Genomic DNA, 72089 nt, shown 5'->3' on the forward strand with positions numbered 1-72089 from the left:
ACTGTCATCTCAGATTTTCAAAATATGCTTTTGAACCATAGAAATTGACTAATTTGTGTAAGAGTATGCTAAGCTAGCTTAGCATTTTGAGTAGCATTTAGCACGCAACATTTTCACAAAAAACAGATAACCAAATAAACGAAATCATTTACCTTTGAAGAGCTTCGGATGTTTTCAATGAGGAGACTCTCAGTTACATACCAAATGCGCAGTTTTTCCTGAAAGCGTCTGTGTGTAGGAGAAATCGTTCCGTTTTGTACATCGCATTTGGCTACCGAAACGAACCGAAAATTCAGTCACCTACAAGGTCAAACTTTTTCCGAATGAACTCCATAATATCGACCGAAACATGGCAAACGTTGTTTGGAATCAATCCTCAAGGTGTTTTTTCACATATCTCTTCATTGATATATCGTTCGTGGAAGCTTGCATTCTTCTCTAAATTCCATGGAAAAATACTTGCAGCTGACTTTTGCGCACCAATTTCGGCGCAGGACACCGGGCGGACACCTGGTAAATGTGGTCTCTTATGGTCAATCTTCCAATGATATGCCTACAAATACGTCACAATGCTGCAGACACCTTGGGGAAACGACAGAAAGGGCAGACTTACTCCTCTCGCATTCACAGCCATATATGGAGACAATGGAAAACAGAGCCTCAAAAATCCTGCTCATTTCCTGGATGCCGTCTCATCTTGGTTTTGCCTGAAGCTCACGTTCTAGGGCACGCACAGAAAATATCTTTGTAGTTCTGGACACGTCAGAGTGTTTTTTCGAAAGCTGTCAATTGTATGCATAGTCGAGCATCTTTTTGTGACAAAATATCTTGTTTAAAACGGGAACGTTTTTCATCCAAAAATGAAATAGCGCCCCCATAGCATCAAGAGGTTAAGTGATCCGAGCATAAATCCTAATTGGATGTTCCGTTGTGCATGTGCGTTTATGCTTACACAACCGCGCATGTCAAGGGAAGAAAACCAAGTATCCTGGCAGATTACAACTTGTTCAAAATGAGTCAGGTATGAGTCAGTTAATTGAGTCAGGTATGTCAGGTAATATGAATCAGAATGAGTCAGGTAATTTTCAGGTCAATGCCTGGAGGTCAGTCAGAATTGGTGTCAAGGGAGTCTGTAGTAGTTTTTACTACAAGTCACTGTGTCTTCCACTATTGTATTGGTGATAGGTATGCAGTCTATTTCATAGCTATGTTATCCAAGGAGGAGCTAACCTCACGAGAGAAGTACTCTAAGTATTAGACCAGTCGTACATGGTGTGACTGTGGTTAATGATTCTAATAATTTTCCTCGTGAATGGAGGATTATATTTATTAGTGACATGTGTGTTAACCATTGGAAGAGTGCACTGGAGATTCCCTTCCACGTGTTGCATTCTGAGTGACTCCTATGTCGCTATTGTCAAGGGTAATTTGATTGGTTAGGTCTCTAACCTTCTTACTGATTGTAGCTAGACTGACTGTCGCTGGTATTGGTACTGGTGCTCGAAGGGACCAGTTATCCTCCTGATTTATTCTGAAATATATACTACCGGAACACATGATTGGAGCATTTTACTAGTTGTATTGTAGTGACTACTACACATGGCAAGGAATGATTATGGTTGCCATTTGTTTTGGAGGTGGACACCTCCAAAACACCTACGACCAGTGTGGTACACCTCAGTACTATCTTATATGTGTTCTAAAATAATCCCCGTCTAGGGGCCTGTCTGCTCCTCACTGTTCTCAAAGGGGAGTTTACAACTAGATTTGGTTTATGCTCTGGCTGCCTCGTACGGTATTGTCCGTAGTCTCGACCCCACCACCGGCCTCGATGAGGTTCCTTATGGGTCTGGGCTACTATTCCCCCCCTTTGTGTCTCCGGACCCCCCCACCAGCGGGTGGTGTTGGTGTCCGAGGCGCAAACGAAAAGGTCGGACCCTATGTACGAGTTGTCAGCGGTCGCGTTGCTTTTGAGAATGGCTGTAACCTTTCAACCAAATCTCCTGGTATTTGTGCTTCAACACCCTCAGTGGCTGTCGAGGTCTGTCAGTCACCACTGCGTCCGCGTGCGGCAACCTCTTCAGTACCTGCAAACTGAGACGAGGATATCGGTCTGTGATATCGCAAAGTGTTTCACCAGTGGGAGTCATCGGGTCAGTTGCTGGACTGACACCATTAGTGTCATTGTAAGGGGTGCCAGTCCCCAACAAGCCGAAGGTGTATCATCGGAAGCAGAGTATACTCTGTGAATCAATGTTTTTCTTGCTGAGACAGCCGCAGTGCTTGCGGAAGAGTCTGAAGGGCAAGAGAAGTTCATCTCAACTACCGTATTGCGCGACTGCAAGGAGGAGGGAAGTTGCGTATTCACAGAGATAGCTGTCTCGAAATCATGAAAAGAATGGTCAATCAAGTTGGCTGATGGAATGTGTCGAGATATCGTAATATCTCCTTGGATCGGATTCTGCCCCAAGATCTTTTTAAACATCTTTTTCCCAAGTGGTGCTTATGACAGATACCCCTCGTGAATGACTGCGTTGCAGCTAGCATTAGGGGAGGACAGTGTGGTCAGTGGAGAAGGCACGGTGGCCTGTGACCATACCTGGTTGGTTTTCCAATCCATCAATGGGAGTATCCAATTCATCAAGTCTGTGCCAAATAGCAGGGTTACAGTTTCGAGGCTGGTAACATACATAGGGTGAACGAGCGATATGTCCTTGAAGTGTAGTTTCAGCATGACTCTCAATGTGAGAGGCGATGTAGTCTGAGAGACCCCTGGAAGTTTAGTGTCGCATTATTCCACTTTTAACCAACGTTTAGTTGGCTTCAAAGCCATTTTGAGATCCTCAAACAATGTTTGAGAGATGAGTGATATTGTCGCATCCGAATCAATTATCAATCAATTAAGCAGTCCTCTAGGACTGTTTCCAGGTATGGCCGTTCGTAGATTCGTGGTTAGTGGACATATTCCCCACAAAGTGGAGTGGTCGTTCACAATGATGTGATGTGCCATTTCTGTTCAAGGTGGAAGCAGATTGACTTTTCCGATTTTGAGTTGGCTTGGCTTTAACAAAGCATTTGACCTTTTTCTTTGCAACCTTTGTATCAGAGTCTATAGACAACGCCTGTGGGCTTGTTTCTTGACCAAGCGGGTCCTGGATAGGGTCTTGAATGAGAGCGGGAGAAATTAGAACTTTAAGGCCCTTGCTATGGGTGTTAATTCCTGCGGAACTGGTGTCAGGTAATTCCTTGTCTAGTCCTTGTGACATATCTTTTACCCTTTTCTCGAATTGTTCTCGCTTTAGTTCTTCCCATAGTGGAACTTCTGGAGAACATTTGTCTACGTTTTGATCGTCCTTCAACCCTTTGTTACCCTTGTGCTCTGACACTTTGTGTGGGTTGGGTGCAGGAACGTAGCGAACAGGTCGATTGTAGCGGTAGTCATGTTGATGGTGATGTACTTTACAGTTATTTCCACCGCGGAGGTTATTGGAATCATGGTTTCGTGGTAGAAATTGTTGTTGTGCGTCATCTCTCAACGCTCCAATACCTGATAATGCACCCTCTAACTGGAGTGAGTGCTACTGGTCAAACTTCAAAACCGAGTGGTCAGGGCTCTTAGCGTTGTGAACTTTTGATGCCTCAAAAGCTGGTCTTGCAAGCTCTCTGAGTTGTAAGATAGACAAGCCAACGTGGGCGGCAGGGCCCAAGTAGGAAATTAAGGTAGAATAAATGTTCGACAGGAACATTTGTTTAAAAGGAAACAGGTCTTCCATGCCTGTTTCAGTGAGTAGGCCAAAGTAAGCTGAACAAAGCCTATGATAGTAAGCTTGTGGTGTTCTTTCCGAACTTGTTTGACAGTGTTAGCCAGTGAGCTATCGTTTTTGCGAGTCGCAGAACCACTGAATTCTGATTTCCAAGCTGTGGCAAGTTTAGCATAGTCATTTAGCACATGTTGCTGTTGTAGGCGAATTAACCTTGTCACGTGTCTATTCGATATTCGCTTCGACAGGTAAACCCTGTCATAACCCTGTCATAACCCATAGCGTTCGGGGTAGCCATTCAACGCGTCCCCTGTGTCAGCTAGGAACATCTGAGTATCGTTTTGCTGACCTTGAACGGGGTCAAAGGTGGGGAAATTCTTGATGAGTTTGTCAAGGTATTCCGCGCCAAGTGGGCAGAGAGGGTTGGCTTCATCCTGTGGAGAGATTGGGGCCGAAAGGCCAAGAAGAGAAGCCAAGCCTTGTTGTTGTTGGCCAAGAGGCGCAAAATTCCTCAGTGCCGAATGGCCAAGAGGAGAAGACTGAGGGACACATGAGGGAGGCATGGTCTGAAACCTATCGTCTTTACTCCTGTGAGTACAGGGCTCCGGTTGCTTGGATTGGTAGTCACGCTGTAGAGCGTGACCATTCTGGACTTCCTCCAGATGGTACCTTAGGGTGGTATTCTGCTGCATTGCAGAGTCCCCTTGAGTACACATTTTGGACATGTGAGTGTCATACTTGCTCCTTTCAGTCTCAAACGTATCTGTCATGGTTTGCAGATAGAGGTCTCGAGGACGGAGTGAGAGATTTAGTGATAAGATTTCCTCCGCTTGCTTAGAAATCAAAATTTCCATCTTCATCACCTGAGTTCTCTCATCATTCATTTGGTCAGTAACTTCAATGAGTTCTGCTGATTTGTCATCTAACTTTGTCATTGTGTTCATTAACTGATCGTCTTTGGTCTGCCGCATTTTGAGTAGAGACGTGTTACTTTGGGTAACGTTCAACAAAACTGCATGCATGTTATCAAGTTGACGCTCCTGTTTGTAGATATTTCTTCAGATTTATCTAGTTTGGTGTGAACATCATCATATTTAGTTTTGGCTAAATCGAGTTGTTCCTGTAGCATATGATGTTGTTCCTGTAGAAGACGATTTTGTTGAAGAGCTTGTGCTTGTTCATCGTCATGCGTTTTGGCAATTACATTTAATTGTTCAGTTTTCAAGCGCAGTTCCATAGCAAGCAGAATGTTTCCATGTTCTGCATTTGTCATTGGTTTCCCGGTTCTCTCCACCTGTCCCTCTATGTCTACCCTTACCTGCTCGTGCTTCAGCTGTGCACTGCGGTATTGGACTGATGCTAATCTCGGGTGGCTAGACTGGAGAGAATCTTTAAGAGGCCTGCGCTCAATGGTTGATTTTGGAAAGCGTTGTTGTCTGCTTTTCCACTAATGGCATAATTAGGGTTGGTATCGCTGCTGAGGTCAGAGATTGCTGGTGGAGGTTCACTAAATAGCGGGCGAGTGGGGACTACCCCCTCTGATATTTTGCACATTATAAGAATTTTTTTCCTAATTTTCCGAAGTTTGGTTTTGGAATATATTGGGAGCTGCAAAGACGATTTTAATCTATTTTTAGATGTTAATGAACCATCAGTACCGGACAGTACTGTGGAAGTTGAACTTGATAATGGTAATGATTAATCATACCTGGATAGGCTATCTGGGAATTAAATTTCAAAATAACTTGTGAAGTTGGTTGATCTAGGTTACTATTGCAATGGTTAAAGTGTCTCATTTAACTGGAAGAACCTAGAAAGGTATGTTCGACAATTTAAATAATTAAATTGAATGAGACGATAATACCCAAGCAATTGAGAATGCTGGATTATCATAAAGATAATGTTAGGTACATTTACCACTATGGTACACTTTCCCCTCAGGCCAAAGCAATATGGGATTCCCGCTGGAGGCGGGACTGATTGATTGTGCTTTGCAGAAGCAGATTTTTACTGATTGATCAAATGTAATGAATAATCAAATCTGTGTAGGCTATCTGGGAATTAAACTTTAAATTCACCTGGGAAGTTGGTTAATCTAGGTTACTATTGAAAAGTTTAAGGTGTCTCATTTAATTGGAAGAACCTATAAAGGTATTACGATAATTTAAATACATAAATAGAATGAGACGATAATATTGATTGCTGGATTATTTTAAAGTGAATCACGTTTGGATTTCCAACACTTATTTTAAGAGATGTACTTGCGATTCTTCACCACCAGTGATGCTGAATGATGAAATCAAACGGAAGTACAAAGGGCGGGACTTCTGTCCCGCAAGGCGGAGGAATTTAAACGGAAGACAGAAAGTGAAAAATGTTCCCTCTCTGTTAGCTTAGCCTCTTGTGCCAGCTATAACATGTTCTACGCACAAAATAGGGTCCTCTCACCATGGAAAGGGTGCGTTTACTAGTGACGTCTCACATTAAACCATTCGGCATACTTTGCTAGCGTTATGTTGACCGGAGCGACACGGTACATAATACGGTTTTGCCTGTAATCAGTCCACTGGTTTAGTGCGGTAGGCGGACAAAAATACTTAGGCTCGGACACCGAACGAATATCTTCTCATTTCTAACCTTACTGGCTCTAGAGGTTAATATTGACCGACAGAAATAGTACCGTTTGGCCTAACGGAATAAATCTCGAATTTATCACTCATTGCTATGATGCTAAAAACCACTACTGAAGGCGCTCTGGAGCCTCTTCAAATGGGAACACACACACACACAACCAATTTGAATGTATACAAAGCAGTCTGTTTGTACAATTCTGTTTGCACAATTGATATATAAAATTCCACAGCAAAGTCTAATTCTGTATTAGATTCCTCTCAGGGGGCACCATAAATGTTGTGTCTTTACTATCATTAACCTCTAGCGTCGAGCAATACCGTATCCGGGAGCGTAATCAAAGCCTCAAGCTCTCAGCTTAGAGTGTTTTCTATCCTAATCTGTCAATTATATGCATATTATAGCATCTAGGCCTGAGAAATAGGCCGTTTACTTTGGGCAAGTTATTTTTCCAAGCAATAAAATAGTGCCCCCTAGCTGAAAGAGGTTAACTTGTTCCTGTATTTAGTTTCAATCCAAGCACATTCTGCCTAGTGGCGAAGGGAGACTTTTAAAGTCCAGGTAGTAGATAATGGACCCTAACAGATATGTATGTAGTTGGTGGTGGATATGAAATAATATACATGGGTTCTAACTGAATATATACAGTTGAAGTCAGAAGTTTATAGACACTTAGGTTGGAGTCATTAAAACTCATTTTCAACCACTCACAAATTTCTTGTTAACCTACTATAGTTTGGCAAGTCAGTTAGGACATCTACTTTGTGCATGACACAAGTATCTTTTTCTACAATTGTTTACAGACAGACTATTTCACTTATAATTCAATGTATTACAATTCCAGTGGGTCAGAAGTTTACATGCACTAAGTTACCTTCGATATAGGGGGCACTCTTTTAATTTTTGGATAAAAAAAACGTTCCCGTTTTAAACAAGATATTTTGTCACGGAAAGATGCTCGACTATGCATATAATTGACAGCTTTGGAAAGAAAACACTCTGACGTTTCCAAAACTGCAAAGATGTTGTCTGTGAGTGCCACAGAACTAATGCTACAGGCGAAACCAAGATGAAATTTCATACAGGAAATGCCCCAGATTTTGAATGCGCTGTGTTCCAATGTCTCCTTATATGGCTGTGAATGCGCCAGGAATGAGCCTACACTTTCTGTCGTTTCCCCAAGGTGTCTGCAGCATTGTGACGTATTTGTAGGCATATCATTGGAAGATTGACCATAAGAGACTACATTTACCAGGTGTCCGCTTTGTGTCCTCCGTCGAAATTATTGCGCAATCTCCAGCTGCGTGCATTTTTCCATTTGGTTCAGAGGAGAAAGGCAACTGCCACAAATGATTTATCATCGAATAGATATGTGAAAAACACCTTGAGGATTGATTCTAAACAACGTTTGCCACGTTTCTGTCGATATTATGGAGTTAATTTGGAAAAAAGTTTGGCGTTGTAATGACTGAATTTTCTTTTTTTTTTCTTAGCCAAACGTGATGAACAAAATGGAGCGATTTCTCCTACACAAATAATCTTTTTGGAAAAACTGAACATTTGCTATCTAACGGAGAGTCTCCTCATTGAAAACATCCAAAGTTCTTCAAAGGTAAATTATTTTATTTGAATGCTTTTCTTGTTTTTGTGAAAATGTTGCCTGCTGAATGCTAGGCTTAATGCTATGCTAGCTATCAATACTCTTACACAAATGCTTGTGTAGCTATGGTTGAAAAGCATATTTTGAAAATCTGAGATGACAGTGTTGTTAACAAAAGGCTAAGCTTGTGAGCCAATATATTTATTTCATTTCATTTGCGATTTTCATTAATAGTTAACGTTGCGTTATGCTAATGTGCTTGAGGCTATGATTACGCTCCCGGATACGGGATTGCTCGACGCTAGAGGTTAAACAGCTTGGAAAATTCCAGAAAATTATATCATGGCTTTAGAAGCTTATGATAGGATAATTGACATAATGTAAGTCAATTGGAGGTGTAGCTGTGGATGTATTTCAAGGCCTACCTTCAAACTCAGTGCCTCTTCGATTGACATCATGGGAAAATCAAAGGAAATCAACCAATACCTCAGAAAAAAATTATAGACCTCCACAAGTCTGGTTCATCCTTGGGAGCAATTTCCAAATGCCTGAAGGTACCACGTTCATCTGTACAAACAATAGTGCGCAAGTATAAACACCATGGGACAGCCATAATACAGCTCAGGAAGGAGACGCGTTCTGTCGCTACTTTGGTGCGAAACGTGCAAATCAATCCCAGAACAGCAAATGACCTTGTGAAGATGCTGGAGAAAACAGGTACAAATGTATCGGTTATCCACAGTAAAATGAGTCCTATATCGACATAACCTGAAAGGCCGCTCAGCAAGGAAGAAGCCTCTGCTCCAAAACCACCACAAAACAATTCAGACAACAGTTTGCAACTGCACATGGGGACAAAGATTGTACTTTTAGGAGAAATGTCCTCTGGTCTGATGAATTAAAAAATAACTGTTTGGCATAATAACCATCAATTAGTTTGGAGGGAAAAGGGGGATGTTTGCAGACTGAAGAACACCATCCCAGCCATGAAGCACGGGGGTGGCAGCCTCATGTTATGGGGGTGCTTTGTTGCAGGAGGGACTAGTGCACTTCGCAAAATAGATGGCATCATGAGGTAGGAAAATTGTGTGAATATATTGAAGCAACATCTCAAGACATCAGTCAGGAAGTTAAAGCTTGGTAGGACATGGGTTTTCAAATGGACAATGACCCCAAGCATACTTCCAAAGTTGTGTCAAAATGGCTTAAGGACAACAAAGTCAAGGCATTGGAACGGCCGTCACAAAGCCCTGAACTCAATCCCATAGAACCTCTGTGGACAGAACTAAAAAAGTATGTGTGCGAGCAAGGATCCTACAAACCTGACTCAGTTAAACCAGCTCTGTCAGGAGGAATGGGCCAAAATTCACCCAACTTATTGTGGGAAGCTTGTAGAAGGCTATCCAAAACGTTTGACCCAAGTTAAAAAATGTAAAGGCAATGCTACCAAATACTAATTAAGTGTATGTCAACTTCTGACCCAATGGGAATGTGATGAAAGACATACAAACTGAAATAAATAATTATCTCTACTATTATTCTGACATTTCACATTCTTAAAATAAAGTGGTGATCCTAACTGACCTAAGAAAGGGAATTTTTCCTAGGATTATATGTCAGGAATTGCGAAAACCTGAGTTGAAATGTATTTGGCTAATGTGTATGTAAACTTCCGACTTCAACTGTACTTCTGAGCATTCTCTGAAGCAACACATTACTCGCACTAACATAAATTCATATCAATGTCATCCAAGAAACACCTCAAGTTATACAGTATATTGTTTAGTAGACATAGAAGCGTGTCTTAGTTTATACCAATTGAAACGTTGTTCTGGATGGGATGACTGCCTCCCAAACAAGTGGCATAAGATTTTTACTCTACATAGTTGAGGTTGTAATGCTTTAAATGAAGCATTCTCAATTCATTTCAGAATATGTGGAGGGGTGTTTTGCATCACGTAGTCAGTTAACACAAATGGGCCTTTTGCTTTTCCGGCATGACAATCTGGAGGAGAACCGCAACAAAGATTGGATGCAGCAGGGATCTTCGGCGTATCAGGCACTGACCCAAATTGTCTTGAATGCATGTTGGCTGAAAATTATCAAAGTGCCTCAACTTTAATTCTGCCGAATATCCTCCTTCTCCAATGATCCAAAGAAGACTTACTAAACTGAATATATTTGCCCTGGAAATCAAAGACTAATGGTCATTAAAGGCAAGTCTGTCACAACCATCACAACCATCGGCCGTCCATGGAGAATGTGGAGGGCAACAAGATGTATGTCTTTGTTATTGTCTCGCCTGTGAAAAATATTTGAATGATGCAGAAACCCAAAATATGTCCATTATAAGAACTCAATACAATACAATATATTTTGATAGATAATTATGCACTGATATTAATGATATTCTATAGACAAAATATTAACCACATATTAATCTATCTTTCAGCTACAGAAAACTCTACAACAAAAAGTCTAGAATGTGGAGTGTCTATGCTTTGAAATGTACATCCAGAAAATCCAGAGAGCAGTGATGATGAGAAGACTCTGGGTTCAATCAGGGCTAACAAGGAGCAGGATCCTGAGACCAGATGAATCAAGATGACTAGGTTTACTCCCTGAAGTGCCAGCACCATCAATGGCTGAGCTGATGCAGGCTGAGCTGATGCAGGCTGAGCTGATGCAGGCTGAGCTGATGCAGGCTCCACAGAGGAGAGGTATGTGTAAAAATAACAAACTGATGTTCTAACACAATATTTGTTTTCAGAAATGTATATGTGGCAAGATCAATGCTGCCTCTGATTATCTCATCTCTATTCCTAAGGACATGGTCTGACGTATAGCTTCAAGGAGCTAACACAGATGCCTCCCTGCAGCACTTCTTTGAACATGGGAGGACCTGAGCTCTCCATGTTATTTTCAGACTTGACTGGCTGTGGGGAAGTGTGAAAATACTCAGAAGATTTGTTAACAGGGGGGACAACAACCATATGTGTGACTCATATGTAAATAAGATATGTTTGTGTGGGCAACAATAAACTTGTGGGAGAAACACATTTTTGCATTCCTTATCTAGCATATAAAAATCAATAGTGAACTTTCAAAAGGTTTTATAACTATTTACTGAACTACTCTCTTCATGGACATCTGTGCTCCTGATGGTTTTAATTCCAAATAACCTAACATACTGGAGATGTCAGGAGTAGGGATGACTACCCTGGTGTAAATACGGTATGAATAAGTCAAAATCAAATCCATTTTTATGAGACCTGATAGTGAATTGCTTACTTACAAGCCCTTAACCAACAAGGCGGTTTTAAGAAAAATAAGTTTTAAGAAAGTATTTACTAAAATAAACTGAAGTTAAAAAAAATGTAAACAAATGTCTGTACACTGATGAGGTCAAATAAATGTTTATTATGGACATTTTGCAAGATAGTCTCTGTGTCCTTCTGAAAATGAAAAAAAAATCTAAAGCAGTTGTGCAAAAATGACAAGACAAATAAGACAAAATAACATTCCTATGAACTCCTGATCTGGTAAAATACTGAACCTCTATTGCCCAGAACGAGTACAAAATCACAAACTACTTTCATTTAAGAATGATGGAGGCCGCTGTGTTCTTGGGGACCTTCAATGCTGCAGATATTTTTGGTACCCTTCCGCAGATCTGTGCCTCGACACAATCCTGTCTCGGAGCTCTACGGGCATTTCTTTCAACCTCATGGCTTGGTTTTTGCTCTGACATGCAGTCAACTGTGGGACCTTATATATACAGCTGGGTGCCTTTCCAAATCATGTCCAATCAATTGAATTTGCCACAGGTGGACTTCAATCAAGTTGTATAAATATCTCAAGGATGATCAATGGAAGGAAACAGGATGCACCTAAGCTCAATTTCGAGTCTCATAGCAAAGGGTCTGAATACTTATCTAACTCGGGTGTTTCTGTTTTATTTTTTTATACGTTAGCCCAAAAATTGTAAACCTGTTTTCACTTTGCCATTGTGTGGTATTGTCTGTAGATTGATCAGGAAAACAATGTATTTAATCCATTCTAGAATAAGGCTGTAACGTAACAAACTGTGGAATAAGTGAATGGGTCTGAATACTTTCCGAATGCACTGAATATAGTTAGCTAGCTAAGGAGGACTATTAGCTAGCTCTCAAGAATGCAAGGAGTCAGAAGGGCAAAGTACTAACATTACCAAGCAAGCCAAAGTAAAGCTATTGTTGTGGAAATTCACCACTAATGACTCAAACTCAATATAAATGAATCAATATTTATTAGTACGGCTGGAGAGGTTCACACTCAATCCAAGCTTGATGAAAACTCTGAAAAGGGTGTTCCCTCTTAGTCCTCATATGCTGCCATATAAACAAGTCATATAAGCATGATTTACATGATTCATTATTCATTATGAATGTTGGTTCCTGCATGTGACTGACAAGGCTTCTTCTCTCAAAGCAGAGACCTTGATACTGAGAGTGCTTTTTGCTCCCAGAACAATGTTCTGGACATACTGCAATTGGTCGGACATCTGAGGTCACAGCCACCTGCATAAACCAAGAGAGTGAGAGGAGATGCTGTGTACAATTCAAAGCTATAGTTATTCAGACAACAACATTTTCCCTCACATTATTTTCTGTGAATGCAACTCTTTGAAAATCAAAATGTATTATTTTACTCAACTTTTTTCCACAAGTGTGATAGCTAGTTAATGGAACTACCAATTTAGCTTGTCAGCTATCGTCAGATTGAAATCCAATCTTTTACCAGCCGGAAGAAATCACGGTAAGGCCGCTAGCTACATCAGACAACTATAATGTTTTAACAACAAGCTAAAATGTGTTTCGCTATATTGCACTTGTGATTTCATGAAGATTAAATATTTTAAGTAAATTAATTTTAATTTAGCGCTCTGCAATATAGCAGATGTTGACAAAAATTATCCCGCTAACGGGATGGGTGCATCAAGAAGATGCAATGTAGCCCACCTTACATAGTTAATTTTCTGGCTAACAACATAAACACTTTATTTCAATATATCAACAAGATTTATAGCCAATGTATCACATTACCTGTTCTAAAGACATTATAAGATGTAAACGATCAATTTTGAATGTAGCATTTCAGAGCGGATGTTGATATATCATGTCATTCCCAGCCGACTACCTATGAGAGTTGGGATTTCTGGGAAATTGAGTTCTAATCTAGAAAAAATACAGTATTCTAGCAGGGGGGTCTCCAAAAACACCTGTAAACACAAACTTACATAGTGCCACTTTAACTTCTGAGAGATCAAAAGGTGTCAGAGGGTGAGGTTGGACCCAGATGCAGAGAAAAGACCAGACAAGGAATCAGCAATTAAGGATAAACATAATACTTTAATGAGACACGGTAACGAAGGATCACAGTAACACTGGGAAAACAGCAAGCACTATGTCTGGAAACTCACTCAGGAGACAAACGCACATGGCACATAACTAAGGCTCCAACAAAGGACAACAGAAAACACACCTCTTTTAACAGGGGAATCATAATGAGTTAATAGGACCCACCTGGGTGTTGCTAATGTCTCTAGGATGGTTTCTGCGAGCTTCCACGAGTCCACCTTTAAGGGAAGATCACGGGCGGACAGCCACACTCGTTGACCCGGCCGGAGGAGCTGAAGAGGCCTTCGGTGCCGGTTTGTCTGGTGTTGGTGTCGGGCAGATGAGGGGAGCAAGGAGGATTTGCGCTCTGATCCAGTTGGTGCGATATCGTCGAATGAACGCCTCGGCTGATGGCACCCCCGAACAGGCCGAACCCAAATTGACACTTGAACGGCAAGTGTCCAGTGGACGAGTTTGGCAGTGTGTTGTGAGCATACTCCACCCAGACGAGGAACTTGCACCAGTTGCTGGCCTGGGTGGAGACGAATAACAGAGGAACTTCTCCAGCTCCTGGTTGGCCCGCTCCATTTTCCCATATTTCTGTGGGTGGACCCCAGAGCAGAGACTCACCAATGCCCCCAACAGGGAGCAGAAGGCTTTCCAATACCGTGCGGCGAACTGGGGCCCACGATCGATGACAATGTCCTGAGGAAGTCTGTGTAGTTGAAAGACATGGGTAATCATGAGATCAGAAGTCTCCTTCGCTGAGGGAAACCTGGGTAAGGCAATGAAATGGACTGCCTTGGAGAATCGATCAACGACCACCAGGATAGTGGTAAACCCTTGGGATGGAGGTAACCCTGTGATAAAGTCTACGGACAGGTGGGACCAGGGAAAGCTGGGGATGGGAAGAGGTTGGAGCAACCCATCCGGTCACCGTTCATGAGGACTTGCTTTGGGCAAAGGTGGAACAGGCTGTAACAAATTATCTCACATCCTAAATCATGTTGGTTCATCAGAATTTCAACCTCAGCAACCCCAGTGTCTGATTAACCCCTGGATGCCCAGTTAATTTAGAGTAGTATCCCCATTGTAGCACTTGAGAATGGGCTGATTGCGGAATATAAAGTCTATTCGTAGGACCGCCTCCACAGTCAGGTTCTCGGGTCTGAGCTTGTCATACTATGGTCTCTATACTCCATAACATGGGAGCCACAATGCGGGAGCTGGGGATGATGGGCTCGGAGTCCCTCTCCTCATTAGAGATATTGTGTTGGTGGGATAGGACATCTGCGTTCTGATTCATGGATCCCGGGCGATAGGCTAGAGTTAAGTTGAACCTGTTAAAAAAACAGAGCCCACCTAGCCTGGCGAGCGATCAACCTCCTGGCTTCTTGAATGGAGACCAAGTTTTTATGGTCCGTCCAGATCACGAAAGGATGAGGTGTCCCCTCTAACCAGTGTCTCCACCCCTCAAGAGCCCACTTGACTGCCAAGAGCTCCCGGTTGCCTACATTGTAGTTGTGTTCTTACATCGTAGTTGTGTTCCGCTTGGAAAGAAAGGCACATGAAGAAGAAACCTGCACCACCTTATTGTACATGACTGCATCTTCAGGGATCCCCACCCGGGGAGGGGTGGAGCCGGGTTTGAGTTTCATTGCGCAGTCGTATGTGCGATACGGAGGGAGGGTGGTGGCTTGCCTCTTACTGAAGTCCTTCTGGAGGTCGAAGTATTGGGGAGGGAGAGAGGAGAAGTCTCGGTCTTCAATGGATGCATGGGGACGCAGCAAGGCTCTAGGTGGGGATCATAGACATTTAGCATGGCAGTTCTTACCCCAGTAGGTGTAGTAGGTGTCCCGTGGACCAGGAGAGTAGTGGGTTATGTAGCGCTGGCCACTAGTACCCTAGGATAAGGATGTTCTCGGCACCCGTGATCAAAAGAAAACTAAGAGTTTGAGTGATTCACCCCACCTGCAGTAGAAAGGGCTTGGTCTGACATTCCACCTGACCGGAGCCAATGGGGCATCCATCAAGGTCTTGAATCTGCAGATGGATGGGAGATTTCACACAGGGGATTTGTAATTCTCTTGCGAAGGCTTGATCAATGAAATCATCTGCGGCCCCAGAGTCCACGAAAGCTTGAATCTGGTGCTGACAGTTGTCCCAGTGGAGGGTTGTGGGTAGTGACAGACAGTGACTGGGTAGCTGGTGAGTAACTGCACAGCATGTCAGGGTCTCCCTTTGTCCTGGCGAGCACTGGCGTTTTTACGTCAGCTCTGTGCATGGAGCACGGAGATGGACAATACCTCCACAGTAGAGGCAGCAGCCTTTGTGCATGAGCCTGTCAGACTCCCATGGGCTCAGACGTTTGCGACTCAGATGTTTAAGTCCCAACTACATTGGGCTCCTCAATGCTGGGTTCGGAGGCTTGGGATGCTAAGGAACCAGGGATACTGGGGTGGTGTCAAAAAAGCTCTGTCTCATACGATCTCAGAGGCAGTTGTCGATCCTGATTGCCAGCGTTATCAGCGACTAATGGTCCTCTCCCAGTTCCTGAGAGGCCAGTTCATCCTTGACGGAGTTAGACAACCCCTGGTTGAAAGCTTTGATCAGTGCCTGTGCATTCCACCCACTCTCAGCGGCGAGGGTGTGCGGAACTCAATGGCAAAGTCAGTCACTGGTCTGGCCCCTTGGCGGATGTTGGACAGTCGGCTGGCCGCTTCTCTTCCGCCGACTAGGTAGTCGTAGTCTCGTCGCAGTGAAGGCTAATATGGAGCTGCAGGATGGTGGCTGCTCTTCCCACACTGCCATTGCCCATGCCATGGCCTTGCCTGAGAGTAGAGAGATTATGTAGGCGATCTTGGCCTGATTGGTGTGGAACGAGGAGGACTGTAGCTCGAACATTAGAGAGCACTGAGTGAGGAACCCCTTGCATCCTCCCGGGTGCCTGTCATAACGCTCAGGGGGCTGGGACGATTCCCTGTGCAGGTTCCCTTGAGGATCTACGGTGACGCCTGTAGCACTGGGTGATGAGACTTGGGCATTGGCTCCTCCTGGGTTGGACTGTGGTTAGAGGGAGTCGGTAAGTGCCCAGAGTGTTTCTGATATCTGGAAGAGTTGTTCTTGCTGCCGACCCAGCAGTGCTCCTTGGTGGGTTACAACATTCTTGATCTGGGTGATCTCTGCTGGGTCCATGTTGATGGGCTGCAGCTTGCTGTGACATGGTGAGGTTGGGACCCAGGTGCAGAGAAGAGACCAGACGAGGAATCAGTGTTTAAGGATAAACATAATACTTTATTGAGACACAGTAAAGAAAGGATCACAGTAACACTGGGAAAACAACAAACACTAAGTCTCGAAAACTCCCTCAGAAGACAAACACACACAGCACATAATTAAAGTTGGTTTCAGCAAAGGACAACATAAACACACCTCTTTGAACAGGCAAAACATAATGAGTACATAGGACACAAATGAGTGTCATTAATGTCTTTAGGACGGTATCTGCGGCAAAAGGAGGATTTGTGGCAGGGTCAAAAAAAAAACTCCCATCTGGGCTGGCACCAAGGTAAGGAGCATCTGGGTGTATCACAAAGCCGCAAGATGACACACTGACTTTATACATTTCAGAGTACTGCTCTAACCTCTGGCTCTACATCCCCTTTTCATTTGACTGTTTTGCCGTACCCCCTTAATCTTGTTTACCCAGAAATGTGCAGGCCATTGAGTTGGTATCCAACATGGTATTGACTGTGATCTGACTGTTAATTTTGACTGGCGTGTAAAAGAGGCTATATGAGCTATCAACATGCTGTGTGTTCTGGAGACTACTTTGGGAGACTCTTGGGAAATTTCATTAAGTGATGAATAAACTGACTCATAATCAGGTACTTCACTGAGGGATTTTTCACTGTTACCTTCACTTCTCCTCTCCGAGTGCAGGAAACCTAGTTTCCTGAGCTGGTGGATTCTGGCTGGCTCGTCACTCGGGCAGCCAGGGTCTTAGATGCGGCTATATGGCAGTCTCTCTAACATGACCTATGGAATGACATCTGAAACATAGTCGACTAGACTGACAGTGGGAGAATGTGGTATGTGCTGTATCTTTACACACATGGCATGCCTGTTCAGGGGCACTGTTGTTGTTTACACAAACATATTTTAGCCATTTAGCAGATACTATTATCCAGAGCAAGGGTTAAGTGCCTTGCTCAAGGACACCAACAGATTTTTCACATAGCCAACTCAGGGATTTGATCCAGCAACCTTTCAGTTACTGGCCCAATGCTCTTAACTACTAGGCTACCTGCTGGTATAGTGCTGCTTCCGAATGCCTTAGCCTACTCATCTTCATCTCTGACTGGCTGGTTAATGGGACATTCTCTTCACGTCCATCCCCATCACATCAACCCATTCCAGAAAGTCACACTTGTCTGACCCATCCCTCTGAAGACTGGTGTATCCTTGGCATTAGATTTCCGGATTACATTCAACTGAGATAGATCTAGGTTTGTACCCTGTGGGCTGGAGTTGGCTGAGCCACTGTGACATCTGGAGGGCTGAGTTGTTTTCCCACATTCACCCTCAAATAGTAGTCGGGCTGTCACTGAGTCTCCTATGTGCTCGCCTAACATCTCCATCAACACACCTAACTCTGTAGCTGGGTCACTAGAGGGCCTGGTGTTGAAGTGTACGGTGTCATATTCACAGTAGTTTCCAATATATGGTAAATCAAGGACTGAGCTAGGGTCAGCAAAGTGCACTGAGATTTTGGGCCTAGTGCCACCATAACCTTTACCTGGTCTGGTTCTATCAATACCTTCTGCCATGGTATTAATAGTAAAATATCCCAAAAGTCAAATAAAATGTGTAAAATAATTGTTTTATTCAGTGCTGGGTGAGAGACTGTTTAAAAATATGACTCAAATGACTGAGAAATGTACTCTGAAAATAACAAATAGAGAAATTCAGAGAATTCAGAGAGAACTCCCTATAATACGAAAGGTACAAAAACGAAATGAAATCCACTTGTGATGCACTGGATACACAGCACTGCTGCAGATGTCCCTAGGCGATTGGCTGATCCGATTGTAACCAATTGTAACCTTTTGGTTATGACTCCATTACAAGGCATCTAATCAGCATGCACGGACACGATGGTACTGGAGCCCATGAAATTATTTTATTCTGGGACAGACAACAGGCAGTGTTAGTTGAGTTATTGCTTCTTTCACACTCCACCAGCACTTAACAGTCTGTTATGGTTTTCTTGTTTTGATCAAATAGTATATTTCATTTTTCTTTCATAATGCCTGAGCTCCATGTAAAATTATACAATAAAAATAACCAACAATAATTACATAGAACAATTACAAATTCTCCATAGACAACACATTCAATCACATACCGGGGACAGGCAATAACCAACACCGTAGTGTTAGTTGACTTATGGCTTCTCTCACTCTCCTACAACATAAAATTATATTTTTTTAAATGCAAAAATGTATAACCTTCTAGGTTTGAATGGCACACACATGTTGAAAACAAACCATCTAACAGTATACATACAGTACATGGCTAACAGGACGAGAGCTAGCATAGCTAACAAGTTAGCATAAAAACTCAGTTAAAACAACCAAAATACATTTTACATTACAACAAACTACTTGTCATTACGTTGTACATTAGTTCATACACATTCTGTGACAGTTTGGACATAATTATATTATAGAGACCACGCCTTTAACTGGGAAAGTAGTGGAGAAGCATTCCCAACCTACCGTACACTCTATCAGCACAAAACAGTCGCAACAACAATAGAGCAGTCAGAGTGAAATATTGTCAACCAACTACACAATGTCAGTCAAGTAGCGATGAATGGAATACAGTATGTCAATAGGAATCAATACAACTATACGGCATGTTTAAACAGAAACTCAATAACATGAATGCAATGCTTATTAAACTAATTTGGGCGAACCTTACAAATAAAACAGGATATATTTTCTTACTCTGTTACACCTGCCATGCTGAGATGTGTTGTATGGAACAGAATACATTTATGTATACATCAGTCATGTTTTGAACACTCATGAGCCCAACATGAATCCTTCCGAACATGATAAATTAATCTACATGGCATATCCAGCCCCTTTGTCAAGAAGAGGTGTCATTTCCTAAAGGATGCTTATTGACACGCATACTTATTGTCAAGAGATTTGCTGTCAGCTCCATTGGATGAAAGCATTAATAAAATGAGTCATACACTGATCCATATCCAGACTATAATTTATTTGGGGCTAACCTAAAAAAGACTCCTGATTTAGTCTGGAATCCTTCAGACCTGTCTTCTCAATAATATCTCTCATTGAGTGGATGTGGAGGGGTAAACTTGAAAAAGAAATTAGAACAATTCTTGGTCACTCCATCAACAGAGCCTTCTACACACATCGAAGAAAAACGCTAGAACAAATGAGGGGAAAATGTATGAAGACCCCAAAATAAATGTTTTAAAATGATTTGTTTGCCGAAAACAACAAGAACATGGGAAGCAGCGTCTGTTGGAGTGGTGTAAAGCTTGACGCCATTGGACTGTGGAAACGCATTCTCTGGAGTGTTAAATCACACTTCAAATCAAATGAAATCAAATGTTATTTGTCACATGCACCGGATACAATAGGTGTAGACCTTACAGTGACAGTCTTACTTACAAGCTTTTAACCAAAAACGCAGTTTTAAGAAAAACAAGTGTTAAGTAAAAAATGTAATAAAAAATAAAAGTGGCAATGCAAATAGTCTGGGTAGCCATTTGATTAGCTGTTCAGCAGTTTTATGGCTTGGTAGAAGCTGTTAAGAAGTCTTTTGGACCTACAGGCCCAGGATGGAAGGAGGCGTGCCCCCAGTGATGTACTGGGCCGTATCACTACCCTCTGTGGTGCCTTGCTGTTGGAGGCTGAGCAGTTGCCATACCAGGCAGTGATGCAACCAATGCTCTCGATGGTGAATAACTTTTTGAGGATCTGAGGACCCATGCCAAATCCTTTCAATCTCCTGAGGCGGAATAGGCTTTGTAGTGCCCTCTTCACTGTCTTGGTGTGTTTGGACCATGATAGTTTTTTGTTGATGTGGACACCTAAGAACTTGAAGCTCTCAACCCGCTCCACTGCAGCCCCGTCGTTGAGAATAGGGGCATGCTCAGTCCTCCTTTTCCTGTAGTCCAATATCATCTCCTTTGTCTTGATCACGTTGAGGTCTCTGACTTTCTCCCTATAGGCTGTCTCATCGTTGTTGGTGATCAGGCCCACCACTGTTATGTCATCAGCCAATTTAAAAATGGTGTTGGAGTCATGCCTGGCCATGCAGTCATGAGTGAACAGGGAGTAGAGGAGGGGACTGAGCACGCACCCCTGAGGTGCCCCCTTGTTGAAGATCAGCATGTCGGATATGTTGGTACCTACCCACCTGGCAGTCCGACGGATGAATCTGGATTTGTACGATGCCAGGTTAATGCTACCTGCCCCGAAAGCATAGTGCCAACTGTAAAATTTGGTGGTCTGGGGCAGTTTTACATGGTTCGGGCTAGGCCTCTTAGTTCTAATGATGGGAAATCTTAACACTACAGCATACTTTCTAGATGATTCTGTGCTTCCAACTTTGTGGAAACAGTTTGGGGAAGGTGCTTTCCTGTTTCAACATGAAAATGCCCCCATGAAGAAAGGGCGATCCATACAGAAATGGTTTGTCGAGATCGGTGTGGAAGAACTTGACTGGCCTGCACAGAGCCTTGACCTCAACCCCATCGAACACCTTTTGGATGAATTGGAATGCCAACTGCGAGCCAGGCCTAATCGGCCAACATCATTGCCCGACCTCGCTAATGCTCTTGTGGCTAAATGGAAACAACTCCCCGCAGCAATGTTCCTACATCTGGTGGAAAGCCTTCCCAGGAGTGTGGAGGCTGTTATTGCAGCAAAGGGGGGACCAAATCCATATTAATGCCCATGATTTTGGAATGAGATGTTAGACAAGCAGGTGTCCACATACTTTTAGTAAGGTAGTGTATCTGTGCCCAACAGATACATGTCTGTACTCCCAGTCATGTGAAATCTATAGATTAGGGCCTAATGTATTGATTTCAAATGACTGATTTACTTATATAAACTGTAACTCAGTAAATTCTTTGAAATTGTTGCATGTTGCGTGTATATTTTTGATCAGTGTAGTTTAGTGGACTTTGCCCTCTCCCCCTCTCTCTCACTGGAGTGCAGAACTGAGACCGCTGAAAAAGGGGTCACATGATTTATGACATTGCTGGATGCAGGCCTTACTCTGCTCTGTTGTCAGTGAATGCATAATTCAGAAATCTGCGCCCTGTAAGCAAATACATTGTTTTATTGAAATTAGCTGTTTTTGTCTAAATATACTTTTTTGAGTCACAAAATGTTGACTTTTCCCCATTAAATATTTGCGATAATTACATTTTTTATTTTAGGTAGCTGACTGACACAGAAGTGGAGATGGGTAAAATCTGTGCATGAGCTCCCTCATGGGGGAAACCCTTCTATTTAGAAATGTCACAATATGTCACGATATGCCCTTATATGGAGCTTGATTTCCAGCTTGATTTGGTGGGGTTGGAAGTAGTGACGATACTGAAGACAGCTCCATATATTGGCATATAATGAGTAGGGTTTTCCCTATGAGGGCTAAATAAAATAATAATAGAAAATAATCACAAATCTGGTTGAAAAGTACCAAATGTACTTTTGACAAAAATAGCAAATTTGGCCGTACGAATTCAATAAAACAATGATTTTGCCAACAGTTTGCAGTTTTGTAAATCATGCATTCACTGACAACGGAGAGGAGCGAGGATTGTATCCAGGAATATCACGAGTCACATGACCTGTTTTTGCAGCTGTCTCAGTTCTGCAATCCAGGGAGAGAGAGGGGAACTCCACTGAAATAGTTTCAAGGTTTGGAACCACTTGGGAGATTCTGGATTTTGGGTAGACTTCTCCTTTAAGTGGGCGTGATGAGCAGGCTTTTTCCCCAGGTTGTGTCTGTATAGTTCTTCTGTGCCTCACCAAATTAAATGTGCCACGGTCTTCAGCGGGACTCAACACTAGACGGTTAGTTTCTATTCATATTACATTTGATTTAAAAAAATTGCTGGTTTACTTCTGTAGTGGTAGCCTAATAATATATTCAATATAAAATGTTTCTACAAGTCAATATGCTGGTAGTAGTTCCAAACTTGCTTCAGGTGCAACAATGATTGATCATTATGTTACTCACATAGGCCTAGTTGATCAGTCATAATGGCTCCAGAGAAAACCGCATCCACCAAAGCCCAGGAAAAGGTAAGGTTTCCAAACAGTTTACAACTACATGTTCATGCACTGATGTAACTGTAACATAATTCCACTACAGTACAATATCCTAACCCTCATCTGTAAATCTCTGACAGACTATAATAACAGTTATGTATATATGTAGCCTACTACAGTATGTATGCACATTGACAGAATAACGCATGTCTGTCTCAGCTTGAGGAGTGAATTGTTGTTCCATGTCTCTCAGGACAATGTGTTTGTCAGACTCCTAAGCCTACCTGCAGTGAGCTCTACCTATGAGGTTATTGAGAGGACCTACACTAGCACCAAGCAGACCCACCCGCTCCTCTGCTCTGTGTGTGGGGTGTATGAGAGGGGGGCCAGGACCGCCAGCAGTCTGGCAGTGTGGAGCATCCAGCCTGCCATCGACCGACTGGAGACCCAGCGTGAGCACACTGATTCCCTGCCTTAGTGCTAACTGTCATCAATTGCTGCACTGCAAAAATTGTTAGTCACCCTGCCACCAGTCCAGACAAATAGATAGGCTGTGTAATCAGTTCATTAACCATATGTTCAGCTACTACAGTACAATAGTCTATACTGCTTCACACTGCAGTACCATTACCTGATTGTGATGTCCATCTACTACAGTAACCTGAACATGCAGTACCTCAAAAGTAATCTTTCAATACATGTTGATGCTGTGAAGTGCAATACATGAAAAGGAATAAATGAGCTCATTCTCACTGAGAGTGTTTGCTGTTTGTTTGATTATCTGTAGTGACAACAAATCCGTTGTGCTGTTGAGTCTGGGAATGTGTCCTGCCATACGCCTGGGCTAGGGCCAGCTCTTAGTAGAGCCAGGTTTAGTAGACTGAGCCAGGTCTACAAGACTTGGTTTGACTGTTTCTATGTTCTACTTGTTGATGGGGAGAACACACAGTTGTCATGAAACTCTCTCTCGGGATGTTACATTTCCTGGTTGTGAAATGTAATTTATATTGGATGAACTCTGTGTCCTGAACTCACATTCACAAATTGCAAAACTGTTCTCTGGTGACAAGTAAACTTAGAGATTTCATGATAAATTGTGCAATTTAAATGTTTCATTGTCTCACGTTCTAGCTTACTTCACAAACATTTTAATTAACACTCATGAAGGAAAGTTTTGAATCTGGAAATGCAATACAGCTTTGCTCACAACCCATTGGCAAGTGAGGAAAAATTATCTGTTGTAATGAGTGCAATATAATGAAAGTACCAAGGCAGATTGCAGCTTGCATGTCACTAAGGTGTGCCACAGATATTCTGTCTCAGAGAGCAATGCCAAAATGACAATGATCTCATCTGCATTTTTGCTATCTAGCTCCTGGAGATGTTTAATAACGTATTATTTGTGATTAAATAATTACACAGAGTAGAGAACATCTTTCAATGTGTTTAATACTCAGAGGTTATCGGCAGTGTAAAACACATAATGACATTCTCTAAACTCAATATATTGTCTCTAGTTGTTGCTGCCAACAATCTGGCCTGTAAAGGGCTGGATCATCTGGAGGAGAAGATCCCAGCTCTGCAGTATCCCCCTGAGAAGGCAAGGAAGCTATTTTGAGTCAATTTAAAATGCTTGTTACACAGCATGACTTCTGCCCCTAAAACCTGTCTTTTTCCTCTGTTTCACACAGCTGGCGTCTGGCATAGTGGATGCAGTCACCTCTACAGTGCAGACAGCGAAGGAGGGCATCGCCAGCCCCATCGCTGGCACCTCAGACAGGGTGTTCAGCATAGCATCCAGTTGGATCCAGTTGACCAGGAGTGCCTTCAGTGATGGCTTTAGCTATGTCCTGAACAGCAAGCCTGTCCACCTTGCAGGGGAGGGAGCAGACACTGCACTGACCCTGGCTGAGAGTCTGGTCAACTATGTTCTGCCTGGATCCTCTGAGGAGAATGGTATACTTCAAACATAATATTTTCTTCTTCTTACTGTGTTGAGTTAGTTCAGATAAGGACATGGAATGGGAGTATGACAACTAAACATTTACAAGGGTCGTTGCTATCCGTTGAGGGACGTCCCAAAGATCCCGGATCGCACTGATCCATTTTAAACAGTATACTGTAGCTATTTCAACTTTCACCACAAGGTGGCAACCTACGATTGAGAAACAAAACAGTGGAGCGCCATGGTTACAGCAGGCAAGCTGTAGTAGATGACTGGTGATAGGAGATGACTGGTGATAGGTTTTGTTTCAGGACACAGAAAGAACATAACAGCGTGATTTAGACAAGTGAGATAAAGTGATAACGTCTCTAAGCAATGCCTGAAGATGAGATGTTCTCTAGCACTTGCACTAGACACAACCTCTTCACCCTCCACATGATGACTCATACATGAGTCAGTCGGTTACAATCTAAGGGAAATATATTATATTCAACTAAATTAGCCAAATGGAACCGTATCTGGCTGTTAGAGAAGGAGCCAGACCATAAGGAAATCTATAAAGAATCCCCATACCATACCTGTAGAACCGGGGTGTCAAACTAATTTCCCCTGCGGGTAGCATTCTGTCTTCGCCGAGGTCTGGAGGGAAGCAATTAAAAGGTATTATATTACTTTGCAGTCAATGTGTAGAAAATTGTCCCATATGCATCGCTTTTGGAATTTGATCAGTGTTAGCATTTTACATTATTTGTCAGACACTCTTATCCAGTGACACTTACAGTACATAAACATATTCATTTTTTATACTGGTCTCCCATAGGAATTGAACTGACCTTCAGCAAGCTGGACAGAGTGAAGACTATAAATGTAGAACCATTATCATTTCTACAGTATCAATTTGGTTTTAGACATTTCAATGTCAATTGAGATTATTCTACTACTCTTTTACTCAAACCCCCTGCCTGCCAGATTGAATGGGCTCTTGAGTTTGACTCGGGCTGTTGAACAATCTATTATTTGCTTTTATACTGTGCGAGGGGGTACAATGTATAGGCACTTCTGCCGGTCTGCAAGTGTCATTATTAAGTCAATGACCCCCATTTTATATAAGTGGTATTATCGGTTCCACCTGTTGCCATGTCTGGCCAGACAAGTCACTCGGGTGTTCTCCAGACTAATCCTCCTGCTCTGGGAGTACAGGTGATCCCGTCCTCAGATAGGCAGGCAGGATAAGCAGTTGGCCCTGTCTGACCAAAGTTAATCAACCCTCACTACATCCATCCCACGCCCACCACTCACACAGTGTGTGGTATATAGGCTCTCTGAGCTGAGCCATTTCTTAGATGCTCTGTACAGAGAACATGCTGTGCTGCTCTGATGATTAGAAGGCTGGTGTTAAGAAACAATTGTTATTTGGGAATTTCAGTACTTCCACTGAACATTACACACAAGTTCCCACCTGGTTCTCTTAACCTCTTCCATGTAAATTTCCCTGTTTCGGGGACCTGCGAGCTTCTTGTACTGGTTGCCCACTAACATTTTTGCTTATAAATCGATCTTTGGAGACTGTAGATCAAAATTGCTTGCATTGAGCAGTAGCCCTGTGTCACGCCCTGACCTTAGATTTTCTGTTTTTCTATATATTTTGGTTAGGTCAGGGTGTGACTAGGGTGGGTACTTTAGTTGTTGTATGTCTAGGGTTTTTGTCATCTAAAGTTTTTGTATGTCTATGTTGGCCTGATATGGTTCCCAATCAGAGAAGGCTGTTTATCGTTGTCTCTGATTGGGGGGGGTCATATTTAGGTAGCCAGTTTCCCCATTGTTAGTTGTGGGATCTTGTCCATGTTGAGTTGCCTGTAATCACTAGTTTGTATACTTCATGTTTTGGTTGGTTGTTTTTATTCATTAATTAAAAAGAGAATGTATACATACCACGAATGCGCCTTGGTCCGATCCTTATGACGAGCGTGACACCCTGACTCTCATGGGCACAGGAGTATGTCTCATCTGCCTTTTATAAAGGCACTACCAAAACATATGGCTGTAATCCTTACATTGTAACCCAGCAGGGGAGAGTGGTTTTCTCACTGTAGCACATTTTTTGAGAAATTCTATAGCTAATCTAAAATAATTCATTGATTTTAAACCTTTCTGTTTGTCATAGACGGACAAGATTGATATGAGATGAAAGGTGAGTTCCTATTGAGTTCTGGAAGACAAGCAAGTGCTCTAAGCCATTCACAGTGGAGGGGGGGGGGGACAAACGTTTTGATCAGGAAAGACCTTTAGGAAATATGTACATTTTCACTAACACTAAATGTACAGATATGCATTTTAGAGTTTTATAAGGAAGGTGAAATCTTATTGTATAAATTGACTATACAATATTTTGAAAAAAAGTAATTTCAAGCCTAATTTACACTATGTTGAATAGGAAATGCATTATTTTAACATTTTATACATTTGTATTGTATACTTAAGCTTGTCCTCAAAAGAAAGTGACTACACCTCAGCAATATAACTTTTTTTTTTACCAGAAAGGTTAGATGGTAACCTTTTCTTGGAGTGTGCAGCATTACTAGTTATTGTTTTTGTCCCTCATGACAAATAATTACTTTTGGGGATTACGAAGATTACATTTAGATACATTTGAGTACTAAAGCTTCTTCAGGCTGGGGTCTTTTTTTCTCCACTTCCTGTCTGACTGACGTGCCCAAAGTAAAGTGCCTGTTACTCAGGCCCAGAAGCCATGATATGCATATAATTGGTACCATTGGATAGAAAACACTGAAGTTTGTAGAGATGTTAAAATATTGTATGAGACTATAACACAATAGATATGGTCAGAGAAAATCTAAAGGAAAAACCAAACGGAATTGGGGTTTTTTGAGAGCCCATGCTCTTCCAATGGAATGTATAGGGTCATATCCAAATCCAGCTCCCAAATTGCAATTCCTATGGCTTCCACTAGATGTCAACAGTCTTTGTTCAGGTTTTCAGTCTTGTTTCTTCCCAAACGAGGAAGAATTTTGAGTTTTAGTACTGGGAGTCAGAGTTGGAAATCAGTCTGTGTGCACAATGAAGAGGACACGCACCTGCTAATTTTGCTTTCCTGTTGAACATATTTCTCTCCACATGAAAAATGATAGTTTAATTGCCTTTTAGGGTACCTAAGCATTAAATAGAAACACATTTTTGACTTTTCAACACAAGTTTAGAGGTAGCCTTTTGGATTCCTTTCTCTGCATGTTGAACGAGTGGATTACTCACATCGATGACGCCAACCAAATAGACTTTTTGGGATATAAAGAAGGATTTTATCTAACAAAACGGCCATGCATGTTGTAGTTGGTATCCTTTGGATTGCAAATCAGAAGATTTTCAAAAAGTGAATATTTTAATCACCATTTGTGATTTTTGTGAAATCTGTGCTGATTGAAATATATGTTGATGTGGGGCGCCATCCTCAACCCATGGCATGCATTCGCTGTAAAGCCTATTATAAATCGGACAATGCAGTTGGATGAAAAAGACTTTAAGCTTTTAACCGATATATACGACACTTGTATGTACCTAAATGTTTAAAATCCACAATTTGTATGATTATTTATTTGAAATGAGCGCCCTCCAATTTCACCGGAAGTTGACGAAGTTCTCAGAACGTTCAGAGACGGTATAATACATTTTTTTGTCAGTTATTGGAAATATTCTGAATTTTTTTTATTGTGCACAGTAACATCAATAAGCTCTAAATTCTCAAACTTTCCATAAAAACCACAGGAACTTTAGGAAAGCTCAGAGAACATTCTAAGAATGTCATTTTAAAATAAGGTAGCAGTGTTATTAAAAGTCTTATTGAAACATTCAGTAAAAGCTTCAAAGTAGTTATTCACTAACCTCCAAATGACCTATAATTTATGTTCTCAGTGTTAATAAAACCTCTAGGGGACACCTTATCAGAACCAGAATAAAACATCAGAACATTAATTTAAAAAACTTCAGTTTTACTGGTCAGGAAGCTTATGTCTTTGTTCCCACAACCAATGTGAAACCAAAAACAAACATTCCCACCACTTCCAAGGACCCAAATGTGCTAGCTAGTGACCAACTACAGAATGGTACATCCCCATTCCACACAGTAAGGCCAGAAGTGTTTTCTCTACAACAAGACCAAAGGTTTGGACACCTACTCATTCCAGGGTTTTTCTTTTGACTATTTTCTACATTGTAGAATAATAGTGAAGACCAAAACAAAGAAATAAAACATATGGAATCATGTAGTAACCAAAAAGTGCTAAACAAATCAAAAACATATTTGAGGTTCTTCAAAATATCCACCCTTTGCCTTGATGACAGCTTTGCACACTCTTGGCATTTGCACACTCGATTATTGTATATGTGGTGTACAGAAATGACGTAGTCAGTTAAAAAATCATGTTAAACACCATTGCACACGTGAGTCCATGCAACTTATTATGTGACTTGTTAAGCACATTTTTCATCCTGAACTTATTTAGGCTTGCTGTAAAAACGGGGTTGAATACATTTTGACTCAAGACCATTACAGACTTCCATTTTTAATTATTTTGTAAAAATGTCAAACAATTCCACAGGTCAGTGACAAATCTAAATTGTATTCATTTTAAATTCAGGCTGTAACACAACAAAGTGGAAAAAGTCCAGATGTGTGAATACTTTCTGAACGCACGTACCTTCTTCGGAACTCATGGATATAAGACATAGTCACTCAAAGAGTGACCTTCTGCTCACAAGTAATGAACTGTAACATTGTCAGTAAATATGATACAGGATTTATGTAACAGCTATAGAAGTTTTGAATCTAGAAGTTCTTACAAGTTTGTAAGCTTTTTCTTAGTGAGGGTCCATCCTATTTGTCCTTCATCAGGAGTGGTCAGCTAATGATGATATATGATGCTTAGGTTGTTGAGTGAAAAAGAGACATTTTGTATCTGTTTGTCCAGCCGTTGTGTGCTCTTTATCTGTCCCCCAGAGTCTGCTGCTTTGTGGGAGCAGGAGTCAGGTGTCAGTGCTCCTGGCCTTCCGCCCAGCTATAGGAGGCTTGGGGCTCTGGCCAGCACATTGTGTCGACGTGCCTACAATCAGACAGCCGCAACGCTCCAACACGCCAAGAGTCAAGGTCAGGACCTGGTCACACACATCTCCGGTGTGTCTCCACTGGTAAGAGCCAGCTGTCTATTTAGTCTCGGCCCCAGACACTGTAAATAATTGTGGGGAAATTAAATTTAAACATCACATTTTCGCTGATGGGATCTAGATACAGTGGAATTGGCCAATCAAAATCAAATTTGGCAGCCCAATTAGGTACTATGGTCAGTACAAATAAGGGAAAATGTGTGAATTTTGACCTCTGTTAGCCTAACGTAGAGTTGTTGTTGAGGTCATCACAGAGAGGGAAGAGCATGCCTGTGGAAAGACTCATATGAAATGTATTCCTATTACTAACAGCCAGCGTATCATTTATTTATGACTGAATGACTGACACAATTCTATCCATCATTTTGACATGTGAATTACTTGATGTGTGTTCATTTATGAAATTAGGTATAATTATTTGGGTTATTACTAGAGTAAATGCGTACTCTCTCGGGGAGGTTATGTCACACACAGTCTAAAGCCATAATTCATTCCAAATCCCTCTCTGGGAATCACATCAATTACAGTAGTTCTCAATAACAGCAGGGGTTACTGGAGTATGGCAGTTGAAATCCCAGCTGAAATAAGCATTGAAGAGAGACCCAAGGAGAGACAGACAGCCAGAGGTACACTGAGTGTACAAAACATTAGGATCACCTTCCTAATATTGGGTTGCAATCCATTTTTCCCTCAACAGTCTAAATTTGTCAGGGCAGGGATTCTACAAGTTGTCGTTAGCGTTCCACAGGGATACTGTCCCATGTTGACTAATGCTTCCAAAAGATGTCAAGTTAGTTGAATGTCCTTTGGGTGGTGGACGATTCTTGATATACACAGGAAACCAAGCAGCGTTGCTATTCTTGACATACTCAAACTGGTGTGCCTTGCACATCCTACCATACCCCGTTCAAAGGCACTTAAATCTTTTGTCTTGCCCATTCACCCTCTGAATGGCACACATACAGGATCCATGTTTCAATTGTCTCATGGCTTAAAATTATTATTTAACCTGTCTCTTCCCCTTAATCTACATTAAATATAGTGGCTTTAACAGTTGACATCAATAGGGGATGACGAAACACAGATCTCAGGAACATTACAAAGGAAGACTACTTGAGATAGGAGTATCCCATAGCTAGATAGCATTCGCTATGAATTATCATTCAGTTTGCTCTCTTAGCTTCATATGGTATAGGGGACGCTTGCGTCCCACTTGGCCAAAAACCAGGGAAAATGCAGCGCGGCAAATTTATATAAAAATCAAACTTTCATTAAATCACACATGTAAGATACTCAATTAAAGCTACACTCGTTGTGAATCCAGCCAACATGTCAGATTTTAAAAAGGCTTTTCGACAAAAGCATAAGAAGCTATTATCTGACAATAGCACAACATTAAACAAAGAGGGTAGCATATTTCAACCCTGCAGGCGCTACACAATTTTAAAAAATTGTACCTTTAATTTAACTAGGCAAGTCAGTTAAGAACAAATTCTTATTTTCAATGATAATCCACTGTTCCTAGGCTAACTGTCTGTTCAGGGGCAGAACAGATTAGTACCTTGTCAGCTCGGGGATATGAACTTGCAAACTTTTTGGTTACTTGTCCAACGCTCTAACAACTAGGCTACCCTGCCGCCCCAAAATTTAGAAATAAAATATAAAACATGCCTTACCTTTGACAAGCTTCTTTTGTTGGCACTCCAGTATGTCCCACAAACATCACAATTGGTCCTTTTGTTCGATTTAATTCCGTCCATATATATAAAAAATGTGAATTTATTTTGCGCGTTTGATCCAGAAAAAAACAGCTTCCAAAATGCGCAATTGTCACTACAAAATATTTCAAAAGTTGCCTATAAACTTTGCCAAAATATTTCAAACTACTTTTGTAATACAACTTTAGGTATTTTTAAGCGTTAATAATCGATCAAATTGAAGACGGGTCTATCTGTTTTCAATACAGGAACACATCAACCAAGGTACTTTTGAAGTCTTGCGCAACTCTCAACAGTATTATGCAGTTCCAAGTTGGCCCTACTTCTTCATTGCACAAATGAATAACCTCAACCAAATTCCAAAGACTGGTGACATCCAGTGGAAGTGGTAGGAACTGAAAACAAGTTCCTAAGAAATATTGTTTATAAAAACTATCGACCTAAAAAAAATCCTTGCGCTTATTGGTTACCGCATAGAGTTTTGGTATCTACTGACACTGTAGATATTTTTGGTTGTAGGGACTGTACTCCCCAAGGTGTAGAAGTGACCTTTTTACACGGATTAATTCAATGTAGCAGGTGGTCCTTCTTTTATGTATTTATTGCAGTTGTCTTTGTTAGATCGCTTTTTCACAGCATTCCTTTTGATTTAAACAAAACTTTCCTTACGTTTCCCCATGGAAGAAGTGGTCGAAGAGACTTTTTGTACCTGAATGCCTAAACATTCGAGAGAGAGGTCCTCAAAGTTGACCCATTTTGTATACCACACCATATTATGAGACATCCATGTCATCACTGTAAAAGATAAATGGTTGAGTTTGATGTCTTTCAAACAGGTTACAAACAGGGTCTGAATACAAATTAAACTTTTTTTTGTAATGTTTTTGTCAATTTTCATATTCGCAAATGTTGTAGGTTATACTCTATTTGACATCTGAGTTTTTTGTGTTGTGCCCGCCTATCCGTTGAGAAGCAACATGCTCTTGAATACAGGGTGGGTATCATTTCAATCACATAAATATAATGAACCTATCCCTTCAGACCACTGCAATTTAGCTGTTACACCATTGAAATTGAATTTTAATTAAAATGTTTACTTCTATTTACTACCACAAAGATTGATGCCGGTCCACCCACAGTTGAATGTCAACTTAAATGTTTATCTCTTCTATATTTCTATGGTTTCAATAGGTTTCCTATAGAGGATTGACAGTATAATTTAAAACCAATATTCCCATTCAAGTCAACATTCACTGTGTGGATCTCCAACCATCTCTGTGGTACCATTTGAAAGTGTAATAAAAAATAATGAGCTAAAGCACACAAGTTGCTAGAGGTGCTGACTAATGGCAAGTAAACTGTAGGCTATAAAAATAAATAGTCGCACACTCTATATACAAGATCCCAGTAATTTGAAAGTTGACGTTTTACATTTTATTCACATTTTAGTACATTTATCAGTCAAATCATGCCGGCCCCCCCCAAAAAAAAAAATAAATAATAATAAAATAAAAGCAATGTTATGGAAAAATTTTTTTTAAATGGACAATCCTGTTTGTATGCTTTTAAATTGTATCAATCTCAACCGCTTATCTTTTCCAGTGACGAAGACATGGGTGTTTGATAGTATGGTGGGGTATGCAAATTGGTCAACTTTGAGCACCATTTATCTCTTGAATGTTTGGACATTCTACAATGGGTAAATATGTATGGAAGGTTTTGTTCAAATCAAAAGGGTTGCTGTCAAAGTGATTGAATTCAAATGGATTTACCCAGATGTGTTTGAGAATGGCTGTACATAGGATTGTGGTCTGAGTCAATACAACTTAGTGGGCTTGTCTGAGGTCAGCCAATAAATGCAAAAGCTTAGCTCCTTTTGAAAGGATATTCTTACAGTTGTGGGTTTGATAAGGCTTACAGTAGTTCTAGATACTACTCAAACTATTATAAATAATTGACTGGAACAGTGTGCCAGGAAAGTTTATTGAACCTTCTTTCATAATGATATAGAAGCTTCTAAAAAATTACTTGTAACTAAGTATCATTTTATTACTGTAACTTGTATTACTGTCACGTTCTGACCTTTAGTATGGTCAGGGCGTGAGTTGGGTGGGTTGTCTATGTTCATTTTTCTATGTTGTGTTTTGAGTTTGGCCTGGTATGGTTCTCAATGAGAGGAAGGTGTCATTAGTTGTCTCTGAGAATCATACTTAGGTAGCCTTTTTCCACCTGTGTTTCGTGGGTGTTTATTTTCTGTTCTGTGTTTTATGTATGCACCATACAGGACTGTCTCGGTTTCATTTCGTTCTCTTTGTTGTTTTATTATTTAGTGTTCTGAGTCATAAATAAATATAATGAACACTTACCATGCTGAGTATTGGTCCTCCAATCCTTCTTACTACTACTCCTCAGAAGAGGAGGACGAGAATCGTTACAATTACTGTTTATTACCTTTTTGCAAATATGTTGTTATGGATGATTAAAATTGACTTTGAAAATGTACTGTTCCCTGCCAGAATGAATATGCCATGAAGAACCTTGAGGCTGTGGAAACAGTGGGCCTGTTCTTTCAGAGCTCATTGATGGGATTCTTCAGTTGGGAGGAGCAGAGAGACAAAGCGACAGAAGCAGAGTTTCAGAAGGTTATGAACCCTTACATCATACCAGCCTTAGAGCAGGTCTCAAACATAATGCACAATACCATTTTTTAAATAGTAATTTAGGTCATTTCATTATTGTCATTAGAGGATGTTTTACTGTGAAGTCTTTTCTTTAGATTGACGTGGTCATTTCTGCCCCACTCAAATAGGCCTAAAATAGTCTCCCAATGCGACCCTTGATGTACCTCATGGTATTCTCAGAAAATGTAATCAAATGCTGTACATTCTTAACATTCAGCTCACATTCCCTGAGACTCCCCCTACTGAAGTATAACTTAGGGAGTGGATAAAGAAATCTGAAGTGCTGTTACAAAACCATACAGAATCTGGCCTCTAGGTTCACCCTAGAAGACAGCCAAGACAATACCCATATTTACAATACGTGTTGTACTGTTTATGTTGATTTGCTGCTCAGAAAAGGCTGCCTGGTTAGCAGAGTATAATGAGCCATACCATGTGCGTAGGTGGTGTTGTATGGTAAAGAATTGTTCAGATACTCACCTTGTATTACATTCATGTCCCTGTGTTTCAGAGTGGTGGTGGGCTGCAGCGCCTGGTGAGTGGCCTTGGTTATCAACTGCAGATTAACTACATGTCAGTTGTGTCGAGTGTGAAGAGTGCCCCTCAGACCACCTTTGGCTTGGCTAAGAATGGGCTGGGTGCCCTGTTGGAGACCGTGGGCAGCGCCCGGGATCGTGTGGTGAACAGCATCTCCTATTATGTTATGGTGAGTCACTCCGTCATCCCTGCCATCCCCTGATTTTGATTTGGCCCTTACATGCATTGATTCTGTCTGGCTTACCCTTCACTTGAACCCCTCATGTGGGGAAAGGAGGGAGCTGCTCCATCCCCCAACCATGTGTGATCAGCTCAGCTCTTCAGAGAGGGCTGTATCACGTACTGTAGGACGTAATCAGATCAAGAAGTGGTTAGAATGCTCTATTTAGCGTTGGGCTAAATCATTGTCACCACTCCAAAAATTATGAAATGTTTATTTTAAAGTGTGTGTGTGAAGATTTATTTTATTAGTGCCTTCAGAAAGTATTCACACACCTTTTAGTTTTTTTGTCACTGGCCTACACACACTAACCCGTAATGTCAAAGTGGAATAAGAAAAATGTTTAATTAATTAAACATGAAAATCTGAAATGTCTTGAGTAAATAAGTATTCAACTCCATTGTTATGGCAAGCCTGAATAAGTTCACCGTGTTCTGCCATGGCCAGCGAAGAGCGCAGATGTCAATCCCATTGAGCACGTCAGGGACCTGTTGGATCGGAGGGTGAGGGCGAGGGCCATTCCCCTGCAGAAATGTCTAGGTATTTGAAGGTACCTTGGTGGAAGAGTTTGATAACACGTCATAGCAAGAACTGGCAAATCTGGTGCAGTCCATGAGGAGGAGCCAAACTGCAGTATTTAATGCAGTTGGTGGCCACACCAGATACTGACTGTTCCTTTTGATTTTGACCCCCCCCCTCCCTTGTTCAGGGACACATTTTTCCATTTCTGTTTGTCACATGTCTGTGGAAATTGTTCAGTTTGTCTCAGTTGTTGAATCTTATTGTCACGATCGTCATATGGAGTAGACCAAAGAGCAGCGTGGTGTGAATGCATATTTTAATGATTAAACGGAAAACACGAAGTACACTAAACAAACAACGGGCTGGCTGACGGCTCTGGCGGCTCAGGACAGACGGGAGGCTGTGGCGGCTCAGGACAGACGGGAGGCTGTGGCGGCTCAGGACAGACGGGAGGCTGTGGCGGCTCAGGACAGACGGGAGGCTGTGGCGGCTCAGGACAGACGGGAGGCTGTGGCGGCTCAGGACAGACGGGAGGCTGTGGCGGCTCAGGAGAGACTGGGCCGAGGACACGCACCTCAGGGCGAGTGCGGGGAGGAGGAACAGGGCGTACTGGCCTGCCGAGTCGCACTATAGGCCTGGTGCCGGCACTATAGGTAACGGGCTGGGGACACGCACCTCAGGGCGAGTGTGAGGAGCAGGAACAGGGAGTACTGGGCTCTGCAGACGCACAGGAAGCCTGGTGTGGGGGGCTGTCACCAGAGGGCTGGTGCGTGGAGATGGCACCGGATAGACCGGACCGTGAAGGCGCACTGGAGATCTTGAGAGCAGGGCTGGCACCATCCGCCCTGGCTGGATCCTCATCCTTGCCCGGCAGATGCGGGGAGCAGGGATGTAAACGCACCGGGCTAAGCACGCGTACTGGGGACACCGTGCACTCCACCGCATAACACGGTGCCTGACCAGTAAAACGCCCGCCACGGTAAGCACGCCTCGGAAAACTGTAACACCGAGCTGTCACAGGACGTGCAGGGATAGGGAAGCACACAGGAGGCCTGGTGCGTGGGGCTGGCACGGTTTTCACCAGACGGCTAGCACGCACCTCAGGACGAGTTTGGAGAGCTGACCCAGGTGACATCAAATCCCCGACATGCTCCGTCGGGCGGATGTCGTACCTCAGGCACCAACACAGCACCTCCCTCATAACTCTCTGCTCCAATCTCCCCATTAACTCCTTCACTGTCTCTGCTTCGCTCACCTCCAATTCCGCCCTGACCGGCTCTGGTTCCATCCTTGGCTCCTTACGGTAAGCAGGGGGAGTTGGCTCCGGTCTGACTCCTGACCGTGCCACACTCTCCCTGTGCCTCCCCAATACATTTTGGGACTGCCTATCGGGCTTCCAGCCGCACTGCCTTGCTGCCTCATACTGGCGCCTCTCTGCTTTCGCTACCTCCAGCTCTGCTTTGGGACGGCGATATTCCCCTGGCTATGCTCGGGGTCCTTTGCCGTCCAGACTCTCCTCCCAAGTCCAGAAGTCCTGCGATTGCTGCTGCTGTCCGTTACCACGCTGCTTGGTCCATTGTTGGTGGGTTATTCTGTCACGTTCGTCATATGGAGTAGACCAAAGCGCACCGTGGTGTGAATGCCTATTTTAATGATTAAACGGAAAACACAAAGTACACTAAACAAACAAACTAACAAGACGAACGTGACTGCTAACGAAACACTGTGCTAACGTGCAACATGACATAGACAATAACCCACGAACCACAATACAAAATAGGCTGCCTAAATATGGTTCCCAATCACTGATTGAGAACCATATCGGGCCAAAACAGTCTGTTTCCAACTAGACATGCAACATAGAATGCCCACTCATACCACACCCTGACCAAAGAAAACAGAGAAACAAATAACTCAAATAATGGTCAGGGTGACACTTATGTTCATACGAATATTTACACATGTTAAGTTTGCTGAAAATAAATGCAGTTGACAGTGCAAGGACATCTCTTTTTTTTTGCTGAGTTTATAAAGTGCATTCGGAAAGTACTCAGACCCCTTGACTTTTTCCACATTTTGTTACATTACATCCATTTTCTAAAATGGATTTAAAAAAATCCCGCATCAATCTAGACACACTATCCCATACTGGCAAAGCAAAAACAGGTTGTTAGATAGTAAAAAATATATCTTATTTTTTTTAAATAAAACACCCACGGAAGTATCACAAGTATTCAGACCCTTTACTCATTCCTTTGTTGAACCACCTTGGGCAGCGACTATTTCCTTGAGTCTTCTTGGGTATGACACTACAAGCCTGTATTTGGGGCGTTACTTCTCTGCAGATATCTATATCTAGGTTGTGACTGTTCATGCAAGTGTGTGTGTGTGTGTGTAATCTCCTCAGATCTCTGTGCAGTACCACCAGGCAGATGCCTGACCCTGCTGTTTGCTCGGTTGCCTCTGTGAAAGCCCTCATTATCACCCTGTGCAGAGAGAGATGGCTTACAGAGCTGTCACAATACTGCAGTGTAGCGCTCACTGACAGACAGCTCCAGACCAGAGGCACCCATCTACTGTCACCTGACTAAGAAGGAGCTTAGATTTATTTAACAAGAAACAGAATAACTGAAACACAAACGAGTGGAATCTTTTCTGTTTATCTTGATTGATCAAATCAAATGTTATTTGTCACATACACATGGTTAACAGATGTTAATGCGAGTGTAGCGAAATGCTTGTGTTTCTAGTTCCGACAATGCTTTAATAACCAACAAGTAATCTAACCTAACAATTCCACAACTACTACCTTACACACAAGTGTAAAGGGATAAAGAATATGTACATAAAGATTCAGTGGGGAAGAAATATTTAGTCAGCCACCAATTGTGCAAGTTCTCCCACTTAAAAGATGAGAGAGGCCTGTAATTTTCATCATAGGTACAATTCAACGATGACAGACAATGAGGGGGGAAAAATCCAGAAAATCACATTGTAGGATTTTTAATGAATTTATTTGCAAATTATGGTGGAAAATAAATATTTGGTCACTGACAAACAAGCAAGATTTCCGGCTCTCACAGACCTTTAACTTCTTCTTTTAAGAGGCTCCTCTGTCCTCCACTCGTTACCTGTATTAATGTCACCTGTTTGAACTTGTTAGGAGTATAAAAGACCCCTGTCCACAACCTCAAACAGTCACACTCCAAACTCCACTATGGCCAAGACCAAAGAGCTGTCAAATGACACCAGAAACAACATTGTAGACCTGCACCAGGCTGGGAAGACTGAATCTGCAATAGGTAAGCAGCTTGGTTTGAAGAAATCAACTGTGGGAGCAATTATTAGGAAATGGAAGACATACAAGACCACTGATAATCTCCCTCGATCTGGGGCTCCACGCAAGATCTCACCACGTGGGGTCCAAATGATCACAAGAACAGTGAGCAAAAATCCCAGAACCACATGGAGGGACCTAGTGAATGACCTGCAGAGAGCTGGGACCAAAGTAACAAAGCCTACCATCAGTAACACACTACGCCGCCAGGGACTCAAATCCTGCAGTGCCAGACGTGTCCCCCTGCTTAAGCCAGTACATGTCCAGGCCCGTCTGAAGTTTGCTAGAGAGCATTTGGATGATCCAGAAGACGATTGGGAGAATGTCATATGGTCAGATGAAACCAAAATAGAACTTTTTGGTAAAAACTCAACTTGTTGTGTTTGGAGGACAAAGAATGCTGAGTTGCATCCAAAGAACACCATACCCACTGTAAAGCATGGGGGTGGAAACATCATGCTTTGGGCCTGTTTTTCTGCAAAGGGACCAGAACGACTGATCCGTGTAAAGCAAAGAATGAATAGGGCCATGTATAGTGATATTTTGAGTGAAAACCTCCTTCCATCAGCAAGGGCATTGAATATGAAACGTGGCTGGGTCTTTCAGCATGACAATGATCCCAAACACACCGCCCGGGCAACGAAGGAGTGGCTTTATAAGAAGCATGTCAAGGTCCTGGAGTAGCTTAGCCAGTCTCCAGATCTCAACCCCTTGGAAAATCTTTGGAGGGAGTTGAAAGTCCGTGTTGCCCAGCAACAGCCCCAAAACATCACTGCTCTAGAGGAGATCTGCATGGAGGAATGGGCCAAAATACCAGCCACAGTGTGTGAAAACCTTGTGAAGACTTACAGAAAACGTTTGACCTCTGTCATTGCCAACAAAGGGTATATAACAAAGTATTGAGAAACGTTTGTTATTGACCAAATACTTGTTTTGTTGTGTGTTTTTTTGCCCCACTGTATATGATTGAGTGATGATACAGAACGGCATAGGCGAGATGCAGTAGATGGTATCGAGTACAGTATGAGAAGAGTAATGTAGGATATGTACATTATATTAAGTGGTATTGTTTTAAAGTGTCTAGTGATACATTTTTTACATAAATTTACATTATTAAAGTGGCTGGACTTGAGTATGTTGGCAAAGCCACTCAATGTTAGTGGTGGCTGTTTAACAGTCTGATGGCCTTGAGATAGAAGCTGTTTTTCATTCTCTCTGTCCCTGCTTTGATGCACCTGTACTGACCTCGCCTTCTGGATGATAGCGGGGTGAACAGGCAGTGGCTCGGGTGGTGGTTGTCCTTGATGCTCTTTATGGCCTTCCTGTGACATTTGGTGTTGTAGGTGTCCTGGATGGTAGGTAGTTTGTCCCCGGTGATGCATTGTGCAGACCTTACTACCCTCTGGAGAGCCTTACGGTTGTGGGTGGAGCATTTGCCGTACCAGGCGGTGATACAGCCCGACAGGTGGCTCTCGATTGTGCATCTGTAGAAGTTTGAGTGCTTTTGGAGACCAGACAAATTTCTTCAGCCTCCTGAGGTTGAAGAGGCGCTGCTGTTCCTTCTTCACAACGCTATCTGTGTGGGGGGACCAATTCAGTATTTCTGTGATGTGTACGCCAAGGAAATGAACTTGCTCCCTCTGCTGTTTCCTGAAGTCCACAATCGTCTCCTTTGTTTTGTTGACGTTGAGTGAGGTTATTTTCCTGACACCACACTCCAAGGGCCCTCACCACCTCCCTGTAGGCCGTCTCGCCATTGTTGGTAATCAAGTCTATCACTGTAGTTTCGTCCGCAAACTTGATTGAGTTGGAGGCGTGCATGGTCACACAGTCGTGGGTGAACAGGGAGTACAGGCGAGGGCTCAGAACGCACCCTTGTGGGGCCCCAGTGTTGAGGATCAGCGGGGTGGAGATGTTGTTACCTACATTCACCACCTGGGGGCGGCCCATCAGGAAGTCCAGTACCCAGTTGCACAGGGCAGGGTCTCGAGCTTGATGACGAGTTTGGAGGGTACTATGGTGTTAAATGCTGAGCTGGGCAATTTATGCTAGACTAAAAGGACTGCCAGTGTAAAGATTAATTGTGCTTGCTTAGCGAGTACCGCTTCCTACTAATTCGGCTCAGGCTCACGCTGAGGCTCAAACCCAGGAACTCTGCTTTCTAGCATGTGACCTCCCTCCTGAAGCTTCTTACCAGTCACGCAATGTGAAAAGCTAGCTATTCAGCGGTGCAAGTTGGAACACTTAATGAAATCATCCAGTGTTACCGAAGTAAATTGACTAGCAGTGAATTTACTCTGCACAGTGACTTTCACCCATTAGATGCAGAAAGAGAGGGGTGCAGGATTATAGTTACCAGCTCCCTCAGTGTCAATCTGACTGCCTGACCAGCATATGAAGGTCATAGTGGGTGTGCAGCCACTGCACTTGAGGAACAACTCTGCAGGGGACCTTAATACTCTGCTGGGAAGTATTCAGGCAAAGGGATATTGGATAGATGGCATTTTTTTAAATCAATTAACACATTTCTTCAGGTTTTTTCTGCAGCAAAAAGGCCCACTTGGCCTTCACCACACATTCCAGACCCCTTGGTAACCATTTTAACTCCTTTTTATTGGGAGATTGAAAGTCAATGTTAGGACAGGTTGGCATACAATGCCTTAACGTTGGACAGCATTACAATTTTGGGGATTTTGATTGCAATCTGAGATTAGGCTTAATAAAATTCTGCCTAGTCGGTTATATTAAAGTAATATTTTTTGACAATCATTTTTTTGAATGCACTAACCTCGTAGCTGAGATGTTCATCTTGCTAGAGGTTAGATGGTAGTTATTTTTATATTGTATGGCTCCTGTATTGGAGTAAGGTGAGAACTCAATGTTGTCTCAATGGTACATGTATACACTCACTCATAAATTCCACCCTCATGATTTTTTTTTCTTGGGGGGGGTCGCAATTTTTTTTTGCCCTGGAAATGAATGTAAAATACCTCAATCATTGGTCTTTAAAACGTTAATGCCTTAGGGTTCCCTTTTGCAACTTGTCAAACAGGACTTGGATGTTATTTGGGGCACCATGGTCCAGTAAGCAGTAAACAATTCTTCCCACCCCCCTAGTTTTCAATTCAATAGGTACAGACTCCTACAATAATATGATCTTGTTTATATAAAAAATCTTTATCATGCCTAAACATAACTATATACACAGTTGAAGTCGGAAGTTTACATACACTTAGGTTGGAGTCATTAAAACTAGTTTTTCAACTACTCTTCAAATTTCTTGTTAAACTATAGTTTTGGCAAGTCTGTGTCATGCACAAAGTAGATGTCCTAAGTAATTGATAAATGTAATTGTTTACAGACAGGTTATTTCACATAATTCACTGTATCACAATTCCAGTGGGTCAGAAGTTAACATACACTAAGTTGACTGTGCCTTTAAATAGCTAGGAAAAATCCAGAATGTCATGGCTTTAGAAGCTAGTAATAGGTTATCTGACATTTTTTGGTTCAATTGGATGTGTACCTGTGGATATATTTCAAGGCCTACCTTCAAACTCAGTGCCTCTTTGCTTGACATCATGGGAAAATCAAAAGAAATCAGCCAAATCTGTAGACCTCCACAAGTCCGGATCATCCTTGGGAGCAATTTACAAATGCCTGAAAGTACCACGTTCATCTGTACAAAGAATTAGTACGCAAGTATGAACACCATGGGACCATGCAGCCGTCATACCGCTTAGGAAGGGGATGCATTCTGTCTCCTAGAGCTGAACGTATTTTGGTGCGAAAAGTGAAAATCAATCTCAGAATAACAGCAAAGGACCTTGTGAAGATGCTGGAGGAAACAGGTACAAAAGTATCTATATCCACAGTAAAACGAGTCCTATTTTGACATAACCTGAAAGGCCGCTCAGCAAGGAAAAAGCCACTGCTCCAAAACCGCCATAGAAAAGCCAGACTACGGTTTGCACATGTTGACGAAGATCATACTTTTTGGAGAAATGTCCTCTGATCTGATGAAACAAAAATAGAACCGTTTGGCCATAATGACCATCGATATGTTTGGAGGAAAAAGGGGGATGCTTGCAAGCCTAAGAACACCATCCAAACCATGAAGCACGGGGGTGGCAGCATCATGCTGTGGGGGTGCTTTGCTGCAGGAGGGACTGTGGTACTTCAAAAAATAGATGGCATCATGAGGCAGGAACATTGTGGATATATTGAAGCAACATCTCTAGACATCAGTCAGAATGTTAGCTTGGTCACAAATGGGTCTTCCAAATGGACAATGACCCCAAAAATACTTCCAAAGTTGTGGCAAAATGGCTTAAGGAAAACAAAGTCAAGGTATTGGAGTGGCATTCACAATGCCCTGACCTCAATCCCATAGAACATTTGTGGGCAGAACTGAAAAATCGTGTGCGAGCAGGGAGGCCTACAAACCTGACTCAGTTACACCAGCTCTGTCAGAAGGAATGGGCCAAAATTCACCCAACTTATTGTGGGAAGCTTGTGGAAGGCTACCCAAAACGTTTGACACAAGTTGAACAATTTAAAGGAAATGCTACCAAATACTAATTGAGTTTATGTAAACTTCTGACACACTGGGAATGTGATGAAAGAAAAAAGCTGAAATAAATCATTCTCTCTACTATTATTCTGACATTTCACAATCTTAAAATAAATTGGTTATCCTAACTGACCTAAGACAGGGAATTTTTACTAGGATTAAATGTCAGGAATTGTGAAACTGAGTTTACATACAACTACATACAAGCCAAATACATTTAAACTTCTGACTTCAACTGTGTGTGTGTGTGTGCGCATATACTGTACGCTGGATTCATTCAAACTACCAGCATTATTTATATTAAAGTGTAACTTCACCTGCTGATTTGGCCTTGTTTTTGGCTTGCTCCTCAAGAAATGCTGGCGGCCAAGGCAGAAGTGAAACGTGAGCTGGCTTGTGGGTGTGGTTTGATTTGGGTGTGTCCTTTGCACCACCAAGACACATCCATCTGTCAACCATGCTCACAGTTGTTTTACCCCCACTTAATCACAACAAACAAACCTCCTTCAGATTGAGTTCAATAACTATTGGCAGATATATGGTGAGATAAGAGGAAGTGAGCTGCCCAGTGACGCGAGCCTACCAGATAAGTAAATGCATTTTACGCTCGCTTCGAGGCAAGCAACACTGAAGCATGCATGAGAGCACCAGTTGTTCCAGATGACTGTGTTGTCTCACTCTCCGTAGCCAATGTGAGAAAGACCTTTTTAAAACAGGTCAACATTCACAAAGCCGTGGGGCCAGATGGATAACCAGGACTGTACTCCAACTGGCAAGTGTCTACACTGACATTTTCAACCTCTCCCTGACCTAGTCTGTAATACCTACATGTTTGAAACAGACTACTGTCGTCCCTGTGCCCAAGAAAGTGAAAGTAACCTGCCTAAATGATTATCGCCCAGTAGCACTCACGTCAGTAGCCATTAAGTGCTTTCGAAGGCTGGTCATGGCTCACATCAACACCATAATGCCGGAAACCCTAGAGCCTCTCCAATTCGCATAACGCCCCAACAGATCCACAGATGACACATTCTCAATCGCACTCCAAACTCGCCTTTGCGACATGGACAAAAGGAACACCTATAAAAATGCTGTTCATTAACTACAGCTTAGTGTTCAACACCATAGAGCCCACGGCTCAACACTAAGCTAAGGACCCTGGGACTAAACACCTCCCTCTGCAACTGGATACTGGACTTCCTGATGGGCCACCCCCAGGTGGTAAGGGTAGACAACAACACATCTGCCACGCTGATCCTCAACACTGAGGCCCCTCAGGGGTGCGTGCTTAGTCCCCTCCTGTACTCCCTGATCACCCACGATGGCGTGGCCAGGCATGACTCCAATACCACCATTTAGTTTGCTGATGACAACAGCGGTAGGCCTGATCACCAACAATGATGAGTCTATAGGGAGGAGGTCCGAGATCTGTCAGTGTGGTGCCAGGACAACTACCTCTCCTTCAATGTGAGCAAGACAAAGAAGCTGGTCGTGGACTATAGGAAAAGGATGGCTGAACAGTTAGGGAAGGTAATTTAAATCGACAGGTGGAGAGTTTCAAGTTCCTTGGTGTCCACGTCACCAACAAACTATCATGGTCCAAACACACCAAGACAGTCATGAAGAGGGCACGACAACACCTTTTCCCCCTCAGGAGACTAAAAAGATTTGGCTTAGGTCCCTAGATCCTCAAAGTTCTACAGCTGCACCATCAAGAGCATCTTCACCAGTTGCATCACCGCCTGGTATGGCAACTGCTTGTTATCTGACCGTAAGGCTCTACAGAGGGAAGTACATACGCCCCAGTTCATCACTGGGGCCAAGCTTCCTGCCATACATGGCCTATATATTAGGTCAGACTCCAGTCACCCAAGTAATAGACTGTTCTCTCTGCTACCGCACGGCAAGCGGTACTGGAGCGCCAAGTCTATGACCAAAAGGCTCCTCAACAGCTTCTAACCCCAAGCCATAAGCCTGCTGAACAATTAATCAAATGGCCACCCGGACTATTTACATTGATTTCCCCCCCCCCCTTTGTTTTTTTTATTATCTATGCATAGTCACTTTACAAATTACCTCAACTTACCGGTACCCCCTGTATATAGCCTCATTATTGCTTTGTAATTGTATTTTTTTTCTCAACTCTATTTTATTTTAAATATTTTAACTATTTCTTGTGCTGCGTTATTTGATAAGGGCTTGTAAGTAAGCATTTAACAGTAAGTTCTACACCTGTTTTATTCGGCGCATGTGACATACAATATTTGAATAGGTCAGTAGCCTATAAAGTAATATAAGAATAATGCAATTGCTGAATTTTTGTAGATATTCTTAACTAAGTGTTTTGATAACTTTCAGATTTTGTAACAGGTCCATGTAGAATAAACAACCTTATCATAATACCATAGAAGTAGTTCTGCTAATATCACATTGTGCACCTTTCACTTTTCATTCTCAGCCAATACTCTTACTGTGTCTATCAACATTTTGTCTGGTGGTAATGGGCCTACCTTGACAAACATGTCAGTGGTCATCCTGTGTGGTGTCCCGTATATAACAGGAGTTCTCTGATTCTGCTGTAGAATATACAGGGTTATTCCCTCCCCATATGTACTGATATCATTCAATAAAAAAAGACGGCATTACATTTTTACTAGACAAAACTTTTACTTGTACTGAGTGCCAGGTCTCTCTCCAAGCCAGTCTGGACTTCATCACATCTTGCAAATCTCCATGTGCTGGCTCCATACATGTTTCTGTGAACACATACACATAGTCACTGTTCTATTACCAATGGCAGTTAAGAGAGGTAATATCTTATCCAAACAGGTATTATGTTGAAGTTTGAACAGATCAGATAACATCTGCCCAATTATGGTCACCCCATCAAACAACCGAGGCTGGTGTCTCGCAAAAACATCTACAATCCTCTCCATCTGTAGAAATAGCTAGTTAAGGCCGAATTCATCAGTGACACATGGAATGAAAAGGGTGTTACAAATACTGGACTTTTTTCTGTGCTGTATTATTAGTAATCGACTTCAGTCCCACATTGTGGATGTGTTGAGTGCCTCGTCTCTCTCCATTCAGAGATGTCAGTATCATGCCTGTCTGTTGGTCATGACTCCATCACATCTTGCAAGTGCTGACTCCATAGACCCATCTGTGAACACATACAGTCACTCTCTTCTATTACCAGTGATGTCTGACTAACAAATATATACTATGTTGATGTTTGAACAGGTCAGACCTATCTAATTCTAGTCTCCCCATCAACGACCGTTGGTAAGCAGTCGAGGTGGGGCTAGAGGTAAGGTATTTGCCAGCGCCCCATTGATGGGCATGGCTTCGTAGATCAGCTCCTGGTCCCTCCATCAAATACACTGGTCGGTCACACACACAAACAGACAGAGACCACAGATTACATGATCAATGGTGGTTATGATTAGCATGGTGAAACTAACCTTATCACTACATTCACCTTTCTATTTCACTTAAGATATCATGATATGTGAAGTGAAATAGAATGGTAAATCAAGAGGTCAGGCAGGTTCCACCAGGCTAGGTTATGAACGGGAATTGGAACAACTTGAAACTGTTTTAACTTTTGACCAGGTCAAATGTTAACAATCCTGATTTCAAGTGTCCTCCCTGTTCCATTTTATAGGATTGCTCAAAGCAAGGGAATGTCTGCGTGATGCTGAGGGTCCCCTTGCTGGACTACTCTGTTTCATGATCAGCTGTAAACTGGACATCTCTTGAACAACTGCAGCAGGAAATCTTCAATATCAATTTACTTCCTCATCTTATGTGTTGGTGATGACTGGGGGTGCCTGTGACAGGTGATACAATAGATAGCCAAGGGGTAAATTGCATTTTGTTATAAAGAAAGAACAAAGCTTTTTGATAATACACTTCACAACCAAAATGAATCTACTACTTGTATCAGCTTGACTGGGTTATTAATTAAAATGCTAGTTTATCAAACTGGGTATTTTTTTAATATACTTTCACGTAGCACACATTACCGTTGTTGATGAAGCCATCTGTGTCATCAGGGTAGTAACTCGGGACAAGCTCATTTGATGCTCTACAGATGTAGACTGACTGTAGCCTCAGATTGGATTAGATTCAGGCCGGTGACGCTGTTACAATTTGTTGCTCTTATTTCACTACATTATTCAGCCTCAGACATGAGTTATCTACCACCATAGGTGCATCCAATTATTTAGTTTTGCCCTTGACAATACAGAATACACTTGTACGAGCTACGAACTAACTTGTAAAATCCGACATGTATGAAAACGTTAGCTTGCTATCTATCTAGCCTGCCTCGCTAGCATTAACAAATGATAACGTTACATAACCAGCAATATACAGACAATACACAAACTTGTATGAGCTATGACCTAACTATGTTGTAATGAGGTAGCTAGCTAGCCTGCCTCGCTAGCTAACGTTAACGAGCCTGCCTTGCTTTATCAAAAGATAACCAAACACAACCAGCAATAGCGTTATCAAACACATCCAACCTGATTTCAGTTGCTTCTTCATTACTGAGATAAAGGCATGCTGTGTTCAATAAGGAAGGGGGAATTCCATTGTCTGAGAGAATTGATCAGCTGTGGCTTGGGAAATGTGCTATAAAGATAAGCATGGAGAAAATACCAATTTACCTCCTGTGACTTTGCCATTGTCCCTTGTTGGGAATTTGATGTATAATGACTAAACAATATCTATATTTTAAATGGAACTATAATTAATTGAACTCTACCCTGTTTTACAATATCTGATTAATAATGTGAATTCATAAGGAAGGGATTGTGTAGCATGAAACAGGGGGTAATTAAACATAATAAATACCATTCCAGCTTGGTTGGGAGGAATGGATTGTGGTTTTTAGTAAGCAGAAAGGATTGTTAACCTATGGTTGAACCGACTCAACTTAGCTCTGGGATGTTTAGATAAGGCAGTGAGTGTTTTCCATTATCTGGTGCTGTCTTCTGAATAGTGATAGATGAAGGTGAGATTTCAGCAGTTAATCTTGATAATTGTGTGTCTGGAGTGAGCGAGCTACGGGGTTGGAATAAACTTTTGAACCTGCTTTGTCCTGGTCGATAGGAGAAAGGACATTTTGTAACCTATGACGTCATATTTTGTATATAAACTGTTGTTCGTGGTTTCATGGCAACGAGCTCCGAGAATAAATACTATTATCTAATTTTGATAAGATTGGTCTCTGTCTATTTTATGCAAATAGGAATCTTACAAATTCTTATAAAATAGACTGAGTGATTTAATTAACACACAGGAATTATGAAATTCCGATGACAGCCCTCAATCTGTGGAGCAAATAGGTGACTAAACTCAACATGAACTTAGAACTAGATGCTTTGTTAGAACTACAGTTAGAACTAGATGGTTTGTGTCAGCTGTGGGACAAAAAAAGTACAACCAAGTTCATTTATTTTTTTATTAAAGACCAATCGAAATAGGTACCATGTGCCAGACCAGTTTGTCAGTGACTGTCATATTTTATCATGGGTATACTGGGTATACATAGGGTCATAATGCTTTTATACATTTCAGATGAAGAAAGACTAGACCTTGATGTACAATGCCTTCAGAAAGTATTCAGACAAACAAAGCGGTGTAATGGGTTCGCACTCAAAATATATTGCTTAAAGCTTACTTCATTATCCAATGCGTACACAGACGTTTTGGCTTTACAGCCACATTCAGTGTGTACAATTTTCTTTAATTCAAAGCAGCATTTGTAAAGAACAACAGATGAGCAGCAGATGGTTCTAATCAGGGTTGCCACTCATCTGCCAATCAGGGACCCGGCCCCTCTGGTTTACCTGTATGCAAATTAGTCACAAAAAGAGAGAATTATAGGGTATGGGAGCAGGCACGAAGGGGCAACTCGCAAATCAATCGCCCAGGGGTGTCCGCTCACCTAAATACGTCACATCAATTCATGAGAGAGCCCACCACAAAGGACATCAGATAAAGCCGTTCATAAATATGTGGGGCTAACTCATAAACAATTGTGCAAAATCTGATATGGAAAGTGTTCTTGTATAAATGTGGCTTTAACCTCAACAGCATTTGGAATTTTGGATGAAAAGCATGCCCAAATTAAACGGCCTGCTACTCGGGCCCAGAAGATATGATATGCATATAACTGGTAGATTTGGATAGAAACACTCAAGTCTCCAAAACTGTTAAAATAGTGTCTGTGAGTATAACAGAACTGATTTAGCAGGCAAGAACCTGAGAAAAATCCATTCAGGAAGTAGTTTTTTGGGGGGTTTTGTAGTTTTCTATTCAATGCCATTACAGTATCCATTGACTTAGGACTCCATTTCCAGTTCATATGCCTTCCACTAGATGTCACCAGTCTTTAGAAATCGTTTCAGGCTTGTATTCTTATAAATGAGGGAGTAAGACCAGTCTGAACGAGTGGAACCTAACGTGACGCAGAGTTTGTTTTTTTCAGGCGCAAGTGCATTTCTTGTTTACCTTTTTATATTGACAACGTTATTGTCCGTTTGAAATATTATAGATCATTTAGGTTAAAAAACAACCTGAGGATTGAATATAAACATCGTTTGACATGTTTCTATTAACTTTACGGATACAATTTGGATGTTTTGACTGAGTTTGAGCCTGTGGATTACTGAAGAAAACGCGCTAACAAAACTGAGGTTTTTGGATATAAAGAGACTTCGTCGAACAAAAGGAACATTCATTGAGTAAATGAATGTCTTCTGATTGCCACCATATGAAGATCATAAAAGGGATTAATTTTATCTCTATTTCTGAGTTTTGTAACGCTTCTGCTTGGCTGGTTACTGTTTGTAATAATTTGTTAACTGGGCTATGTTCTGGGCTAGGTATTTTCTGGGCTCGGTATGCTTTCTCCGAAAAGCATTTTATAAATATGACACTGTGGTTGGTTTAACCTCTTACACCTATGGTGGCGCTATTTCATTTTTGGAAGAAAAACGTTCCCGTTTTAAACAAGATATTTTGTAACAAAAAGATGCTCGACTGCATATAATTGCTACTGTTCGAAAGAAAACACTCTGACGTGTCCAGAAATACAAATATCTTCTCTGTGCGTGCCCTTTAACGTGAGCTTCAGGCAAAACCAAGATGACTTGGCATCCAGGAAATGACAAGGATTTTTGAGGCTCTGTCTTTCATGATCTCCTTATATGGCTGTGAACGCAAGAGGAATGAGTCTGCCCTTTCTGTCGTTTCCCCAAGGTGTCTGCAGCATTGTGACGTATTTGTAGGCAGATCATTGGAAGATTGACCATAAGAGACCACATTTACCACGTGTCCGCCCGGTGTCCTGCGCCGAAATTGGTGAGCAAAAGTCACCTGCCAGTATTTTTCCATGGGGCACAGAGAGAGAAGCAAGCTTCCACGAACTGCATGTCAATGAAGAGATATGTGAAAAAACACCTTGAGGATTGATTCCAAACAACGTTTGCCATGTTTCGGTCGATATTATGTAGTTAATCCGGAAAAAGTTTCACGTTGTAGGTGACTGCATTTTCGGTTCGTTTCGGTAGCCAGGCGCAATGTAGAAAACGGAACGATTTCTCCTATACACAGACGCTTTCAGGAAACACTGCGCATCTGGTATGTGGCTGGGAGTCTCCTCATTGAAAACATCAGAAGCTCTTCAAAGGTAAATGATTTTATTTATTTGGTTATCTGGCTTTTGTGAAAATGTTGCGTGCTACATGCTACACAAAATGCTATGCTAGCTTTGCATACTCTTACACAAATTAGTCAATTTCTATGGTTCAAAAGCATATTTTGAAAATCTGAGATGACAGTGTTGTTAAGAAAAGGCTAAGCTTGAGAGCAAACGCATTATTTTAATTTTATTTGCGATTTTCAGAAATCGTTAACGTTGCGTTATGCTAATGAGCCTGAGGCTTAGTCACAATCCCGGATCCGGGATGGGGAGTTTCAAGAGGTTATAACAAGAAGTTAAGCTTTAACCTCTAGCGTCGAGCAATCCCGTATCCGGGAGCATAATCATAGCCTCAAGCTCATTAGCATAACGCAACGTTAACTATTTTTGAAAATCGCAAATGAAATAAATATATTGGCTCACATGCTTAGCCTTTTGTTAACACTGTCATTTCAGATTTTCAAAATATGCTTTTCAACCATAGCTACACAAGCATTTGTGTAAGAGTATTGATAGCTAGCATAGCATTAAGCCTAGCATTCAGCAGGCAACATTTTCACAAAAAAAAGAAAAGCATTCAAATAAAATCATTTACCTTTGAAGAACTTCCCATGTTTTCAATGAGGAGACTGTGTTAGATCGCAAATGTTCAGTTTTTCCAAAAAGATTATTTGTGTAGAAGAAATCGCTCCGTTTTGTTCAGCACGTTTGGCTAAGAAAAGAGAACTGAAAATTCAGTCATTACAACGACGAACTTTTTCCCGAATTAACTCCATAATATCGACAAACATGGCAAACGTTGTTTAGAAACAACCCTCAAGGTGTTTTTCACATCTTTTCGATGATAAATCATTCGTGGCAGTTGCCTTTTTCTTCTGAACCAAATGGCATGCAGCTGAAGATTACGCAATAATTTTGACGGAGGACACCAGGCGGACACCTGGTAAATGTAGTCTCTTATGGTCAATCTTCCAATGACATGCCTACAAATAGGTCACAATGCTGCAGACATCTTGGGGAAACGACAGAAAGTATAGGCTCATTCCTTGCACATTCACAGCCATATAAGGAGACATTGGAACACAGCCCATTCAAAATCTGGGGCATTTCCTGTATGATATTTCATCTTGGTTTCGCCTGTAGGATTAGTTCTGGGGCACTCACAGACAATATCTTTGCAGTTTTGGAAACGTCAGTGTTTTCTTTCCAAAGCTGTCAATTACATGCATAGTTGAGCAACTTTTCGTGACAAAATATCTTGTTTAAAACGGGAACGTTTTTTTATCCAAAAATTAAGAGCGCCCCCTATATCGAAGAAGTTAAACCTATATAAAAATTCAGAAAACAAAACATATTTAACAATGAGCATTTATGTAATTGAATTTGGTGCTCTGCAACCTCACTGGATGTTGCCCAGATGGGACGCTAGCGTCCCACATACCCTAGAGAGGTTAAAGGAAGAATGCGAAATCTTGTTCTTCGTTTAAAAGTGTGGAGATACAGAATTTAAGTTATATATCCAGATCGCTTCTCTTTGGAGTAATTTGTTGTCATAGTCTGTGACGCAGTCCCCTCTAGGTGGTGGATGAACCTTTTAGATCCCGACGCAACACAATTCATTAACAGAAGGATTTTCTTTCTATAAAGTGTCTCGCAACTGGCGAGGTGATATCTTGATGTCTAATAGTGGATATACGTTCTCCACGACGTCCTTTCAAGGCATGGGATATACATCTTATTGCAAGAACACTAATATATGAATAAATAACTCCTTTAGTAGTGCAATTTATATATTTACCTCATAGGTCCTAGAAGTCTGAAGGCATGCAAAGTTGGAACATTTCCTTATGGTGCCATGAGGTACAGAATCTACAGTGGAAGCATCGTTTTATGAATGCCTCTTCTCTCTCCACATCTGATTTAACTAATATATTTGATAGATTTCTTGATCGTTTATAGGTGAATAAAGGTGGATTCTGGAAAACAGATTTTAGACACAAGGCCGAATATACAGTTGTGTTACTTGGCCTACAGAATTTACATTTTTTACTTAAATCGTCTTAAATCTATGTCAAGATTTGACAATGGCTGTCGAGCAGTGATCAACAACCAACTTGATAGAGCTTGAAGAATTTCTTCGAAGAATTTGAAAATATTGTACAATCCAAGTCTACAAAGCTCTTAGACTTACTCAGAAAGACTCAGTTGTAATTGCTGCCAAAGGTGATTTTAACACATATTGACTCACTGTGAATACTTATGTAAATGAGATCTTACTGGTATTTAATTTTCAATACATTTATACAAATGTCTAAAAACATGTTCACTTTGTCATTATGGGGTATTGTGTGTAGATGGTTGAGAACAAATATTTAATCAATTTTCGATTCAGGCTGTAGCACAACAAAATGTAGAATAAGTCAAGGGGTTTGAATACTTTCCGAAGGCACTTTAAATTCAAATTCAGATTTGCCTGAAGGTGGTGAGATGCATTCTGGGTAATGTCGGCACATGAAAAGGCCTGCATTGTTCCCTTCATAGATCATACCAGAGTCTGTTTGGGTTCATTAGCCTATTTGTTCAAATAGCCTCCTAATGAAATATAATTAATCCATCAGAATGTCATTCCATTTCTCCTTGGCATCACACAGCTCCGGATTCCCTGAACAAACAGCAAGCAGTTCTAACTGGAATTGTCCCACACAGAGGAAAAATCCTGCTGGTTTTTCTGGGAAAACACTGTCTGATATTCTAATTAGCTGCAGGCCCAGATGACACGTCTCAAATAAGCAATAGCAGGTTATTTTTGAAGAAGCCATTGTAGGAGGGCTTCAACTAAGCCTGTGACACTCATTAAATCACCCCTGTAGTAGACAATAACCAAACAAGTAATGATTCAGATGAAAAGGATTAGAGCTAGTCCTAATTACGTGGATGAATTGCTATCATGGTATTGTTTTCTTTGGACACAGATTCCAGGGTTATACTCCTACAAGGATTCTGAGCCTGGCTGCAGTGCTGTGGATGAGGAGAACAGTGAGCCCAAGATCTCTGATGAGGCCCGGCTCCTCAAGCAAAGGGTCCTGCTGCAGATCCCCCAACAGCAGAGGATGATACTGGGCCAGTCCTACACCTCTACCGTCACCCAGCGTATCCCACGGAGAGGAGAGATCGCTATGAAGTCCCGAAACTCCTCGTATACACACAATGTGCATTCCCGCAGCTACAGCCCCACTGCTAAATACGTTGTCACTGTGGAGCCCATTCAGAAGGATACAACTGAAATGGATGACTAACAGTGTCAACTAGAAGCAATTTTAATATAAGCTTGCAACAATGCTGTAATTCAACTATTGCAACAGTATTTGTAGAGCTTTATGCAGTAACAGCAAGTGCAATCATGTATGTCGAAGGTTTACGAATGTAATGTGTTTCTTTGATATGGCCATAGCTTTGCTTGAAAGAAGGCCTCCTATTCTGTTGACAAATGCATAGCTAATAGACAAAGCAATGTCTGAAACAATGATTTATATATGCAGTAGATGGCTATTAGGAGGGGGCGTGTTGAAGCCACCGCACCTCCATCTTGGCAAAGATATTTTGGAAGTTATAGAAATGTATTTGTTAATGTCGACATAAATGTCTGCCACGTTTAGTCTATTTCAGACAGCTTAAAGCATACTTTAAAATTATGTCAGCTAAACATTAAAAAGGCAAAACATATTCCATAAAGTATCATTTTGAGATTACGAATTTTATTGTCCCCACTACAACAGAAAATACTTAAATACATGTAATTCTGTCCTTTAAACATTTCATTGAAGTAATGTAGAATTCCATTAATTCCTATGGGGGATTGACGGCTTCAAAGCATCACAATGGCAAATACATAGCATGAGCAATCCAGGATTTAAATAAATCATTGGCCAGAAACAATGTGACTGTGCTCAATAGATTTGCCTATAACATAGCTGAATCATTAAGAACAGACAGATCAATGAAGTGACGCTGACCCTGTACACATTGAGCTCTGTCTCTGTCATTAGAGGGATTCATAAATTGGATTTGAGAAGAAACTCTAGGTACCATATTTCCGTCTTACTGCCTGTCAGGCGAAAATGTTGAACAAAAGACTGTCTTGCAGAAATAACCCACATTCTATCACGATGAGGGACATGCATGAAGTTAAACCATTAAAAATATTCTTAAATTACACTTTCATGACCGTTTCTTAATAGCATGTGTCTGTTTGCACATCCTCACTTTGCATTAAGTCCTTACTTTAAAAATGTATATACAGTGTTTTCAGAAAGTATTCAGACGCGTGCTTTTTTCCACATTGCCTTCTGTTACAGCCTTCTAAAATGTATTATATACCTTTACCCCATTCAATCTACGCAAAGTATTCGACAATGTCAAAGAGAAAAACAGGTTTTTAGTAATTCTTGCACATTTATGAAAAATAAAAAACATATGTTATTTACATAAGTATTCAGGCTCTTTGCTGTGAGACTCAAAATTGAGCTCAAAAGCATCCTGTTTCCATTGATCATCCTTGAGATGTTTCTAGAACTTGCTTGGAGTCCATCTGTGGTAAATTCAATTGATTGAACATGACTTGGAAAGGCACACACCTGTCTATATAGGTTCCACAGTTGACAGTGCATGTCAGAGCAAAAACCAAGCCATGAGGAATTGTAATTTGAGCTCCGAGACAGGAATTGTCCGTAGAGCTCCGAGACAGGATTGTGTCGAGGTACAGATCTGGGGAAGGGTACCAAAAAAATGTCTACAGCATTGAAGGTCCCCAAGAACACAGTGGCCTCCATCGTTCTTAAATGGAAGAAGATTGGAATCAACAAGACACCTAGAGCTGGCCAAACTGAGCAATTGGGGGAAAGGGCCTTGGTTAGGGCAGTGACCAAGAACCAGTGGTGTAAAGTACTTAAGTAGAAATACTTTAAAGTACTACTTAGGTAGTTTTTTGGGGGGTATCTGTACTTCACTATTCATAATTTTCACAACTTTTACTTTAACTTCACTCCATTACTCAAGAAAATAATGTACTTCTTACTGACACCCAAAAGTACTCATTACATTTTGACAGGAAAATGGTCTAATTCAAACACGTATCAAGATAACTTCCCTGGTCATCCCTACTGCTTTTGCGGACTCACTAAACACAAATGCTTTGTTTGTAAATTATGTCTGACTGTTGGAGTGTGCCCTTGCTATTTGTCAATAAGAAAAAGAAAATTGTGCCGTCTGGTTTGCTTAATATAAGGAGTTTTAAATGATTTATACTTTTACTTTTAATACTTAAGTACATTTTAACAATTCCATTTACTTTTGATACATAAGTATATTTAAAACCAAATACTTTGACTTTTACTCACGTAGTATTTTACAGGGTGACTCACTTTTACTTGAGTAATATCTATTACTGTATCTTTAATTTTAATCAAGTATGACAATTGAGTATTTTTTACACCACTGCCAAGAACCCAATAGTTACTCTGACAGAGCTCCAGAGTTCCTCTGTGGAGATTGTTGTCTTTCTGGAAGGTTCTCCCATCTCTACAGCACCAAGGACACCATCCCAGCCGTGAAGCACGGGGGTGGCAGCATCATGCTGTGGGTGTGCTTTGCTGCAGGAGGGACTGGTGCACTTCACAAAATAGATGGCATCATGAGGCGGACATTTATGTGGATATATTGAAGCCATATCTCAAGACATCAGTCAGGAAGTTAAAGCTTGGTCGCAAATTTGTCTTCCAAATTGACAATGACCCCAAGCAGACTTCCAAAGTTGTTGCAAAATGGCTTAAGGACAACAAAGTCAAGGTATTGGAGTGGCATTAACAAAGCCCTGACCTCAATCCCATAGACAGTTTGTGGGCAGAACTGAAAAAACGTGAGCGAGCAGGGAGGCCTACAAACCTGACTCAGTTACACCAGCTCTGTCAGAAGAAATGGGCCAAAATTCAGTTGAGTGTATGTAAACTTCTGACCCAAGGGAATGTGATGGAAGAAATTAAAGCTGAAATAAATCATTCTCTTTACAATCATTTAGACATTTTACATTTTTAAGATAGTAGTGATCCTAAGTGACCTAAGATAGGGAATTGTTACTAGGATTAAATGCCAGGAATTGTGTAAAACTGAGTTTAAATGTATTTGGTGTATGTATGGGGGATTGAAAATGATGCAGACAATTACATTGATTGAAATCCCAATCTATCTGCAATATTGAAGCTGATAAATAAATAGGCCATACTTGGGATGATTCAATGGGCCTCCTAGTTTGGTACCCTCTGAGCCAGTTTGGGGCGTGATTGAATGCCCCCATACCTTGTTATACTGAGTGACCGACTGAAAGAGAACGTACAATTATGAATATAACTACTGTTCCCTGAAGAATAAAAACGAGTGTTTAGTGAGTCCGTGGGGTCAAAAGGTATTTCTGTCTAAAAAAAAGGCCTTACTTGCCTTGAATTGGTGAGATGATTCAACGGAACAGTTACATTCGTTCCATCTGTCATGTTCTGCTCATTATTCTGTCTGGGCATGGCTGACAACTAATTAACCTGTTGATGCTCTAGGGGCGCTATTTCATTTTTGGATGAAAAACGTTCCCGTTTTAAACAAGATATTTTGTCACAAAAAGATGCTCGACTATGCATATAATTGATAGCTTTCGAAAGAAAACACTCTGACGTGTCCAGAACTACCAAGATATTTTCTGTGCGTGCCCTAGAACGTGAGCTTCAGGCAAAACCAAGATGAGACGGCATCCAGGTAATGAGCAGGATTTTTGAGGCTCTGTTTTCCATTGTCTCCTTATATGGCTGTGAATGCGAGAGGAATGAGCCTGTCTTTCTGTCGTTTCCCCAAGGTGTCTGCAGCATTGTGACATATTTGTAGGCAGATCATTGGAAGATTGACCATAAGAGACCACATTTACCAGGTGTCCGCCCGGTGTCCTGCGCCGAAATTGGTGCGCAAAAGTCACCTGCCAGTATTTTTCCATGGGATACAGAGAGGAAAGCAAGTCTGGAACTGCATATCAATGAAGAGATATGTGAAAAAACACCTTGAGGATTGATTCCAAACAACGTTTGCCATGAAAGTTCGATATTATGTAGTTAATCCGGAAAAAGTTTTACGTTGTAGGTGACTGAATTTTTTGGTTCGCCGGTAGCCAGACGCAATGTAGAAAACGGAAATTTCTCCTACACACAGACGCTTTCAGGAAAAACTGCGCATTTGGTATGTAACTGAGAGTCTCCTCATTGAAAACATCAGAAGCTCTTCAAAGGTAAATGATTTTATTTATTTGGTTATCTGGTTTTTGTGAAAATGTTGTCAAATGCTACTCAAAATGCTATGCTAGCTTTGCATACTCTTACACAAATTAGTCAATTTCTATGGTTCAAAAGCATATTTTGAAAATCTGAGATGACAGTGTTGTTAAGAAAAGGCTAAGCTTGAGTGCAGACGCATTATTTTCATTTTATTTGCGATTTTCAGAAATCGTTAACGTTGCGTTATGCTAATGAGCCTGAGGCTTTAGTCACGATCCCGGATCCGGGATGGGGAGTTTCAAGAAGTTAACCTCAACCGTCCTCAGGACGCCTAGAACAATAGATCCAGATGACACAGAACCCTCACGGGTCCTCGTCCTAAAGGTGGATGATCTCCGGGAACTAGGGTTTTCTGGCCCAACAGGGAGCCACAAAAATCAACAACAGACCCTCCTAACAGACCCTCTCCACGGTGGTCTAAATCAGGTCCACCAGAGGAATGCATAGAGTAGAGTCTGTTCCCGATGGAGCGCCCACATCCCTTATTGAGAAGAACAGACAACAATGTGTGTTTTCTCTTGATGCATAAGATCTATGTCAGCCATGCTGAACCGGTGGCATGTCTGGGCCAGCACCAAGAGGTGCAGTCACCACTCAGTAGAGACAGAACCCTCCTGGAAAGTTGATCCGCACCCATGTGCATAGATACGTCGCCTTGAGCGACAGGAAATGTGCACCACTCCATTTGAATAGATAATGGGCCAGGTCTAGGGGAGAGAGAAACTGCGTTCCTCCCTGCCTGTTGATGTACGCCACCATTGTCCTGTTGTCAGATCTTACCAACACATGCTGGCCATTCAACATAGCAAGGATATGCCTCAGAGCTAGCAAAACAGTTTGTAGCTCTAGGTGATTGATATGCAGCACCCTTTGCACTATTGACCAAATCCCTCTTTGTGAGTAGCCCACTCACAGTGCTCCCCATCCTACTAAAGATGTGTCTGTCGTAATCACCCTACTCGGACCATGAGAACCCTTTGCAAAAGCAGTCATTTTTGGATGAAAAACGTTCCCGTTTTAAACAAGATATTTTGTCACAAAAAGATGCTCGACTATGCATATAATTGATAGCTTTCGAAAGAAAACACTCTGACGTGTCCAGAACTACCAAGATATTTTCTGTGCGTGCCCTAGAACGTGAGCTTCAGGCAAAACCAAGATGAGACGGCATCCAGGTAATGAGCAGGATTTTTGAGGCTCTGTTTTCCATTGTCTCCTTATATGGCTGTGAATGCGAGAGGAATGAGCCTGCCCTTTCTGTCGTTTCCCCAAGGTGTCTGCAGCATTGTGACATATTTGTAGGCAGATCATTGGAAGATTGACCATAAGAGACCACATTTACCAGGTGTCCGACTAGGGGAACCCTAGTTCCCCTAGTCACCATCCTCATCACCCATGGTGAAACTGTGCATTCCCACTGGATGGAACACCAGTTTCCTCAGCATCCAGTAACCTGCCCTCATTAACTGCGCTGCTTGGGAGCACTGTTGCCAGAATAAATGCTTGCGGAAGAGGGCCTAGAAACTGTAGAAACTGGCTCATCCATATATCTGCTTGTCCCTCTAAGGAATCTCAAGAACTGGCGCTTTTATTCGGAAGAACGGTGATATTATTAACCCCCTTCTTAGCTTCAGGAGCGAAGCAACTTGCCACTCATTGGCGAAATCTTTAAACAGGGGTAAGTGATGCTTCACCGCTGCAGGGACAGGAGCTAAATACCTTCCCCCAAAACTGGAGGAACTCCGCTGTCGGGGGAGACCACGCCATCAAAGGCCCATTTACCACCAATGGTTCATTCTCCCCTGCTAAATCCAATGTCTGGGTTTCAGGCTAACCCAGACTGATGTCATTTGATTCACACTCTAAAAGCCTTCCAGAGCCAATTGGGGATAGCATATCATCCCCAGAATCTAGACTCTGAACTCTGCCAGATAAACTGTAATGAGCCACAGCTGGGATGACACCACTATCAACTCTGACCACCAATCTTCCTCACAAAGTTAGCCCTACTCCCAATGGAAGTATAACCAAGCCGGAGACATTGGTCACACAAACTGGTTTGAGCCAAGGCAACTTGAGCGTGTTTCCACAGGCAACAGGACAGCAATCGTGAGTTTCTTTAATTTTAATTGTGAACAACATGCCATAGGGCATGGTCGGAGATTCAAACTTGTCTGGTTAGCCGTTTTGAACTTATTCTTACCACTGGCAATCCTTCTCAAGCAAGAAAGCAGTGACTACACAAGCAGAGCAAAAAGTAGTTATCTTGTAGCAAACATAAAAAACGACACCAAGACACAGAACTTGCAACTCTAGGGGGATGAGTACTTTCTCCTCAGTAAAAGACACCTAAGTCTAGCCGAACCTCATAGCCTTTGTGTGCTTGAAAAGTTTGTAAATTATGTGACATGTTTTTCATGTAGGCGAGCTGAAAATCGAAGAACTGAGGAAATGGATGCAACCCCTGGTATTATAGAAAGGAAGGTGGGGCTTCCAAAGGCGGGCTCGGCATCCATTGACCCGTAGGTGTGATTTCAGTTCATTTCAGGTGAATAGGATTGGTTGTTGACTACCCATAGTTTGTTATATCAATTGACTGACTGAAAGGGAACTGGAAATTAGTTAGTATTTTTTTATAGCTCTGCTTTGTTCAGCCACTCCTATGGGAGAAATTGGCGGGGAAATAATGGGGTTTTGGACATATGACGAAAATAAAGTCTGAGGTTAGCATAGGCTTATATCTTATATAATCTTATATGTTTTGTTTTATGAGATCATATAATCAGGTAACATGACCTTTATAAATCTGAAGTCTTTATGTACTTTACATACTTTATGTCCTTGTTTTGCTTACATAAATGATTTTTAAAAATCACAAAAAGTGACATTAGCTGATGAATGTATAAGATCTCCTAAGCCTGTGTTTACCACAGACTTTATTTTTCAAAAACACTACATAACAAAAACTCCATTAATTTCCCTTTTGTCTAAAATTGCTACTGTGCTGGTTGCTGTTGTTATAAGAAAAGTAATTCACGTACTATACTGCACAATATTGATTCCAGTATTCCTGTCATACATAAATTCAATAAGATGAAGGTGAAAGGTTTTTATTCAGCTCATAACAATAAAAAATGAATTGTCATGAGTATCTCATTTCAGTATAGTAATATACATTATACTGACATACATGTATACATATACTTATCTTAAGTGTTTTGTACTGTATGATGACTGAGCTTCATTACAATTGTCTTCATTTCTACCTTGGTCACAAACAATATGGACATGAAATGTGCTCAGGTTGGTTTTAAAAAAAGGTGCTGTTTGCGTATGAAGTTGTTAAGTGCTTGTAATGTAAAAATTGATTGAGGGTTGAGGATAATAGTAATTTGATTTAAAAAAAATACAAAATCAATGGGGGCCCCTGGTTGGTAATTCAACCATGATTACTAAATCAAATCAAATCAAATTTTATTTGTCACATACACGTGGTTAGCAGATGTTAATGCGAGTGTAGCGAAATGCTTGTGCTTCTAGTTCCGACAATGCAGTAATAACCAACAAGTCATCTAACTAACAATTCCTAAACTACTGTCTTATACACAGTGTAAGGGGATAAAGAATATGTACATAAGGATATATGAATGCGTGATGGTACAGAGCAGCATAGGCAAGATACAGTAGATGGTATTGAGTACAGTATATACATATGAGATGAGTATGTAAACAAAGTGGCATAGTTAAAGTGGCTAGTGATACATGTATTACACAAGGATGCAGTCGATGATATAGAGTACAGTATATACATATGCATATGAGATGAATAATGTAGGTTAAGTAACATTATATAAGGTAGCATTGTTTAAAGTGGCTAGTGATATATTTACATAATTTCCCATCAATTCCCATTATTAAAGTGGCTGGAGTTGAGTCAGTGTCAGTGTGTTGGCAGCAGCCACTCAATGTTAGTGGTGGCTGTTTAACAGTCTGATGGCCTTGAGATAGAAGCTGTTTTTCAGTCTCTCGGTCCCAGCTTTGATGCACCTGTACTGACCTCGCCTTCTGGATGATAGCGGGGTGAACAGGCAGTGGCTCGGGTGGTTGATGTCCTTGATGATCTTTATGGCCTTCCTGTAACATCGGGTGGTGTAGGTGTCCTGGAGGGCAGGTAGTTTGCCCCGGTGATGCGTTGTGCAGACCTCACTACCCTCTGGAGAGCCTTACGGTTGAGGGCGGAGCAGTTGCCGTACCAGGCGGTGATACAGCCCGCCAGGATGCTCTCGGTGTGCATCTGTAGACGTTTGTGAGTGCTTTTGGTGACAAGCCGAATTTCTTCAGCCTCCTGAGGTTGAAGAGGCACTGCTGCGCCTTCTTCACGATGCTGTCTGTGTGAGTGGACCAATTCAGTTTGTCCGAACTTAAAATGTGTTCCATCGATGTGGATTGTTCCCTCTGAGGTCCACAATCATCTCCTTAGTTTTGTTGATGTTGAGTGTGGCACTGTCACCTCCTTGTCCTCGTTGTTGGTAATCAAGCCTACCACTGTTGTGGGCAAACTTGATGATTGAAGTTATTTAGTCTGCACCCTGGTTGAGGATCAGCGGGGAGGAGATGTTGTTACATCCTGGTCCGTGACCCAGTTGGGCTGGATTTCTTCCTGTTAGTCCGTGATTGACAGGTTGTGGAGGTGATATGGACCCTGTCCAGAGTCGTTTAGCTCAGTTACCTTAGCTTTCTTGGGAACAGGAACAACATGCCTCTTGTGTCTGATGTTTCCGTTGCAGGCCGTGTCAGTGGCACTGTATTGTCCTCAAAGCGGGCAAAAAAGTTATTTAGGCCTGGGCTGGTTGAATTGTCTGAGCCGTTGAATTGAGATTCTACTTTGTCTCTGTACTGACGCTTAGCTTGTTTGATAGCCTTACGGAGGGAATAGCTGCACTGTTTGTATTCAGTCATGTTACCAGACACCTTGCCCTGATTAAAAGCAGTGGTTCGCGCTTTCAGTTTCACACGAATGCTGCCATCAATCCACGGTTTCTGGTTAGGGAATGTTTTAATCGTTGCTATGGGAACGACATCTTCAACGCACGTTCTAATGAACTCGCACACAGAATCAGCGTATTCGTCAATGTTGTTATCTGACGCAATACGAAACATGGAACATCTACAAGTTTAGATAAATGGCTGACTTACTTACCAATAAAACAAATGTTTGCTGAGATGGGGTAATTGAGTGACTGTCAGTGACTGACTTTACAAGAGAAGAACTGCTGATGTAAAATTTAGAAGTTGCTACTATTCTAACTCTCAACAGTAAGTCAACAGCAAGTTAAAACCCAAACTGAATCCCCCCCCCCAAAAAAACATCAATATATTTGTTTTTGTTTTTGGAAATTGATCCGCTGTTGCCCATCCCTGGTATACAATGCTTTCCTCCCTGTGACATAGTCTCACAGCGAATCTGTCCATCACCTGGAAAAATCTGCAGACATGCTTTTCACGATGCCCTTGATTCCAGCTGGCTTCTTTATGGCAGACATGGACTCAGGTATCCTGTCTATTACTCCGTGAAACATCATCAGGACACTCTGGTAGTTCTCAGCAGCTGAAACCTCATAGAAGTGGCAGTCTGTTGTGAGGGCTAGCGGTATACCCTCCTTACTGAGGACTGTCTGTCTGTGAGGAGTCCCTCTTGTTGCCCACAATCACTATGGGAACCTTGTCCATGCCCGGGTAGTCTTTGGTGGCCCTGTCACAGATGTTTACCAGAACAAAAACTATCCGCCCACTGAACTCCCTTCTCATATAGAGAGGTCTCCATGGACAAATCATGGAAAAGGTGAAAAGATATATACAGTTGATATAGGCTTGCTTGGATCAAAGAGTGATAGGTTTTGTATTGGGAAAGGACCAATCTTAGGATAAGTTAGTCAGTACATGTAAGCCAGTATTTCTCTGGGCCGATTGTGTCCAGTCACTGTGGCCCTGCATGGTGCAAGTAAAATGGGACTCATTCATGCCAACGACAACCAAGCGCTTCTCTGCAGTAAAACTCACTCTACTACGGGAAAATGGCAGCATCATACACTGTATCTGTGTCTACCATAAAGGCACTTATAAAGAAGCCTATGATTAACTGAACTGCTCTGTTTAAGATGCAAAATATTCTCAATGCTTGCAGTCATTTCAAAGGACTGAATATAGTAGATTTGCCTATTTTCATGTAAAAACAAAAAAATAGTCGGACATCATCATCATTAAACAGCTTAACACACTGGATGTGTTTCTCATACTGACTTGGGTATATGACCATTGCAGAACTACATGTTGTTGACATAGTGTGAACTCCATGTGTTTGCTCAAATATGCAGTTTTGTACAGCTCCATGTCTCTGCATCCACAGTACCTGGAACAATAGCTGACTACATTGAAACACTGTGTTGTCTTCCAAAGGTAGTTTTGATAGGTAATGTGATCAGAGAGAAAGAATTTCATGATCAAATCCAGGCCTCTTGTCATTTACTACTTATGCAATAGTTGTTTGTGTGCTTGTACGTGTGTGTGAGTGTGTGTGCGCGTGCGTGGGTGTGGGTGTGCTCGACAGCACGTGCGTACATACTGAAAGTGCATGATTGTGTGTTTGTGTAATCTCTTCAGATCTCTGTGCAGCGCCGCCAGGCAGAGGCCTGACCCTGCCGTGTGTTCTGCTGCCTGTGTAAAAGCCCTCATTATCCCCCTGTGCATAGAGAGATGGCTTACAGAGCTGTCACAATACAGCGGTGTAGCGCTCACTGACAGACAGCTCCAGACCAGAGGCACCGGTCTCCTGTCACCTGACTAAGAGAGAGTTTAGATTATTTCACAAGCAACAGAATAACTGAAACCTAAAGGCTAATAAGTGCTGTTTATCTTTATTGATGCTAGACAAAAGGGACTTGCCAGTGTAAAGGATGTAATGGTGCTTTCTTAGCGAGTACCGATTCCCCCTGATTTGGCTCACACCGAGTCTTAAAACCCATAGTAAGTGTGCAGCCAGTGCACTTGTGGAGAACAGGTCTGCAAGGGGCCTTAATAATCTCCTGGGAAGTTCAGAAATGGCAAAGGGATATTGGATAGCTGGGATCTTTTAACAATTACTGCATATCTTCAGGTTTTTTTCTGCAGCAAAAAGGTCCATTTAGCCTCAACAGGTTTACAGTTCACACATTCCAGACCCCCTGCTGACCATGGTAACTCCTTTATTGGGAGGTTGAAAGTCAATGTCAGGGCAGGTTGGCATACAGTGCCTTAATGTTGGACTCAGGGGATTTTGATTGCACCCTATGAGATGAGGCCAATACACTTCTGCCTAGTTATATAATGTTATACATATTAAAAGGTTAATCAGCAGTTCTCTCATTTTTTGGAAATTATAAATGAATGATATGTAACCAATGATTCTTGAAGAATATCATTTATAAATGCCTCATGAGCTTAGGTCAACTGTCGTACTCCATCATAACCCAAAATATAAGCTTATTTTACTCCAAAGTTTGTAAACTAAGTAAATGTGAACAAGAACTATATTGTCATGTCCTGACCATAGAGAGCCTTTATTTTCTATGGTGGAGAAGGTCAGGGCGTGACTGGGGGGTTAGTCTAGTTTATATTTTCTATGTGGGGTTCTGGGTTGTTTTTTCTATGTTGGGGTTTTGGTATGATTCCCAATTAGAAGCAGCTGGCTATCGCTGTCTCTAACTGGGGATCATACTTACGTAGCATTTTTTGTGGGTTACGGAATATTGTTAATGTTTGGAGTTAGTGCACATAGCACCTCTGTAGTCACGGTTTGTTCGTTTATTGTTTTTTGTTTTGTTAAGTTGGTCCGACCATTATTACGACAATCGTGACATATATACAGCCCAAAATGTCGATGTCATGGATATCATGAATTTGTACATTTCTCCAGCCCCATTTCTTAGCTTTTTACCAAACAGGGGAAGGGAGCCTACTTTGTTATTGTTTATACTGCTGATTGATTCTTTGAAGTCATTAAAGTAATTTTTAAGGCCAAGTGCAGTCAAAAACATGATTTTCCTGTGCATGATGTATATTGTCCACACTATGATGTTGGAATAATACTGTGAAATTGATGATAATGTCCTTTTAGTGTAAGAGCTGTTTGAAAATACCTCTTGAAATTTCAGCCTGTTGTGGTGGGATTAGCACTGTTGCGGTGACATATTACCGCCACACCGTTGAGTCATGGTAATCTAATTTTATGCATTCTGGACAGTTGGTAGTATCCAATTTACTCACGACCATCAGGTCGCTGGTAGCCTGGTACTCAGGGCTCTATTGTCCCTCTAAACACTCTGACATCAATGCAAATGCAATCAAAATTCACACAGGCGAAACCCCGAGGACAAACCATTCAGATTTTTTTTTTAGGTCACTCTCTTTTCAATGCATTTTTATTGGGAATTCCGATTTATAAGGGACCTTCTTCCGGTTCCGATCACTTCCACTGGATGTCAACAGTCTTTGGAAATTGGTTGAGGTTTTTCCTTTGTCTAATGAAGAAGTACGGCCATCCAGAACAAGGGTAACTTGAAGTGTACTGTTAGATAGAGGCGCGTGACCAGAAAGCGAGCTACAGTTTGTTTTCCTCCTGTATTGAACACAAATCATCCCGTCTTCAATTTTATTGATTATTTACGTTAAAGAATACCTAAAGTTGTATTACAAACGTAGTTTGAAATGTTTTGGCAAAGTTTACAGGTAACTTTTGAGATATTTTGTAGTCACGTTGTGTAAATTGGAACCAGTATTTGTCTGGATCAAACGCGCCAAATAAATGGGTATTTTGGATATATATCGACGGAATTAATCGAACAAAAGGACCATTTGTGATGTTTATGGGACATATTGGAGTGCCAACAGAAGAAGCTCGCCAAAGGTAAGGCATAAATTATATTTTTATTTCTGCGTTTTGTGTCGCGCCTGCAGGGTTGAAATATGCTTCTTCTTTGTTTATTATGGTGCTATCCTCAGATAATAGCATCGTTTGCTTTCGCCGAAAAGCCTTTTTGAAATCTGACGTATGCTGGTCATTTATGAACATTTGAACATCTTGGCCATGTTCTGTTATAATCTCCACCCGGCACAGCCAGAAGAGGACTGGCCACCCTACATAGCCTGATTCCTCTCTCGGTTTCTTCCTAGGTTTTGGCCTTTCTAGGGAGTTTTTCCTAGCCACCGTGCTTCTACACCTGCATTTCTTGCTGTTTGGGGTTTTAGGCTGGGTTTCTGTACAGCACTTTGAGATATCAGCTGATGTATGAAGGGCTATATAAATACATTTGATTTGATTTGATTTGAGTTTGTGGGTGAGTCCCAGAAAGAGGGCCAATTATCTATAAATTCTATCTTTTGGGAGGGGCAGAAAACAGTTTTCAACCAGCGATTGAGTTGTGAGACTCTGCTGTAGAGGTCATCACTCCCCCTAACTTTGAGGGGGCCAGAGACAATTACTCGATGCCAACACATCTTTCCAGCTGATTTGCACACTGAAGCTATGTTGCGCTTGGTGAACTCTGACTGTTTCATCCTAACATCGTTGGTGCCGACATGGATAACAATATCCCTATACTCTCTACACTCGCCAGTTTTAGCTTTAGCCAGCACCATCTTCAGATTAGCCTTAACATCAGTCGCCCTGCCCCCTGGTAAACAATGTATGATCGCTGGATGATTCATTTTAAGTCTAATACTGCAGGTAATGGAGTCACCAATGACAAGGGTTATCACTTTGTCAGAGCTTATGGTGGGAGGTTTCGGCATCTCAGACACCATAACGGGAGGAGTAGAGACCAGAGAAGGCTCGGCCTCTGACTCCGACTCGCTGCTTAATGGGGAGAACCGGTTGAAAGTTTCTGTCGGCTGAATGAGCGACACCGGTTGAGCATTCCTACAGCATTTCCTTCCAGAAACCGTGAGAAAGTTGTCCGGCTGCGGGGACTGTGCCAGGGGATTTATACTACTATCTGTACTTACTGGTGGCACAGACGCTGTTTCATCCTTTCCTACACTGAAATTACCCTTGCCTAACGATTGCATCTGAAGCTGGGCTTGCAGCACAGCTATCCTCGCTGTAAGGCGATCGTTCTCCTGTATATTATGAGTACAGCGACTGTAATTAGAAGGCATCATGTTAATGTTACCACTTTGCTTTGGCTGGTGGAGGTCCTGATGAACCACGTCCAGATAAAGTGTCAGGATTGAAAAAGTTGAATGAAAAAAATAATTATATATATATATATATATATATGGTAATTAAAAAATAAAAACTGTAAAGTCGTCAGGTAGCAAAGTAAGGTTGGCAACAAAATGCTCAGCAGCACATAAACAAGTCTGCATGTTGTGACTGGAAATGGCTGCATGTGAGTGAATCCATTAGTGTCATTCCATTTCTCCTTGCCATCATACAGCTCATGATTCCCAGAACAAACAGCAAACAGGTCTAGCTGGAATAGCCCCACACAGAGGACAAATCCTGCTAGCTTTTCTGGGGAAAAAAATCTGATATTCTAATTAGGTGTAGGCCCAGATGACATATGGGTTGTTCCACTTCAAAAAGCAAAAGAAATAGGATTTCAACATCAACCATCTCAGATTGTTCTGAAGTCATTTCTGTAGTTACCCACTGGGACCACACTGGTTGAATCAACGTTGTTTCCACGTCATTTAAATTAAATTACATTGAATAAACGTGGAATAGACATTGAATTGACATCTGTGCCCAGCGGGTAGTAACAGATACAATTAGCATTCCTGAAATATTATTTTGTTGTAATCTAATTTGATCTATGAGAAATTAAGTTAATTGATTGCACCTAAATTGGCCATTTTAATTTAGAGTACTCAGATAATATTCAATAAATATAGTACCCAACAACTGATTTGGACCATACTTCTTCCTACTGTTGGATTCGACATTTTGAACTTTGAGATATTAAATAAATGATAGAGAAGAAGCATAGAATATTAGGAGTGAAAGAGATTGGGTTTCATGTCAGAAGTGAATTGTTCTCTGTAGAAAGACAGAAAGTAGAAAGTAGTTAGAGCGTCAGACTAGTAACCAAAAGGTTGCAAGATCAAATCCCTGAGCTGACAAGGTACACATCTGTCATTCTTCCCCTGAACAAGGCAGTTAACCAACTGTTCCTAGGCTGTCATTGAAAATAAGAATTTGTTCTTAACTGACTTGCCTAGTTAAATAAAGGTAAAATTGTGTTCACAACCTGGCATGTTAACAGCAACAGGAACACCAATAAAACAATGGTCTGGAGGTAGAGGCATTAGTAGAAGCATGTCAGTTACCCAGTAAAATAGCAGTGGTGAAATGTGAACCTTATACTAGTCATACAGATAAAATTGCCATAGGTGATTGTTAAGCAGACAAAATGGCTAAGGCGGCTGCCTTGATGAGAGAAAGTGGTAGAGAACCACATGTAAATATTGCGGATTCCTTACGATGAGAAATTGGCTAAATTAGCCACAGGAAAACATATTTTGGGTTGAAGATTCTAGGCGAAATGCCAGGGGAATGGATTCTAAAGGTAACACATTTAAATTATATGGTCAAACACTCCTTCCTTTCTTTTTTGAAATCATGAGACATTTTATGTGGTTTTATTTTGAAATAAATTTATGTTTGATGTCGTCTTATTCTGGAATAGGATTCTAGAATGGACGAAAGGGTGGAGGGGTCACAAGGAATTAATATAGGGGTTACCAAACCTAAAATGAACTTTACATTTTTTTTTATGTGGTGCGGTGGTTATGGAGAATCATGGGAAAAGGAGACCAATGAATCAGTTAGACTCAGTGGAGAGACACTGTCCCGGTGTTTATTGGATGGGATGGGGTCTGTTCAATTCAGTTAAATTGGGTATGCAGGAGGATGGAAATGTTTTGAAGAGGTATTTAAATGGTTTCCGAAGGACAGGGGAAAAAAGGGAGAGGAAACATTTTAATGGTGTTGAAAGTCCTGTATACTAACAAATCCTAATGAGGAATGATCAGCCTCATTGGAAATCAATGGAACAGGGGGATTTCATTATACAATTCATGAGAAACACCATTCTGTATCCAAATTGTACCATTACTTTAGGAGATTATTATTATTTCCGTAAGGAGTTATAAAGTTGTAATTCTAAATTGATTACTTCTTCAGAATTTGTTTATTTTTTATTTAACAAGGGGTTTTTTTAATCACATGTTTGAAAGTGGAAAAATAACAGTTCCCAGATGTCCTGGTCTTTGGGGTACTTATACAGTGGTACTGTATTCAGTTTGTATATAGAAGGGAAAATATATGTTAATAATGTAACGGTTTTCATGCGGTGAAAGAGAGTCGGACCAAAATGCAGCGTGTAGATTGCGATCCATGTTTAATGAACAAACGTAAACACGAATCAATACAAATACTACAAAACAAAGAACGTAGCGAAAACCAAAACAGCCTATACTAGTGTAAACTAACACAGAGACAGGAACAAGGACACTAAGGACAATCACCCACGAAACACACAAAGAATATGGCTGCCTAAATATGGTTCCCAATCAGAGACAACGATAATCACCTGACTCTGATTGAGAACCGCCTCAGGCAGCCATAGACTAACGCTAGACATCGCACAAAACCCCAAGACAAAAACACACCACAATAACCCATGTCACACCCTGGCCTGACAGAATAAATGAAGAATAAAAATAATATATTTCGACCAGGGCGTGACAGAACCCCCCCCCCTAAGGTGCGGACTCCCGGACGCACATCAAAACAATAGGGAGGGTCCGGGTGGGCGTCTGTCCATGGTGGCGGCTCCGGCTCCGGCGCGGGACGTGGAACCCACTCTATAAATGTCTTAGTCCCCCCTCCTCGCGTCCTAGGATAGTCCACCTTCGCCGCCGACCATGGCCTAGTATTCCTCACCCAGAACCCCACTGGACTGAGGGTCAGCTCGGGACTGAGGGTCAGCTCGGGACAGAGGGGCAGCTCGGGACTGAGGGGCAGCTCGGGACTGAGGGGCAGCTCGGGACAGAGGGGCAGCTCGGGACAGAGGGGCAGCTCGGGACAGAGGGGCAGCTCGGGACAGAGGCAGCTTGGGATAGGGGCAGCTCAGCACTGAGGGGAAGCTCGGGACTGAGAGGAAGCCCAGCACTGAGAGGAAGCCCAGCACTGAGAGGAAGCCCAGCCAGGTCGTTGGATCCGGCAGATCCTGGCTGGTTGAGGGTTCTGGCAGATCCTGCCTGACTGGCAGATCTGGAAGAGTCTGGTTGACTAGCAGATCTGGAAGAATCTGGTTGACTGGCGGATCTGGAAGAGTCTGGCTGACTGGCAGATCTGGAAGAGTCTGGCTGACTGGCGGATCTGGAAGAGTCTGGCTGACTGGCGGATCTGGAAGAGTCTGGCTGACTGGCGGATCTGGAAGAGTCTGGCTGACTGGCAGATCTGGAAGAGTCTGGCTGACTGGCAGATCTGGCTGCTCCTTGCTGACTGACAGCTCTGGCTGCTCCATGCAGACTGGCAGCTCCATGCAGACTGACAGCTC

At 41.8% G+C, this 72089-nt stretch overlaps 1 protein-coding gene across 1 annotated transcript; it reads left to right on the forward strand.

The window, feature by feature from the left end:
• The first annotated feature begins 22445 nt into the window (after nt 1–22445).
• Nucleotides 22446–55309, forward strand: plin1 (perilipin 1). Its single transcript, XM_064952990.1, has 9 exons — nt 22446–22501; nt 22672–22732; nt 22953–23151; nt 24217–24299; nt 24391–24655; nt 29656–29843; nt 34054–34179; nt 34730–34924; nt 54097–55309. The coding sequence occupies exons 2-9, from the start codon at nt 22691–22693 to the stop codon at nt 54418–54420; spliced, it is 1422 nt and encodes a 473-aa protein (XP_064809062.1). The 5' UTR covers nt 22446–22501; nt 22672–22690; the 3' UTR covers nt 54421–55309.
• Nucleotides 55310–72089: the final 16780 nt, after the last annotated feature.

This window comes from Oncorhynchus masou, chromosome 31, assembly GCF_036934945.1.
Source record: "Oncorhynchus masou masou isolate Uvic2021 chromosome 31, UVic_Omas_1.1, whole genome shotgun sequence".
In the NCBI taxonomy this organism is placed as follows: domain Eukaryota; kingdom Metazoa; phylum Chordata; class Actinopteri; order Salmoniformes; family Salmonidae; genus Oncorhynchus; species Oncorhynchus masou.

What these genes read in the sequence shown, in the direction of transcription:
- plin1 (XM_064952990.1), top strand. Translation starts at nt 22,691, where the DNA reads ATGGCTCCAGAGAAAACCGCATCCACCAAAGCCCAGGAAAAG. An exon ending in CGACCGACTGGAGACCCAGC is followed by an intron (nt 23,152 to 24,216) that starts GTGAGCACACTG and finishes TATTGTCTCTAG; the next exon opens with TTGTTGCTGCCAACAATCTG. An exon ending in CAGAAGCAGAGTTTCAGAAG is followed by an intron (nt 34,180 to 34,729) that starts GTTATGAACCCT and finishes CCTGTGTTTCAG; the next exon opens with AGTGGTGGTGGGCTGCAGCG.